We start from the raw sequence: 72,089 nt of genomic DNA, 5'->3' as shown, positions 1-72,089 counted from the left end.
AATATGGTTATGTGAGGGATCGTGTGACCTACACAGGCAAGCCACACGCCCGTGTGGTAGATCATGTGTATTTGGGTAGTTTCGAATTTTGATATGATTTTTCATAAAAAGTCACCCACCTTGTTTTCTCGGGACCTCAAGTGACTACCCCACGTTCAAGCTCGATCCAAACACTTACAGTGGCCTTTCAATTGGTAAAGCGGGATGATTAATAAGGGTTTTTCAAGATTTAAGGGGGTTTTTTGACAAAAAACTTTAAAGATTCAATAGCGGATTGAAAAATCTGTTAAAGCTCGTTGTTACCCAAAATTAGAAGGTCCTAATTGGCAGGAATGAGATACTTGTTGATTTTTGGCAGGGACTCGATGACTAAGCGACGCAAACTTCAATGATTTTGATGAAGACGATGGATTAGGGCTTGATTGCAAGGATTCAAGAATTCAAAGATTTTTTTTCCAATAGTGAGGTTTTGAAAACAAAATTGTAATAGAGAGTTTTCTAAGATTATAGAAACATAAGAGTAGAGGTAGGGTTTTTAATTTGCTTAAATAACAAATAGGATTTTTAGTTAAATTAAGAGCAAACTTTTAAAGAATTAGGTTGAGCAAGAGTTTGAGGTTTAATGGGCAAATAGCCCATTTGTTTGAGAATCATCAAAAATAGGATGGCTAACGTGGATGGAGCTTTTGGAATTGAAGGGAAAGATGCAATTTAGGATACTTGAATCTTGTTCTTTATACTTTCTACCAAGCTCTTAACCATTAAGCTAGGATTTAATTCTTAATAATTTCTAAAAATCTAACTTTCTATTATTTGGGATGTTACACAATTCTTTTTAAAGATATGTCAAATAAAATTGGAGTTCCATGAAGAAGAAGCATCTCGTGAATATTGGAAATTTTTTATTATGAAAACAATTTATTGTTATGGTGAAAGTATAATTTTTTTTAAAATCAAGCTAGTTTGTGATGTTTATAGTAATAAACATTCTATCGAAAAGTAGTTGTGCTTTATGCGAGACAGATTTGAATTGTTCCCAACTTTCAACTGAATGGTCTTCTCTACTAGCCTTGTACCCCGAATTATATTGAGTGTGGGCTCAAACAAGAAAGAACCAAATATAGAACCAAATACGATTTATTACCTTTAGTAGGAAAGTAATTCTCTCAATAGAAGTTGGTAGAAATTATTATTCTAAAAAAATAGAATTTATTCTAAGAAAATAAACTCTGATTACTTTGTGGTAGAATAATAATATATGAAACTTACATGTAAAACTTGTCTATCAATAGCTCTACCAATGTTATCTGTTTATAGGAAGAGATAGGAGAATCCTGGTTGAATTGGAATAGCACAAATAATATTTATTTAATATAAAACACTTCTCTAGCCTAACTAGGTGAGAGGGGGTGAGACGTCCTAGATAATAACACTAGGGTTGCCGCTCCTCATATATAATATGAGGGGTTTAAGGTCTTTCTTGTATTGGATCCAATTATATGTGCTTCCCGAACTTTTGACATAACACTTTAAAATTTAATTCAACACAATAATTTTTTTTTCTATTTCTCAAAACAAATATTGTTTATTAATTGATTTAATTAATCAAATTAACTAAATTAATTTTCCAATTAAACAATTTTCTTAACCAATTTTAATTCCGTTAATGTTATGACAACTTTACCATATAAGAATCTATGAGAAAATATATTTAATTTTCATATTCAGGAGATTCATAATGACTAATTAATTTAATTCTATTTTCGAACTTTAATTCGAAGACTTCAAATTAATTCATATGTCATTACTATACATAGTGATAAAAACACATTCATTTCTCTAGTTAAGTTTGTCAATTATGTTTCTAGTTGGATCGAGTCTTTAAATTGTAATTATTTTCTTGTTATGTTTGTTAGTCATGTTTACTTATTATTCATTTATTTTAGTTGAGGTTGTTGATGTAATTACCTATGAAAGTATTATTTTGACAGAATAAACACAATTCAACTTATTATTTTCTTCTACCTCTAATATCCATAATAATAATATTGATAACGGTCCACAAAAATATTTAATGTATAAACTTGTTATTTATTTAAGATAAACTTTTTATTTAATGAAGAAACATTTTAATTTATTTTAATGTCTTTAGTAAAATTGTATCTAAAGTAATTTTAATATGTTGTTTTAATTAATATTATTAATAAAGTAATTATAATTAATTTAATTAGTTTATGTATTATATTAATAATATCTTATCATATTTACTAAAATAAAGTGAAAGCAGAAAACAACTTGCGCGATCAGATTATTAGCATTATACTTACTCATATTCATATTCATGTATGATTATGTTAATATAATTTTCTTATTTTTACATAAAAATAAACATTATTAAAATAAAAAAAAATTTGTTTTTTTCAAACATAGAAATTAATAGATGCAAATAAAATATTAATAAAAAATTATGAATAAATGAATTACGGGTAAACTACAAAAACGATCACTTTTGTTTGCCTTAAATTACATTTTAGTCACTTGTGTTTGAAATGTTACGTTTTAGTCACTTACGTTATTGTTTTGTTACGAAGTGGTCACTCTACCGTTAAACTCCATTACCTCCCTAATGACAGTCCCATGTGACAGTCCAAATGGGTTTTAAATGTCAACTTGGATGCCTAGTTGCTAGGATAAAAATAAGTTTTTAATTAAATAAATTTAATTTAGATTGCCACATAGGACATCAAAGTTGACATTTAAAATCCATTTGGACTACCACGTAGGATCTCCGTTAGGGAGGTAACGGAGCTTAACTGTAGAGTGACCACTTCGTAACAAAACAATAATGTAAGTGACTAAAACGTAATACTTCAAACATAAGTGACTAAAATATAATTTAATGCAAACAAAAGTGACTATTTTTATAGTTTACCCATTGTTATTATTTATCTACATATTTTATATTTATTTTATCCATTTTTATTGAATGTAACAAAAGTAAATAGAATTATAAGTAATTAATAAATGGTAAAAATTCATCTTTTATTTAAAATTCATTTAATAAATAGAGCGTTTAGTGTATTTTTCATCAATTTTCAGGGAATTGTTAATGCAGCTTCTAAAGATCATGGATGAAATTAAATTGTTGTGAAATGATTATGGATCATTCATAAATTTTACCTTTTTTTTAATGAACCTACTTTTAGTAAATCAAGAAATTATTTTAAGCCGTCTCAAATACGTTGAGGCAATGATTAATGCTGTTGAATCACGCAACAAGGTTCACAGCTTTAAATTTACACTTTTCCTTTTCTTTTTTTTTTTGGCTTAAACATGGTTTGATTCCATTACTGACCCATTAAAAACCTGTATCAAATTATTAAAATATCTAAAATTAAATTATGGATTGATGGATCTTCAATGGATTGATATTGTCTTTAATCGAGTTGAGATTTTACTTTTGAAGTTCGCGAAGAACCTAAATTCTTGAAAAAGTGACGAGTTCAAAATAATAATTTAATTTGATAATGTTATGTAAATTTGCTGCCTTTTCAATTAAATTTATCTCTATTAAATTAAGAGATAATCTCAACTCGATCAATAACAATATCGATACATTAAAAAACCCATCAATTCTAAAAGAAAATAAAATGTTTCCTAGTTTTGTGGTGAGGCAATGGGCAATACAACCTTACTAAATTTATTAATGAAATCTTAAGTGCTAAGTTGTTGTAGCATTTGAAAAGTGGTTTTTATTTGACGATCTTTTAAGTGTTTTAGGCTGGATGACATCTCTTTTCTTTATCATTACCCATACACCAACTCCATAGATTTAAAATAAATTTTTATATTTATTTTATTACATGTATTCTTTATTACACTATACCTTTATTGCCACTCCTTTTTAGACTTTGTCATGTCTTCTTCCTTTTCTTTCCCTTCCCTTTAGTGATTTCTTTTCAATATTTAAGACAATGAAATGATAAAAGAAAAAATTGTTAAAATTTCAACCTTAGATCTATTAGATATTATTGATGTCTTAAAAGAGGATTTATGTGACCTAAATTATTGTAGGAGAGAAAAAACTATGGGAGGCATCTACGCTTAAAACACGTTACTTGAATATTATTTGATAAATTTTCAAAAATATTTTATTATAAATATTTTTAAAAAAATAAATTTTTTAAGCAAATGAAAAAATAATCAACAATTTTTATATGGTATTTTTTATATTATAAATAAATTAAATAATGATAACATTTTGTTTAGCTCATGTACTTACGAAATTTTAACTTGTATTTCATAAACAATTCAAATACTTCGATTTAAGTCAGTTTTTAATTTGTTTTTCTTTTATTTAACTGATAAAGAAAAAAATGAAGGAGAAGATGTGCTAAGGTGAGAATAATAAATACAAAAATGTTGAAAATGATTATAGGAGTCAATTAAATCAAAATAATGTTGAACTTATTTTGATTGTGAAGGATGTCCAAAATCTAACACAAGCAAGGGTCCCATGATATTGATATCAATTGAATTGGACATTAGGTTTTGGCTTTACTAATTAATCTTATGTTACCATATTTACTTTTATTAAAGTAGATTCTATACCTTTACAAATTGTCATCATTTACCCTTTTTGTTTGTATACAAGTCAAAAGAATGATACACAAATTAGTTAATGATTTTAAAGCAATTCATAGATTTGTATTTTGGATTATTTTCTTAAATAAATTTTTATTTGAATATTTTATTTTAAAATATTATAATATTCGGTCATTATTTGGAGTAAGAAAAATTTACATAATAGAGTTAAAATGATATTATTTGAGTTATTATTTGATCTCGAGACTCTATTAATATAAATTAAATTATGATATATTTACGATATGGGTGAAAAAAATTATGTAAAAAATATGTTTATAAAAAAAGTTATAACGTCTTATGCTTAAATCTCATCGTTTATTAATTTTTTATTAATTATATATATAAATAATAATACCCTCCTAATAATATAATATAATTTATAAAAAATATTTTAATCATTATTCATTTAAATTAATACCAACTAAACTAGTGAACCCAACTTAAGGATTTACTATACAGAATAGACTAATAAACAAACCAAAAAAGTCAAAATTTGTTTTCAATTAAAAAAAAGTTAAAAGTTTCTTTTTGAAAGTTGAATGATAGTAAAGATGTTTAAGAAATGTTCCCTAAACATTTATAAAACAAAATTTAAAAGAAGTATAACATAATTTTTTTTTCTTTTTTATATAATATTTAAAATTATTTGTAGTTCTTCCGTAACTCATAAATAAGAGAATAATACGTTTTAGTACACTCAAATTTACGTCTACCTATATTAGTAATAATATCTATGTCAATCAAACTAAGACTCAATCGATAAATCACTTTTATTCTTAACTTTTAGCTATTAATTTTTCCAAAATACAATTATCGATTTTAGTTAAAAGACAAGTAATATTAACCTTAATGGTAATTAAACATGAAAAATATTTAAAAATTTTCCTAATTATTATTATGGTGGATTATTACTCATAATTTATTTGATTGGATAGGTCATTTACTTTGGATGAATTGATTTTACGTAATTATATTAAGAATTGGATTTATATGTTTATGAATTTTAAAACATTTTTTTATTAATATATTCTGTTAAGATATTTTTTAAATTGATAAACAAATTTAAAATTTTTTATTTATATTGTTATAAATTTTTTTATTAAAAGATATATAGTTTAAAATTAAATTTATTAATAATGTTATTAATATGGTATAATAAACTATGTTTGGTCATGTTTAGTCATTTGTGATAAGAATAACACAACTTATCGCATTATTAAATTAATACATTATGTCATTATATATTTTATATTATTATTAAAGTTAAATTTTATAAATGTTAATAATTATTAATTTTATATATTTATTATACATATAATTATAGTATTAAAAATATTTTATATTAGATTAATATTTTTAAAAAAAATTGTTTCACTGTTTAATTTAACATAAAACTTTGTTAATAAAATTTTAATATGAATCTTTAATGATTATAAATACATTTTCATAAAACTTTATTAATAAATTTTTAATTTATCTCGGGCTTGGGGTTAAATAGGTCTCAAACTTAGATTTTTACAAATTTTGGGCTTTCCTCGGGCTCGAATTTATTATGGATTCAAGCTTTTTGGAGTTCAAATCGGCATGGACGAACTTTCGAGCCCGAGCCTGTTTTCCCAACTTTACTTAAGCGGCCTTGATCGTTTAGGTCAAGTTGTTGCAGCCTTTGGTGGACTCAGCTTGCCTAGTTCAATTACTAAGATATCTGGGCCCAATTTAGTAGTGTATAAATAAGTCCTTAGTTTAATGATAAGGTTAAAATCCTAGGAACTTTAAAATTTTAAGTTTACTTTGCCTAGTTAAATTGCCTAGTTCAAGGCTTACTTTATGTAAACCATGTGTGAATTTTTTGTCCATATTTATTACGGTTTATGTCTCACCCAATGTTGGCCCTATATAGATTTCTTTTGGTCTAAGTTTGGTTATAGTTATTCTGTATTTATTGTATTTGTATTTATGATTCTACTTGTAATTTCAAAAAATATTTACATATATTAACTGAAAAATACTTGGAAAATAATTAAATTAATAATAATTAAAACATTTTTATAACTAATTGGATTTTTATTATTTTAAATTAAAAATAAATGAATATAAAGATTGAAGATAAAAAAATAAATAAAATAACAATCCATTAATAAATTGTAAAATTATCTTTTTATTCAAAATTTATTTAATAAATGAACTTTTAAGGCTAATGTATTTTTTAAAATCATATTTAAAGGGGATAAGTGGGCCTTTTTTCAATCATAAAAGTAAGTGAATTTTTTTTATCAAACTTTTGAGGTTTGAATACTTTTCCCAAATAAAAAAAAAGATATCTTTTAATATTAATTTAAAACATATTCATTCAAAATAATTTAAAACATATACTATTTTTAAATTTCATTGATCAAAATAAATAACTTTTTTAAGATAAATTTATTAATTCATTTAATGAATGGAATCATATAATTCAGGAAAAAAAATAGTAAACACTCGTCGTAGATGATGAATGATAAACTCTATCAATATAATAAAGGCTTTAGCCTCAACATCAATAGAACATTATGACACGTTGAAAATTGGCTTTGTCACAACTTAAACACGACATATCTAGAGTGATTGTAAACACTTAATACGATAAAGAAATTAGCCCGGGATGGTCCAAAGCGGCGAGCAAAAATTGATAAAAGAATTGAGCATTCACTAAACTAGAGAGGGCCACAGCAAAATCATCCCTGAAATCACTTATAAAACTAATATTACATGCATAAGTAAGACTAAAAAACGTACTACAAGAGCAAACAAAAAGTGTTAAAACTAAAGACTTATTAAACAATGGAAAAACAAACCAAAAAAACATATAAAACTTAAGACAATATGGTTCCAAATCGACATGTGAAATAATTTATTATTCTAAAATACTCTCAGAACATAAACAAATTAAGAAGTTGACGAAGGGCCACCCACTTTCCAAGAAAAATACTACTGGTGGCGGGTGGAGTTTTAGCTAACGACAGGCACTGTCATTTGTCCATCACAACTTGTGAAAAAAAAAGATACCTACAAAATAGATCTGCAAACTGAAAAGAAAGAAGATATGTGTAGTGAATGAAAAGAATAAAGAAAGATATGGTTGATGGGAGAGGAAAAAGGCAGGCGATAACCGACCCAAAAGCTGGCATTTCCGTTGAACAAAACAAAAGATAAGAAACAAACGATTTAGAGATTAAAAAAAAGTAAAATAATAATTTTTTAATATGCTAAGATGAACTACTTTAAGGCCTACCATATTCGGCCCAAATCAACTGTGATATTTTTGAATTTATTTAATTTTGCAAATGAGTTAGTATTTATTTTGAAATAATCTTTTATAGTCATTATATTCATAACTATATTAAAAATACACTTAAAAATAGTTTCTATTCAATTTTTTATTTCGAATCAATTTCTCGCTCTGATTTTTGATCCAATCAATTTGATCTGATTCAATTATGAAAATATATATAATATAAAAAAAGATTTTGGGCTGAAATGGGCTCCCAAATAACTTCCTGATGGGCCTGAACTCAAGTACGGAAGTGATTACGAAATCATTGGCGACGCGTTCTTCTTAAACAATACGTGGCGTCTTATAATTGGAGAGTTTTGGGATTTCAACCCAACAATCCAGTGGTCACCGGGTCTCTCCCCTACCCAAAACTATAAAGGCCGATTTCAACACGGAATTCATTCGTATTCAATACACGACTTGGCTTAGCCCCCAAGACACCCTTTCTATATAACAAGGAAGTCATCCCCCTCCTCCGGCATCTCACTGAAAATAAAAAAGAAATATCATCATGGCCGGAGGAACCGAAGCTTTTCCTGATTTGGGTAAACATTGTCAACTTTCAGGTTGTCATCAATTAGATTTTCTTCCTTTCAAATGCCAAGCCTGTCATAAGGTACATTCTCTTCTCTCATTTTATCATTCGTAATTCGATTTGTATGAAGTTTAAGACAATTCAATTTTGATTATGGGTTTAGATTCAAAATCTGTTGCATATCAACTCTTAAAGGATACGACTGTATGAATTAATGTTGTTAAGACTTTATTGCGTTAAGAACATAGGCTTTATGCTTTTTTTAGTGTTTTCTTTTCGTAGATAATAGGTTTGGATCAACTCTTAAAGGATACGACACTATGGAAGATATTAAGAAATAGGAAAACAGGGTTTATGTTTTTTCTAATGTTTTCATTTCGTAGGTAACAAGTTTGGATTCAAAATCTGTTGAATATCAACTCTTAAAAGTATACGACTTCATGAATCAATTTTGTTGGGATTAGGAAAATAGGGTTTATGCTTTTTCTAATATTTTCTTTTCATAGATAAGAGATTTGGATTCAAAATTTATTGAATGTCAGTCTTTAAAGGACTCAACTTTTTGAGTCAATTTTGTTAAGATATTATTGTGTTAGGATAAAGATCGGTTTTTAAATTTTTTCTATTGACTTTTGTTGGTATTAACTTTTTGTACAACCTATGTAGGTGTTTTGTGTGGAACATAGATCGTGTAAGTCTCATGAATGTCCGGAACCGGATCATAACAGTAGGAAGGTGATTATTTGTGAAATCTGTTCGACGTCGATCGAAATAACAGGAAAAGAAGATCAAGAGAAGATAATATTGGACAAACATGAGAAGTCTGGGAATTGTGATCCAAGAAAGAAGAAGAAACCAACTTGCCCTGTTAAAAGATGCAAAGAAACGTTGACATTCTCTAATAGAACCATTTGCAAGACATGTCGATTGGAGGTTTGTTTAAAACACAGGTTTCCAGCCGATCATGCTTGCAAGCAGGCTTCTTCCTCCACCACTCCAGCGGCAGCCGATAGAGGAAGCTGGAACGAGAAGTTCTTGGTGGCTTTTGGTTTAAGGAATGGGAAAGATTGTGGCAAGAGTGGGCGACCTTCATCATCGACTACTCCATCTTTAAAGGCCTATTAGGACTTTAATGGTTTATGAGACACTATTGTAAATGCTAATTCTTTGAATCATCTATAAGACTTCAATATTTACTAAGAATTGGATTATATTTTATCTTCTCTACTTAAAAAATGAGTAAATCAATCCTTGTTTTTTAAATTAAAGAGCAAATTTATTATTTTGTTAAAAATTTCATCCTCTTCTATTGTTATGAGGTACATGGAACATGTCATGTATTACTATCCGATTATTTACATCTGCCAAGTTAATTTTTAATCCTACAATGGATGATCTACAATGGATGATCTAATGTACAAAATTAATTTATCCATTTTTACGTAGAGAGATTAGATGTCTTCATGGCACTATTTACCGTATCTCAACAATTGCATTGTATAACTCACAAGTTTTATAGCCAAAAGAAATTCCAAAATCAATGGCAGCAATTAGAAGGTTGATACAAATAGCTAATAATTATAATAGCATATTATAGGAGGTGCAACAAAAAAAATGAATTTATCCCCCTGTTGACATACAAATATACATATAAAATTCGACTTCTGTTCTGTTTTTCTTCTTTTCTCGAGGGCCAAAAAACAAGTTATGACTGTTTAAGAAATAAAATTTGGTAAAGTGTTACATGTTTGCTGTTGTTTCCTTGATTTCTTCCAATGTTATGGTCTGCACACAAAGAAGAAAAATATGAATTTTGTTAGAGCAAACACCACAAGAAATCTTCTAATATATATATATGATACTCGTAAGGGTAAAAGTACCATAGAGGGCCCTGTATTAAGAATCGGATTGCACTTTGCCTCATCTACTTACAAAATAGACAAACTAGTCCCTTTCCATTAGATTAAAGAGGAAATTGATCTTCTTTATTAAAATTTCCATTCATTTGTACCGTTAAAAACTAGCATACTTGACGGAATAACTAAATAGTGACATGTGGTGTGCCACATGTACCTCGTACTGACGTACAGGGACCAGTTTTTAATAGCAAAAATGGATAAAACTTTTAACAGAAGGACCAGTTTACTTTTTAATCTAATGTACAGGGACTAATTTGTCAATTTTTTGAGTACAGGGGGGCATAATGCAATCCGGCTCTTAGTAAGGGGCCTTTATGGTACTTTTACCTGCTCGTAAGCCATGTTGCTCCAACTCTTCATTTTTCTTCAAGTATCTGTATTTGACATCTGTGTATGAAGTAGTATATCTGGACTTGGATATGAGGACGGCCCTCCAAATACATGGAAGAACTTTTTGAACACATAACACTCATATCTAAGTCCGGCTTGTAAGTACGGATAAAAAAGACTTAGTGGCCCAAATATAAACCTGATCTTGGCCAGCAAAGTCATTATCCGGAGTGAGAAAGAGCATGCAGTGACATTCTTTCCTGCCAAATAGTTGTAGAAAGTGAATAAGAACTCGGATTAAATTGAAAAGATCAACATAATACCTGCATCAGTGTTTCTCGAGCTAAACTTAATCAGCCAGCTTTTTAACCGTACAAGGCAACTGCCTTGAACAAAGACATGTTTTAACTGTTATCCTAGATATAAGGAAACCGTAAACTTTAAAGTTTCAACCCATAAAATAGCTTGAATTTTCATTGTACAACTACGAATGCAGGAAATGTCAGTGTGCAAACATGAATTGGAACTCCAAGCCAAACAGAGTTACACACCCTTTGTCATGATATTAAAGACAACACAACAGGGAATCTTATCATCTAACGACATTATCAACTCTAAGATACATATGGCTTTACTTTGCAGCAAGTTTTTTTGTTCAATTATTCATACGTAGATGTAATTTGGAGATATCCTTGCATGGTAATTTGATATCATATGATGAGTTCAAAAAATTACTAGCTAGTTCTTTAGGACAGTTATCTCAGTTCAAAAGTTTCCATTTTTATAAGGCAGAAAGTGTTTATCCATAATCAGCATGACAATGCAGCCATTATTTTTAAGGCTTGAAAGTGTTTATACCATACCTGGACAACTTGTTTTAGATGGGCAATTTATTGCGTGTGCTTTTCTAGGATGAAACGAAAGACGTTTCTACTTACAACACTTGCAGGTGCACCATTTAATACAAGGAATATACATCAAATTTATTGCAACAATATTTACCTCTCTCTCATAGGAACGCATGGACAATTCCAAAATCCCTGACTGGCCTCGGCAGCTTTGTCATCATAATGCCTGTAATATATAGGATTTTTAAATGGTTATTAAATCTGATATAGCTATAAATATCAAAATAAGTGAGTATAATAGGAGTAATAGTTCCAAACAAGAGTCAGTGATCATAGTGAAAACACTTACCTACAAGGGCAAAGTGGCGCACCCAACGAATCTTTATGCTCCGCCAATCCCTGTTCAAATATCCAAAATGAGATTTTTATTCCCCTTTTCAAATTTTTTATCCTGTGTATAATATATCCATATTTTGAGCAGATGAGTGAACCAACATCACACTTGATAAAACTCAACCAAGGCACAGATAGTTGGAAAAATCGAGTATTGCAATATATTTGTTTCCCAATCTATCTTATCATTTATGAATGAACAGGTCTTGATCCTCCCATCCATTGTTTGCAGTTTGCATGCAAACAACTAAAAGTTTTTTAACATAACTTCTCGAGTACAACAACTACTAAAAATATGCAGCTCTAAATTCTCCGACAGAACGAAAACTGTTGTTGAACTGAAGATTTCATCACCAATTTAAAATTAGAAGTTGGTACTCAATTCCTTCAATTACAACCTAGGTTCACCAACTCCGCATAAGCTTTCTACTAGGAAAGTTCTAGGATAAAATACTAAAGAATGCAGGACTTTTTTCAAATTACCCTTCCCATGACATTACTTGAATGAAGCCATAACAGGTAATATAAATAAAAACTATAACAACTTTTCTTTGCTCGAACAAGACCGATTTGATTTCCCTAGTTACTTTTGTGCCTATTATTATCTAATACAAGTTTAACCCCGTCCACAAGTACCATTTTCAAAATTCCTGGATAGATCTTAATAGTATGAAACTTCACATAGGCCTGAACTCAACTATGAAAGCCGAATTCACTTTAACAATACATCGAGCGCTAAGATTGTGAAGCATATTGAGCTTCCATATCAGCAGAAATACTAAAGGGCTTACCCTTCTGCATTTCAGTCCTTTGAATATCTTATCTAGATGGGAAGAAAACTGGATAAGGACTCATATGTGAAGGTTTTCAGAAACTGAAATTCAAACCATAAGCAGATCCTAAAGTCCCCTGTTGCTTGAATTGTCGGGTATGTACTTGGTTTGGCACTAGACCAAGCGTAACCTGTAGAATGTAGTCCGCAAGGAAGTTTGGACCTAGATTACTTGACAACACGGAGGCTACCAAGCGACTTTGTATCAAGACCCTCCGGCCCTCTCTCGGGGGTTTGATTCACACCCCCAAGTCATATCCGGATATGCAGCGGGTTTTGAACACGGATACTTGGATAGAAATGAAGAATCGGAGGAATACCTTGATTACAACAGAAGTAACTCCCTTATCCATACAGAAATAGGTTCCTGAGCGACGTGCATATTGTTCTGAGAATTTCCTCATGATTTCCACAGATTTCTCTGATGGTTCCACTGAAATAGAAATTCATCAAAAACAAGAGACAAAAAACTCACGAAATGGATAACATCGAAACCCAATGAATTATATAAAAATCACGCAAAACAGCGTAAAATTCAAGCTATAAGAACAAAAAGGAAGCAACTTTAATCCACATAATCACATAATCTTCAAACCCCAGGACGAAAAAGCCAAAAACGCAACTCGAATCCATAAAATTCAAGATAAAAATGAAGACACGAAACTTGGGTATTCAATAAAATGAAGAAAAAAAAATGGTTTTTACCTTCAGCTCTGATCACGAAACGATGACGGGAAATTTTAGGAGGACGAAGCAGAGATGAAATGGCTCCAAAGTTGCAGGAAGTTGCTTGAAGTGTCATCGCTTTACTTTGGCTAACTGCAAATCAAACTCAAATCACCACCCGTTCTCTCCTTTTATCTTTATTGTTGTTTTATAAAATTTCAGATTTTTTATATTAAATTTCCATTGGTTCTTCAGTTCTCTGTTTCAATCGAAACAGAGAATTATTTGATCTTTTGTTGTCTGTTTAGCACTCGTTGTCAAAATATGTGCCATCAAATTAATGGTTTTTCTTTTTTGTTCAATGCCATCAAATTACTGTAACTTTGCACATATAATACAAAGAAAATCCACCAATATATAATATTAAGAAAAATTATTTAGTACACATATATGTCAATTTTTTTATTTGGCATTTTAGGTTTTTTTTTTAAATAAGGGCGTTCAGTTGAACTGTGGCATGTTCAGTTGGAAGCATTTTTTATTAACGGTAATTCTTTTGAACGTTAACTATAGTAAAATTTTTGAAGGGTTTAACGGTAATTTTCTTATAAATATTAGATCATTTTTTATTATTTTCCCTCAAATTCAATTATCTCAACTCTCTCAATTTTCTCAAGTTTTGTTCTAAATTTTTTAATATATTTGTTTAAAAATATTTCTTTTTGATTAAATTATCATGAATAACAAAAACTCGGATTCATTTCGACGACAAACACATTTCTGCCGCTCAAGTGATAATGGTAAGACGGAATTTTGAATTTCATTATTTTCAATTAAGTTAACCTTAAAATATTTTATTTTTAAAAATATTTTAAATAATTTTTTTGTCAATATAAATAGGAAGATAATCTTGTTTTGAAGGGGTTCATCTCATATGTTCAGGGGCTGTAAACCCAATCCTACGCTCATCAACGCGTTGGTGGAAAGATGGAGGCTTGAGACACACATTTTCCATCTTCCATGTGACAAGTGTACAATCACACTCGAGGACTTAACTTTACAATTTGATTTACCGGTTGATGGGTCAGTCGTCATGGGGTCAATGGTCGTTTCTAGTAAGGAGGACCTCTGCGAGACATCTTTGGAGAAGATGCTTAACAAGTTTCAAGGTGGTCAGATAGATATGAAGTGGTTGAAAACCAATTTTAAAGATCTTCCTTTGAATGTGCCTAACGTCGTCAAAGAATAATACGCCCAGACATTCATCTTGAGATTAATTAGGGGCATTTTAATGCCCGATAAATCTCATAATTTGGTACACATAAGGTAGCTACTGCACCTAGTCTATTTCAAAAAATGCAGATGAATGAGTTAGGGATCAACCGTGTTGGCAACATTGTACCAATAGTTGTGTCGAGCGACGAAATCGGATAATATATCAATCAATGGTTGTCTACTCTTACTGCAGTCATGGGTCTGGTGGCGACTACCATTTTTACGTCCCCGAGTGAATGACCCATATATATTTCCATTGATAACAAGGTAAAAGTCATTTCTTAATAAATATGTAGTTTGTATGGTAGTTGTTGTTTATTTATTATATGTTTAAATTAACATATTGCTTGTATAGGTGGAACCGTAAGTCGAGTTACGTGAGACTACCCGAGCAACTCGAAGATATTCGACTATTGTTAGATCAACGCTCGAAAGCCGAGTTAGTTGCTTATTTTTTTAAAACTTAATATAATTACACAATAATTTATAAAATAAAATTCCATACATAATAAAATTTACCCATAAAGTTGAATCATTGAACTAGAAAACTCAGTAGGCAATTCTTCTTTTTAAGATGGTTTAAATCCAAATGAAGTTCAGTCAAAGATGGGAAAGTTATAGGGTAAAAAATCCGGGAATTTGCCTTTGATATTGGCATTTTTGCCTGAGAAAGTTCTCAAGAAGATGCTTCCTTTAAGCTCACTGGGATCTCCCATGGTTCAAAAGGGTTGTTGTTAAAGTGAATAGAAGTCAATGAAGTTAAACCAGAGGAGAAATCTGAAGGGAAAAAGAAATTATACTAGAATACTTATGGATTTTATTAATATATTTTTACTTAATTAGGATAATTGGGAGATAGATGAAACGGTATTATTTTATATAATATATTATTTTATTAAAATAATTTAGATTAATTTTATATCAATAGCTTTTATTTATTTTTTCAATTTTTATGTTGTAGATTGGTTAAATCATTAAGTTAGATTAATCTAGAACTTTTGATTTTTTTTTTATTATAATTAGGGAGGTTTTTTAAGTTATTATAAATAGGGAGTTAGTTTGCATGAGAAGGAAAAAAAAATACAAAAAATCACACTCAAAACTGGAGGTCCTTAACCCACAATTTATCGTTTCTCTTTTTCTTTTCATCTTCTTTCTTTTTCTCTATTCGGTCTCCAACACCACCGTTGAGCGCCTCAGTCGATTCACATGCTATCGTCCCAGCCTCTCTGTGAAATAAGCACTGTTAAAATCGTTTTTTTAATTGTGAATAATTTTCGTATTTTACATGAATTATTATTAAAATTGTTGCACTAATATTATAGTTTACTTTTTTATGTATTTTTAAAATTTTATATTATTTAAATAATGAAAAAACTATCATTATCAATGATAGGTAACAATAATTAAAAATAAGTTATTTAAAATTAATTAAAAATTAAATAAGAATTAAATTCTTGAAATCACATGCAACACATTTGCATTAGAAATTAATATGGCTCAATTTGTCAACCATGATCTCATGGTGGTCTTGGGTTTCATCATTGACGAGACCAAAATAACTCATTTCTTATGAATATTGGATTTAATTTAGTGACTAAGGAGTGTGCTTTATAGGTTCGAGTTCTTCAAGCAAAGTATGACATGAGGGATCAACTTCCTGAATCCATCTCTAAGTGCTACAGTTCGCATCTTTGGAAGTCTCTGTCTAAGGTATAACCCTTCGAGAACTTAGCTTGGTCAGTAGGTAACGGGGAAAGCGTTCGCTGCTTGAAAGATTATTGGGTCCTGTTTGTAGGCCCTTCTCATGCCAACCTTGACTTGGATTGCATTCTTAGTAATATGGTTATGTTAGATGGTAGTTGGAACCTCGATTTGTTTTGCGTTTGGTTGTTTGAGGAAGTGATTAAGCAGATAGTTAGTATCCCTCCTCCCCATCCCTCTTGAGGGTCAGACAAAATTATTTGGACACCCACGGCTTTTGGATCTTTTTCGGTTCGTAGGGCCTTTTGGTCTTTTAAGGAGAATTCTTGGAATGCTAAGGATGTCTTCTGGAAGAATAGTTAGAAGTTTCAAGGGCTGCAATGAGTAAAAATTTTCTTTTGGCTAGCTTCTAAGCAAAGGCTCCTGACTAATTCGGAGCGTTCTAAACGGAGAATTGATCATAATAGCTCTTGTCCTGTTTGCTGTTGTGAAATTGAGGATACTCTTCATGTACTTTGAGATTGTTCGACTACGAAGGAAGTTTGGTTACATGTCATTCCTTTCGATAGGCAACACTATTTCTTCTCTGGATCCTTATAGGATTGGTTGACCTTTAATCTTGGCTCCTGTGTGCGACTATCTGAACAAGGGGTAACTTGGTCTTGTCTCTTTGGCCTAATTGCATGGCGTATTTGGAAAAACAATAACCTTATTCATCTTTTAAGACATCACTTGGACATCTATTGAGATTGTTAAGGTTTCCATCAGTTGGGCGCAGCAATTTGATCTCAGCCACAAAAGTTGTAACAGCCTAATTTTCAGTGGTATCGGGAATAGAGATTTGAGATCACTAAATCTGACGGGTGAGTTGAAAATTTAATAAATTAATACCTATGAGTCAAATGTGAATATAAAAGCATTTTTAAATTAGTGAATTTGGTGATTTAAAAGAATTAATTAGGTAAATTGGGTCGAGAATGAGGTATCGAGAGCTCGACTTCATAAATCGAACCATAAATATTTTTAGAAATATTTATGGAGTGTTGTGAGGCAGTAATAAAATTTAGTCAGAAAATTTTGACGTTTGGGTGGTTAATTAAATAAAAATGACTAAATTGAAAAGGGTGTAAAAGCTGCTAAAAGGATTAAATAGCTCAATTGTCAAATGAGGAAGGACCTAAAGTGAAAATAAGCCCAAAGGAGATATTTTGGGCGGCAATAGCTGAGAAAAATCAGGAAATGGGTGAAATAAGGGCTAAATTGGAAAATTGACAAAATTGACTAAATAAAAATGAGACTAAATTAGAATATCTAGAATTCTCTTCATTTCTCTTCATATTCATCAGCTGAAAAATAGCCATGGAGGAGGGTTCAAGATGGTTTTCATACTTTAGCTTCATGTAAGTTTAATTCTTGCTTTTTCCTTGAAATTTTTATGTTTTTGGACTTTTACAATTGGGTCCAACTTACTATTTCATTAGTTTTTGATTCCATGTCTAATTTTTGAAGTTGTTATGGATGAGTGCTGGAAGTATATGATGATTTGGAATGGAATTAGAGGTTTAAATTGTTTATATTTTGATTTTATTGAAAGAATTGAATAGAAAGTGAATGTTTGGGACCTAATTGTAAAAGAGTTTGAAGTTAGAGTTTTATGTGGAAATTATGAATTTAAATAGTTATGAAATAACTTATAATGTCTAGAAAAAGTATTAATTGAGAAAATTATCTTAATTGAGGGGTTAATTAAGCAAGGACTGAATTGTATGAATTGTGAAATTTGGAGTAAAATGGAAATCAACATTTTGCACTAAAACTGTTTTGGGTAGCAGCAGTAGTTTAACTTTGAAAAATCACCAAAAATTTTAGAAATCGAATTAGAGGATGAATAAAATATGAAATTAAACCTTATTGAGTCTAGTTTCTTATAAAAGAAATTATGTAAGCAATGAAATTGTAAATCATGAGATACAATAACTTTTGTGAGACAAAGACAGAATAATTTCGGGTTCCACTGTTTTGAATTTGGAAAATCATCAAAAATTGGAAAAAAATAATTAGAGGCTTAAATTTATATGTTTAGAATCCTGAATGAGTCTATTTTCAAGAGAAACAAACTAGGACATCATTCTAATCTTGTACGAGAAGATAATTAATTTTTAGTGAAGAAGGGTCAGAACTGTCAGACAGCAGAACAGGGGAGACTTCAATGAATAAACTGTATTAATTGGCCCAACCAAAAATTATGAAATTTTTATGTTAAAAAGACATATGAGTCTAGTTTCTGGTAAAATTTATGGATCTTAATTTGGAGTTCTGTAGCTCAAGATAAAAATAATTTAGTGACTATGATATAGATGGACAGCTTGAATATTCACATAAGTAGATAGTGAAAATTATGGATAATGTTACCTACAAGTGGTTTTTTATACTAAGGATGTGGATGGAGAGGAGGAGGAGGAAAATATACAAAAATATATGAATGACTCGTGCATAAATTGATCACATGCCCGATTATAATCGATAAGTGTTGGATTAGAAATGATATAATGTTTTATTTGGTAGATTTATTATGAAATTATGATTATCGTTATAATACAAAAATTGAACTTGTGAGTTTATATGGCTAAATTTTAGTGATTATTTATTAATTTTATGAATTTCATGATGTGTTATTTCATATGTATTGATGATAAAATCGTGAATAATGTAAAAGCATGAAAATTGAATAAATGATTAAATTGAGCATTTCAGTTCAGTGACAAGATGAATTGAAGGAAAAGACCATGGTTGGACCATGGCAACAAGTGATAAGTGATAGCTTCGGCTACACTTATCTAATCAAGGAAAAGTGAAAGTGATAAGTGATAGCTTCAGCTACACTTATCTGATCAATGACAAGTGAAAAGTGAAAAGTGGTAGCTTCAGCTACCTGATCAGTGAAAAGTGGTAGTTCCTGCTACCTGATCAGTGAAAAGTGGTAGCTCCGGCTACCTGATCAGTGAAAAATGGTAGCTCCGGCTACCTGATCAGTGAATAGTGGTAGCTTCGGCTACAAGTGACAAGTGACAAGTGATTTCCGTATAAGACCATATCTGGGATATGGCATCGGTGTGATATATGCTACTGTATAAGACCATATCTGAGATATGGAATCAGTGAGATATGTGATTCTTGTAAGACCATAGCTGGGCTATGGCATCGATATATGAATATGTGTAAGACCATAGCTGGGCTATGGCATCATTATGTGAAGATATGTAAGACCATAGTTGAACTATGGCATTGAGAAAACGAAGTGCTCAATTTCGTAAGACGTTCACTAATTTGACAAAGTTTGGTAAGTGTTACATGGAATACAAGGAAGTATGAGTTGATAAGATACGAGTATAGAACTTGGTTGATAAATGAATTCATTTGTGATTATATAATTGTTCATCTTGAATGTACTGTCCATATGTATTGATAATTCAAATGTTTTAATGAATAAAATTCCGATATGGAATAAATTGAACACGAGACAAATAATTATGAAATTGAACTCAGAATTCATGAAAATGACGGTTATTGATATATGGAGACATGAGACATTGATATATGAATATGGAAAATGTTTGATAAATGTGTTTATTCATAATTATAGAATTATATACCTCATGTGTACTATTTGCATAAAGATGATATTTTAAATACTTTGGTTATTTAAGCTTAAATATGAAATAGTCTGAAATCAAGATAAGTTGTTATGAAAATACATTTAGATTACAGAGATATGGCTGATATATGTTGTATGATTACATAACGTGAAATTGTGTATATATATGAGAAATTGAATGAGAATTAGGCCCATACACGTTTCTTGTTATTTATATGAAGTGTACGACTGACAAGGGTGATGAAGTTATAAACAGAGAGTTACATGGGTTGAAAACACAAGCGTGTGACTCTCCAAAGTGTGAAAATTTTCTAAGTGTTGCAAAAGTTTCATATGTTTACGGTTTAGTCCCGAACCACCCTGAATGTATGTTTTGGGCCCCGTAGGCCCATATAAGGGACGTTAAACATATGTATGAAAGTTTTTAATTTAGAAAAAAAATTATGGCTGATTTTTTTACATGATTGATCATATTAAGTTTGGTAATGCCTCGTACCCTATTCTAGGCTCGGAATACGGGTATGGGGTGTTACAAAAGTAACCAGCATTCCCCTCAATATTTTGATTCTTAGGCAGCCATGGCCAATACGTGGGTTAATTTGTTCGCTGATGGTACAATTGTTAATGCTGATGGAAGTGTTTCTATTGGGGGTGTTTTACGTGATCAACATGGGAATTGGATCTTGGAGTTTAATCATTTCTTGGGACGATGTTCAGTCTTCAAAGTAGAATTAAAAGGAATCTTGGATAGTTTACTCGTGATGCTTAGCAAATGTTTTAAAAAGGGTCACGATTTAAACAGATAATCTCGAGTTGCTAGGGCCCTACAAGAAAATTTGATGACAAATTATGGTATTATTATGCTCAGGAGAGTTCGAAGACTTATGAAAATTGAAGGGCAATGGTGTATCAGATATGTCCCTAGAGATTGAAAGAAAGTTGTTGATTGTTTGGCGAAACTGAGTCTAGCAGGGAAATCAAGTCTTCATGTTTATAATAGTGCCCCGATTGAAGTCCTAGAGCTCTTTCAATAAGATTAGATTAATGATGCTTTTATTCAATTCAACTTGATGTAATTCTATTTCTATGTATTCCACTTAAAAAAAATTAATATAATAGAAAATTGATAAATACTCTTTTTATTTGAAGGGATTCATATTTACTTTTAAACAATGATATAATTTTATTTATTTTAATTCAATTCCGATTTTATTATTATTTGAATATTTTTGGTTTGGTTTAATTTGCATTTCATAAGTTGTAATCTGAAACAAACTAAATTTAAATTTTAACTTATAATTAATTTTTACCATTATATAAAATAAAATAAAACTTTTTATATCTAAATTAGTGAAAATGTTTAAAATACTATATACTTTTTAAAATAAAAATAAAAATTAATGAGCTCAATCGATCTGGATCAATAAAATTAAGTTATGCAATATTCAAATCAATAAATAAAGTTCTCTTAAACCCTTTACAAGTTGGTGTTGTGACATTAAATGCTTTGCAATTAATCTTTTAAGTCAATCTTCAAAGTTGCAACATTCTTTTACCCGTGTTATGACGCTCTTATGGATTCCTTGACTCTCAGGGAAGCCAAGGGATGAGGTCGCCACATTCTTTTTTATATGTCATGACCTTTTGTGTTAAATCAATTCACTTTCATGGAATTGGAGTATTTTATCTTAGAGATAAAACACTAAACAAAGAAATTTAGTAAAGTAAATGTTATCCTCTCAAAGCAAATTATGAAAATGAAACATGACTATAGAGTCATTTGTCTGGGATAAATAATTTTATCATTATTGATTTGAGTAATGATCATTTTCATAACGAAAGATTCACTGTGACCATAAGATGGAATGAATTAAATTAAACAAACAAATTTAACCTAAAAATATCATGGATATCCCGTGAGAGAAACACATATGACAAATCCATTGAATTAAAGCTTGAAAAAGAGTAACTTTCGTAGTCACATATAACCAAAAAAATTCAGTCATGATACTTCTAATAGATTAACTTAATAAATAAATAATTATGTAATTATTAAATGTAGATTCGAAATTTAATTACTTTTAATCTTAATTATATATATAGCCTCACTCAAAAAGTATTTCATTATAATATCAACAATATTAGAGATGATTTAAGTTTAACCTCATTCATACTCGTTCCAGCCTTACTTCCAGACTTTCTCTATTGAAAGCTTAGCACAAGTCGATAAAATAGTTTGATTAAACATAAATAGCACTCAAATACGTTCTTCTAATGACTAGGTTTGTGCTCTCCAAAACTCATACATAGGCAGTACATATAGACTTCAGATAAAAATCTGTCGTAAGTATCAACACTTATATCCGACAACATGCATATAAGGATATGATACTCAAACCAGAGTCTCGGTAAGTCGATAACATAGATATCAAGCAGTAGCTCAAACTTTACTTTCAAACACTAAAAGGAGAACTCTCACCTGTTACACATTTGCCGAAAAGATTTAGAGGTAAACATAGAAAATTGCAACCTATTGATTCTAAAGAACATACAACTTCATCATTTACTTTCAAAGATTTCAAAACAATAATCAAATAACCTTTTCTCTTTTTTGGCTTCGGATTATTTCTTACTTCAATAACATGAACCATAAACAATAGTTCGATTTATTTACAAGTTTTCATTAAACACAGTTTACATTCACTTGCAATATAATCATGTACAAGAATGGAGTTCAGCATTGTATTTCACTTTTTTCACTTATCGATGGCAAATATGTTCCTGTAGATAGCAAAAATCCATATCAACCAGACAAAAGAATTAATTAGCATACAATCGTAAAAGCAAACACGGTATACAGCTTTGATACTCACATTTTGTATTTGAGGTATTGATCAACTGTGAGCGGTTTAGGGCCGCCAAACCAGTTAATCATAAAAATGTCTTCAATTTCCAATTTGAAAACCTGGAAATCGTGACCTTTAGGCCACCCTGTATTGTCCAAACAACGCAAACTTTGATCAGTAGAATATTGGTATGTGTTACCAAGTTTTTCCATGTATTGAGAGGGTCATATCCACATATTGATATATGCATATTGGTGGATATACATATTTTGGTTAAGAATTACCCTTCATTTCCGGATGCTTTGTGAACAGCGCAGTTCGAGCGAACTCTGCTTCTTCGGAGTTTGCTTCAAGTAGGACCAACTAAAACAAGACAAGACAATTAAATTAGCTTAACAATCATTAAAAAAGTCATTTCGTTCTTCTTTACACTCTTTCTTTTTCCTTCTAACAGTTCGAGTAGTAAAAAAGGTACAAGTTATCATCTGTATAGAAAAGACTTGGGAGTTTATTTATATCCACATACTATATGCAACAAAATAAGCTCGATCGAGATAAAACAAAGCTGGATTTAGCAACATACCCTTCCCGTGAGTGTGATTTTTGCACACACAGGGCTTTCTGGGTCAGCATTGCTGCAGGTTCCAAGCGGATACTCACTGATTGCGAGTGAGGACCGATGGTCTTTTAATGCATTTCTTGCTGTTGGATCAAGGGTTGTCAAATAGAAATATGGGACACCAGTACCTTTTCCAGGTACCCCATCACTAAACGAGACGACATTCCTGCAGCAAATTTTCAAAGCTCTTGACATGTTCATACAAGTAGATTCAAATACTGTATGTTTATTACAAAAAACAGGGAACCTACTGTATAGTTGTGAGCGATGACATACAGGTAAATAACTATACATCTATGTCCTAACTCCGGATTTAAAGCACTCTTATGCTTTCTCAATGATGCCGAACTGGTGAATTGTATATGAAAGCTCCTAATATTCTGAAAAATGTAATGGGATATCATCAAACTCGACTTTTGCCCTAAAGTACCTATGTCCACCATATATTTGACACAAGTAATGAGAGTATAATCCAACAAATATATGTAAAACTGTGGATATACACCTATATCTGACACTCATCAAGTCCAAATAACATAGGTTACCACCAAAGATACCAAATATAAGCATCAGCCAAAGACAGGAACAAAATGCATTGAGCCTAAACATGAGGACTATCTTCATTTCATTACCTATAAGTATATATATACATATATACATACGTGTGTGTGCAAGGGAGTGAGAAACTTACCCAAATGGTGACCCTTCCAACTCAATTGATAATGTACTGCAAAATTAAATGACAATAAGCTCAGCTAATAACAATAATAATAAAGGTAAAAGGACCCCTCCAGTCCCTCTCGATTTTGAAATTGAACAAATTGGTCCTCCCAAAAAAAAATAGAGCAATTTAATCTTGGCAATTTCGACAGTGAGCAACCAAGGAGAATTAATCAACATTAATGTTTTCCATCAATTGTACCTAATTTTCTCAAAATTGACGGGATTAAATTGCACCTATTTTTTTAGGGACTAATTTGCTCAATTTCGAAATTGAATTAAACAAAAATGCTGTCAAACAACAAATATTATCAATGGAACAACAAAAATGAAGGAAGTCAAAGCTTCAACTTTTAACAATTGCAACTCAGAATTTAACAATAACAGTCAATTGAGTCATTTAATCAAACAATTAAAGAACAAGAAAACAAAACACAGAATCCAAATAACAATCCCAAAACAAGAATCAGAACAGCTATTGATTGTTTTGTAATAACGAGTCCAACGAGAGAGAAAAAGAAGAAGAGGTATTAATTACGTTAAAATACCCCAAGAATTCTGGGAGACCAACCAACGAGCATAAGCAGCAGTATCATCTCTATCCGGTTTTGATTCTACTAATAGTCTTGCATCAACATAACCCTGAAAACCCAGGAAAAACAAGACCAAACAACAGTAAAAGACTTTGGTTTTCATGTTTTTTTTTTTACGACAAACAAAATGTAAGAAGATGATCGACAGTACCCGTACGTATATTATACACCAAGCTTTGGACTTTAATGAGGAGTATGGGCAAAGGCAGTAATTGAAGATGGGCAATGGGTGTTTTAATCCTCTGTAGGCAAGCACATGCTATAACAACAATCTTTTGGCTTCTTACGATTGTACCTTTTGTCAAAGCCATCAACTTTGCCCAACATGTACAATAAGTATATTTCGATATAACAATATTATAATGTATTGAATCATAGAAGATTTGGGCACTTGAAAATGGATTAAGTTGGGATAGATTTCAGGGTCCCAACAAGGCAACGATCAGTATGGCAATGAACATCCCCAACTCTATTGATTTTGGCTTTTCGATCTTTATTTATTTATGGTGAAATTCTAAAGATAATTTAGTTGTTTAGGATAAGGATACACATTGAAATTGTGATTTCAAATTCTCTTTCAGAGAATAATAAATTAAATTTTTAAAATTAAAAATTTGAATAAAAATTATGATTTATCAGACGTGAAATTACATTTTCCTATAAATTTTTCTCTATTTTTATTAACATAAAATTGTAGATGATCATTGCTGAATTTTTTCTATTTTTTTATAAATATCTAAAATGTTTGTTGTGGTTGAATAAAAATTGTAGATTAAAATATTTAATAGTAATGATTAATTGTAAAAAATTACATTTAGTGCTTGTATCATTATTTAAAAAATATTTTACTAGTATTTCATATACTTTATAATTAAAGTTAATTAAAAATAATTTTGATATATAAATACTTGAATTAATTAAAAACATACTTGTTCAAATATAATTTAATATGGGCTAAACTAGTAGCTCAAACTTTGGAAAGACCTTATTAACATTAGAGGTGTTCATGGGCAAGATAAAGCAGATGCGGAATTTGAAAAAAAAAATTCAATTTTGAGTTATTTTCGTCCAAGTGGACCATTTCACTTTTTTAAAAATAATAACAAATTATTTTATTTTAATTTAATTATAAAATAATGTTAATATAAACTTTTATTTTTTTATTATTTTAAATAGTAAAACAGACTAAGTCGGGGCTATCTGAGGTTAAAAATATAAGTCCAAACTGTAAGTCTGTAAAACCCCATACCCGACCCGATCGTCAGGTCTGAGTTGTAAGGTGTCACATTTGTTGCTGAAGAAATTACAATCAATTCACTGTTCAATTTATAACATAAAACATCTCAATATATGAAAACATGTATATAAAATGTTTTGTGTTTATTTCTGGGTCTTATATGAGCTTACGAAAGCTCTATTGCTATCTCGAGGTTGAATTAGGACCAAATTGTAAGAATTTCAAAACATCTAGTTGACATCGTGACGTTGAGGTTCCTCATTGCGACACAACATACTGAGTAGGACTTGTTGTAACCTTAAATACACGTTGTCACGACGTGAATCCTAGCCTACTCATCATCGCGACGTTGGGGATATGTTGTCGCGACGTGACATACTTTTTCTATAAAAATCAACATGGTACAAGTTTGGGAGACCTATAATAATACTTTACATTTCAGTTATAACCAAAACAACAATATGTAAATTGCATTTAAGCTAAAATATGCCAAAGTGATACTTCAAAACAACATTGAGCAACCAAGTTTTAAATTCAATTGTTTTCGATACAAAACCGACTTAAACCCTAAGTATGTGCCATATACTAATCAAAAGAGAACTTTACAAACTTTGTTGAGTCAAAGATCACTTGCTGGACATTGGAACAACTGCTCGAATTATTTGGAATCTACTATACCTGCGCATGGAGAAAACAAATCGTACGCTACGCAATTACGCTCAGTGGTAATTTCCATATTTCAAGTTACAAAATAAGCATGATCAATATAATAATTCAATTATTTACATATGCATTTATGTACCAATATGATGTTTAATCTCATTTTTATTCATATTTTATCCAACTTAATAAATTCACATTATCATCTACAGACACATGCTCATTCATTTACTATGATCAATATTTCACATCACATTTCTATCATTTTCGAGCTTATAAGCTCTTTTAATACATTCGGCCCCCAAGGCATGTTTTCTGCCATTTTGTATGGTCTTTCACATACTATCGAATATCACATTTCATTTCAATCAACCATATAACCAAATCATATTTATATAACCCTATTAACCTAACTCGAATTTCAAGATGGGTGCACGAAATAGACAACTTACATTTTAATCTAGAATTGCAGTGCATCATCGGGTATACTGAAGGAAACATACTGGCACACATAGTGCATCATCGGACAAGCTAAAGCAATTATATTGGCACACAAGGTGCATCATCGAACAAACCGAATCAATTATATTGCCATGCATAGTGCATCATTGGATATACATCATCGGATAAAACAAAGTAATCATGTTGGCACATAAGTGTATCATCGGATGTACTGAAGCAATATACTAGCATGTAAGTGCATCATCGGATATACCGAACAAGTATGCTAACACATAAGTGCATCATCAGATAAACTAAAGTAAATATATTAGTACATAAGTGCATCATCGATTAAATCGAAGTATAAACCTTTACAGTTAATAGAGTAACCAATTTTCGAATCATTATATAGTTCAATTCAAATCCCATCATTCTCAATTCAACATCAATTCATCATATAATATAACATAATTCAGCTCAATTTCATACCAATATCCTATATCAGATAAGTCATACAACTTTCTATTCTATTCAATTTAGTTTATGTCTCGATATTCAATTTCAACTCAATAACCATTAACAACTCACCTCAACATTATATAATGCATAATGTCATGAATATGCAGTAATTAGATTAATCTCGGGTAATAGAGATACAAACTGAAAGCTCGCGTCACTCATCACGGCTCTCGTATTTCCTTTTCCTTTTGATGGTCTTGCGTCGTCTTTAACTACGAATAATAATTCAAAAATAAGGCAATATCAAATTCCACATCAAATCACATTTAAACTCAAAATCATACATATTTTGCAATTTATTGAATTTAGCCCTTAAACCTGAGACAAGCAAAACTTTCGATCTAGACCTTCGGATTAAAATTTGATTTCACATATACTCATTAGAGACCCTCTACTTTTTATTCCTACCTCAATTTCATAACAATTTTCATTTTATTAAATTTGGTCCCTGATTTATGAAACTAACAACTAAGTTTAAATTTTAGTCTTTTTCTTAATTTAAGCTTAGTTTCTAACAATTTCACACCAATTTCTTTCAATTCTCAATAGTAGCAACTTTAAAAACTTTAACAATTTTACAAATTGGTACATATGCTAGCTAAATCAAGCTCTCATGACCTCAAATCTATAAAAATTACAAGAAAATAACTTGATTGCACTTTACCAATTTAATAACCAAAAGCTTGAAAGTACAAAATGTTGTTTTTCTTTTTCTTTTCTTCTTGGCTGGTTGGATAAGATGAATCTTTCATCTCTCCTTCCACCAATTTCTATTTATACTATGATTTTACTTTAATTAAACTAGTTTAATTAAGTTAACCTTAATTATTTAAGCTTAATCACTACTTAAATTAAGTAAATGGCACCATCCATCTCTGCCCACTAACATCCTTTTAGAAATGGTTTATTTTGGCCCTACCGATAATTGCAATTCAAGTCCCTAATTCTTATCTTAATTAAAAAAATTATAGCGATTAAATTTTTATAATTTAGTCCATGAGCCTTAATTACTTACAATTTTGGCTAAATCACTTAACCAATTTTCAATTCATTAATATACTAACTCCATAAATATCATTACTCGGTTTACAGAAATGAGGTCTCGAAACCACAATTTTCGACACCATTGAATTTTGGGTTGTTACATAAGCCTACCCAAAATGAGTTAGGCCAATCAAGCTAGCTAGGGTACATGTCCAATGTGATACCTGAACTATTAATATGTATTTTTTATGGTATCTATATTTACATAAAATGTCAAATAAGGTACTTGTACTTTGAAAATACCCAATTTGGTACTTGAACTATCAACATATGTTTTTATTATGATACCTAGTGTAAACATTATTAGTGAATTGCTAAACATCTAATGCAAATTCAACATAGAACTTTCTTTTTTTCCAAATTACTAAGTCCACATAGATGATATAAAATTATGTAGAAAAATAAATAAAATAAAAAATAAATTAAATTAAATTAAAAATAAATAACTAAATATATGGTTAATACGCGTAAAATTTTCATTGGCTAGTTTAGCAATTTACTGATGATCTTAACACTAAGTACCATAATAAAATATATATTGATAATTCATATATCACATTGAATTTTTTCAAAGCACATGTACCACATAGATAATTTATAAAAATATTAAGTATCATGTAATAAAACTCATATTATATACCATATTAAACATTTTTAAAATACGAATACCATACTAAACATTTTGTGAAAATACAGATACAAAATGTGACTTTATCCCGATATTAAATTATAAAAATTGTCTTCCTGGTGCGACCCAGTCCAAGTCATAATTTTCAGCCTCGGCAGATCGGGGCAAATTTACATACAGTTGATTAGATCCTAATGAAATAATGACACCTGTCCTTTTTCACTTTCAACTTATAGCGTTGGAGTTTAATTTGAGACGTGTCACTATTTCATTGGGTGATTTTAGGAAATGCATATCGAAGGAAATTTATTAGATTTAAAGTTTGGCCCCGACAGGTATCTTTTTCTCCCAAAATCAGAGTCGGGAAAATTGAACCCAAAGTCACCAAAGGAAAAGAAAAATCCAAATGGCGGAGCACCACCACCATCACCACCGTCCCAACCGCCTGTCCGTCCCTCCACGCGCCACTGCTTTCACAACCCCAACCCAAACTACCCCAAGATCTTACCCTTCGTATTCATACCCTCCTTCCATCACAACTCCAACTGCAACTCCATCAAAACACCGCCTTTCCCTCCAATCTTCCTCTTTTTCTTCTTCCTCCCAAAAGAAATCCTCCATTTCTTTCCTTCTCCTCCTCCTCCTATCCCTTCGCTCTCTTTACTCTCTCCTTCCTTTCATCCGCTCTTCCCCTCCTTCTTTCTCACTCTTCCCTTTCTCTTTCCTCCTTTCCTTCCTCTCTTTCCTCCTCTCTCTCTCTTTTACCCTCTTCTCCAAAAGGAACCCCAGAAACCATCCAATTTTCCCCATTAATTCTCTCTCCACCCCTCAACTCAAACTCCTACTCTCTAAGTCCTTCCTTTTGTCCATTATATTACTTCTCAGGTTCCAAGCTCTTAGATACTGTGGTACAGCTGCTATGATCTTAGCTGAACTATCGGGAAACCTTGCTGGCAGGCTATTTTCCAAGGAGAATAATAACCCAAGAAAAGGTCGGTTTTTTCGTCTCAGATTATTGGGTTTTGCTTTTTATTTATTGGGTTAATGCTATTATCTTTAAGTTGGGATAGAGTAGATTGTTTTCCTTTGAATAAGACGGGGTTTTCGATGTATCCTAGGGAAGGTTGTGTTAGAATTTGGCCAATGTTATTGCCCTTTTTATCAGGGTTTTTAGGTTGTTATGAAAAGGTTTCCATGAATTGGGGGAGCATTAGACAGCTTGGTCGAAAAAGGTTCGATTGATTTCATCGTTTTTCACCACTGTTATGCTTTTTGTTCCTGCTGCTGTTAGTTTCTTTGTTTACGAAAGTCAAGGAGGAGGAAATATTTCTATTGATAATTTAGGTTGGCCTTTGGTGAATATTGTTGTTTTTGGAGTGATTTTGAGTGAGAATTTCAATGATGATGACAAGTTAATGAGTTCTAAAGATTTTCAGAGGGAGTTTATGGTTACTTTTGTTTGTACCATTGTTTTGGAGTTGTTTTATTTCAAGGAGTTATCGCTTTTGGGATTGTTGTTGTGCGGTTTGATGTTGTACTTTGCTGTTCGAGAGCTTGATCCGGTTTATACAAGTTATATTGAATTGGGGGTAGAATCATCGGAGTCTTTTAGCATGTCGATAATGAAACCAATTCAACATATATTGAGTGAGCGAAAGTCTCGGAAGATTGCATTGTTTCTATTGATTAATACTGCATACATGGTTGTCGAATTTGCTGCTGGCCTCATGAGTAATAGTCTTGGGTTGATATCGGATGCGTGTCACATGTTGTTCGATTGTGCGGCATTGGCTATTGGGCTTTATGCTTCGTATATTTCACAGTTGCCTGCTAATAGTCAATTCAATTATGGTAGAGGCAGATTTGAGATTCTATCGGGGTATACTAATGCAGTTTTCCTAGTTCTAGTCGGGGCATTAATTGTGTTGGAATCCTTCGAGAGGATTTTGGATCCTCAAGAAATATCAACCAACAGTCTCTTAACTGTCTCGATTGGAGGGCTTGTTGTCAATGTGGTCGGTTTGATATTCTTTCATGAGGAGCATCATCATGCACATGGCGGATCATGTTCGCACTCGCACTCGCACTCGCATTCTCATTCTGATTCCCACTCTCGCGACCATCATCATCAGCATTCACATGATCATGAGAGTCATGTTGAACACCATGAATTTGTATATGTTTCTGATGGATGCCAAGATTCTTGCTCTGGCCATGAACATCATCACGGGAACAAACATCACAGCAACAATTACCATGCCGAAGATCACAAGAAACACGAATTTCATGTCCACCATGGCCATGATCACAATCATGCCCCTCATGATTGTGCCCACCATCATGATCACCACAGCCATGGACATCAACATGACCATGCTCATGACCACCATGATTGTGCCCATCATCATGATCACAATGATCATCATCATGATCTAGGTGCGAACCATGGGAAGTTACCCCTACAGAACCAACTTCAATCAGAAGGGAAGTTGCCCCAGAAGCATCAGCATGGACACATCGACCACAATATGGAAGGGATTTTCCTGCATGTTCTGGCAGACACCATGGGAAGTGTTGGAGTTGTTATGTCGACTCTCTTAATTAAGTACAAGGGGTGGCTAGTTGCTGATCCTGCATGTTCAATATTCATTTCAGTTTTAATTATATCATCGGTTATCCCATTGCTTAGAAACTCCTCCGAAATTTTGCTTCAAAGAGTTCCAAGGGCTCAAGAGCCGGTTTTGAAGAAGGCCATAAGTGATATTTCGAACATGAAAGGGGTCTGTCGTGTTCAGAACTTGCATGTTTGGAGCTTTACAAACACAGATATCGTTGGAACAGTCCACCTTCATATATCAGCAGAAACTGACAAGGCTGCTATGAAATCACAAGTGTCGCACATCTTACATGATGCTGGAATCAAGGATTTGACGTTGCAAGTGGAATGTGTGGAACTATAGTAATTGATCTTAGGTTACACTGTCGAGAATAGAGAGTAGGTCATTCATCTTTAGGACTGAGTCTTATTATGATCAAAAGCAACAGATAGCTCCAATCCATATGCTGTGTTGTAAGGAGTACATCTTTGTCGGTTCTATCCCGGAGCATGTATATACTCGTAAGAGTTGAGTTCAGCATCGATGTTTTCTGTGAAGCAGTAGAAAGGGTGAAAAAGGGGAAATGTTTATTTTTGTTACACATGAGATCAGTGTCAATTTCTCGTAGGTTCAGGTGAGTGAAATCCAAACAAGAAGATGTAATCGGTTATGTAATGAAACCAACAGTGGTACATTATTTTCTTGTATGACCTTTCTGCTTATAATTTAAAAAGAACTTGTTTTTATGGTTCATAATTATTTATTGGCATGTTTATTGAAGTATAGTTTGAGTAGAAGTTAGAAGAATGTTGAAATACTTGTTTTGGAAAGCTTATATATGGATATTGCTGCATGCTGGATATGGCAATTGAGCAGGTTAGATGGGTTTGAGTTGTATGGGTTTTTGATACCACAAATCCAGGTAAAAGTATCATGAAGATTCCTATACTAGAAGTTGGATTACATTTGGCTTTATTTACTCAAAATTCTATATACGTTATATCAAAGAATAAATTGATCCATCTATTTTTACCGTTAATAATTGGTCCTTGTATGTTAGCATAAGGACGTGTAATTATACGACTTTCATTAGCTACACTAGTTTTTAAATAGCAGAAATATATGAAAATTTTAACAGAAATGCAGTTTGTTCTTTGATCTAATGGCTGAGAATTAGTTTACTCATTTTTTTAGTAAAAAGATAAAATACAATCTAACTTCTAATACGAAGATCTTTGTAGTACTTTTACATACAAATACAAATCTATGATAGAGAAATAATCATTAATGTTGCACAAAATTCATCTTAATGTAACATATGCATATTCTAAATTGTTAAAAGTTCAAACATGGTGTTTAGAAAACAAATTAATTGAATTCTTTTATTTAATTATAATTAATTCTAATTTTTTATTATTTAAAAATAAATATTTTATATTTAAAATAGTAAAAGTATGTTAAAATTTTTATATATAAATAAAATTTTTTAAAAAAATACTACATAAGATAAAAGCTATTTATTATTTTTATTTACTTAAAAAATAGAAAAAAAATTATGACAATGTTTTAAAACTTTACGAAAGAATACCTAAAAGTCAAATTGATTCATATAATTAATTTGAAAATGCTAAATTTTAATCTCAAATACAACATGTAATTTATTTCTTTCTTTAATATGACATTGCAACAACATTTATTACAAAAGAAGAAGAAGAAGAAAAAATGGTTTACTTAATGACATTTTAGTCCTCTATTGTGGCAGGCTACAACGATTTTCATAACAGAGAAATTAATTTCTAGACTTTATGGCATAATAATTTTTTGGCCCTCTAACTTTACAAATAAGTTATTTTAGTCATTTATTTAAATTTTTACCTTTTTAACCCTTAAATTTGTATTTTTTATCAATTCACTCTAAAATTTAACTTTACTGACGTGTCATGCATGTGATTTTTTTATTTTTAAAATAATTTTTATATATTTTTTGAATTTAAAAAAAATTAAAAATTAATTAAATGTTGACGTGTTATCCACGTATATGCCACATCAAAAAAGTTAAAAAACGTTATCTTTCAATCTATTTTGAGTTAATTTTATAAAAATATACAAATTTAAAGATTAAAAAAAGATAAAATATTAAATTAAGGGCTAAAATAATAATTTTTTTATAAAATTAGTGAACGAAATAAATTATTATACCTTTATAATAATACAACGATGTGAATGCCAATAAAATAAAAATTCAATCTTTTTAATTTTTATAAAAAATATTATATGAACATAATCAACTACATATATATATTTTTTATATTTAATTATATTTTATAATTTAACAGTTTTTAATGCAATTAACTAGTTGAAATGATTTTATTAAATTGTAGTATTTTAAATTAGTACTTTTATAATCAAATTAATTAGTTGATTAGATGGATTGGATTAAATAAAAAATTGATTGAAATAAAATTTTTTAATAATTTTTTTATTTAAATTAATTGAAGGGTAGTATTTACCCTCAAATCATAGATTTAAACTGGATGTGGACTCAAGTTTACGAAACAGTTGTGAATTGAAACGGTGACAGACGACATCGTATTTGGTCTGAGAAAAGTGTGAGTCAAATCTAACTCAACAACCAAATAAAAAAAAACAAAAACTCCTTCCACTGTCCAAACTAAAACCCCAGAATTCAACTGAAATCCGATCTCTCACTTCCCTAAATTTTGATTTCAGAAGATCTAGGGTTTTCAGACATGGAGAAAGTGGTTGCTGTGATCATGGTTGGTGGACCCACCAAAGGTAACGACAACACCCTTAGCCTTTGTCTTTCAGGTTGAGTTTGGATTTTGGTTTTTAATGTTTGATGATTGGATTCATTATCCAGGGACTAGATTTAGACCTCTTTCATTCAATACTCCCAAACCCTTATTCCCTTTAGCTGGTCAGCCGATGGTTCATCACCCAATTTCTGCTTGTAAACGGGTACTTTTTTTAATTAATTTCTTTCAAAATTTTCATACTAATTTCTCACATTATTGTATTTTCATTGTCGCTTTGATCTTATATTCCATGATTCAAACACTTCATTCTATGATTGCATTTCGTCCCTTCACTCAAAATATGGACACCTCGAGTAAATTGGTTCTTTGTGCTGTTACAGACCAACAAAATAATAATATGTCGCTCGCATAGGGACAAGTTTTTAACAGTAAAAATTGATGAAAATTTTAACAAAAAGATCAGTTTGCTCTTTGATTTAGTGGATAGGGATTAGTTTTTCCATTTTTTTTGAGTAGAAGGGGCAAAATGCAATACGACTCTTAATGCAGGGGCCTCTACGATACTTTTACCTTCTATTGAGGCATACCCTTAGAAATCATTATGTTTATGTTCATTGATTTCCTATACCTTTCTCTTGTTTGTTATATAGATACCGAATTTGGCTCAAATTTTTCTAATTGGATTTTACGAGGAAAGAGAGTTCACATTATATGTCTCTTCGATCTCGAACGAGCTGAAAATACCAGTGAGGTGATTAGTGCACTGATTTATTATGTTGTTCTAATTTTTAGTTTTCTATCCTACGGTGGATCTCACTTTTGTTTTTCCGGTTTTTAAATTGAGTTAGATACTTGAAAGAGGATAAACCCCATGGTTCAGCTGGTGGCCTCTATTACTTCAGAAATATTATAATGGAAGACAATCCGGTTCGAATTCTGCATTCCTTTTATTCATATTCATTCGTGTTCATTTTGATAAGTTGATGTGCGAAGCTTTGATTTACTTCTCATATCGTTTTCTTTTCGTACAGTCACATATCTTCCTGCTAAACTGTGATGTTTGTTGCAGTTTTCCATTGACAGACATGCTCGGTAACTTCCCTGTTCCTTGTAAAACTTTATATACTTATCAATATGATTCCCTGAATATTAATCAGATGCTCGTTTCTGTAGAGGCTCACAAAAGATACAGTGGGATGGGAACTGTGTTAGTAATCAAGGAAAGTTCTTTTCTTTTTCGTTTTTTCGGTCTTTGTTGCGGACCTGCGGTCGTCTTTTGACATTTTCTTGTTTCCCATTCAGGTATCTGCTGAGTCCGCTAGTCAGTTTGGTGAGTTGGTTGCTGACCCGATCACAAAAGAGCTATTGCACTACACCGAAAAGCCCGAGACTTTTGTATGTTCATGGTGCTATTTTAATCTTTCCCTTATAGCTTGATTAATAGTCCTAAGCTGGCTTTTCCAATGGATTGCAGGTAAGCGATTTAATTAACTGTGGAGTTTACGTCTTTACTCCTGATATCTTTACTGCCATTCAAGAAGTCTCCACACACCGAGAAGACCAAGGTTGTATTGTCTTCGTGCTTTTACAATACTTTTTTGGCTAATATACGAGGAAAAATTTTCTCTTGTTATCGGTAAATGACCTTTTTTTTGTCGTATTGCAGCTAATTTACGCCATTTGACAAGCTTTGAAACGCTGCAGTCTCCAACAAGGTTGTCCTCTGTCACTAGTGTTACTGTGTTTAAACAGTTCTGATCTTAATGCCGATATCTATTTCCTCTCAGTAGGGCTCTTCCCCAAGATTTTGTTAGATTGGATCAAGATATCTTGTCCCCTTTTGCTGGAAAGAAGCAATTATATACGTACGAAACTATGGATTTCTGGGAACAGATCAAGACTCCAGGGTAAAAATGTTTTGGGTTGATGTTGCGTTTTCTCCTGATGAATTATCATTGTATTTAAACCTGTTATTATCCACACAGGATGTCTTTAAAATGTTCTGGTCTTTATCTTGCTCAATTCCGGTATACCTCCCCTGATCTATTAGCTGGTGGAGATGGAACCAAAAGTGCTTCGATTGTTGGTGATGTCTATGTGCATCCCTCGGCCAAAGTACATCCGACTGCAAAGGTACTTCCAGTTCTCGGTATTTGTTGCCCAAATGTGGAAACTATGTTCTAAGTCATTCTCATGAACAGATCGGTGCCAATGTCTCTATTTCGGCAAATGTTCGTGTAGGAGCTGGGGTGAGACTTATAGGTTGCATCATCTTGGATGATGTTGAGGTTCAGGTAAGGAAGTGAAAACTTGAAAATAAAATACTTCCACGATTTTCATTGTATTAAACTGGTGCTGGTTTCTACTTGGTCGAGAAAAATATAATTTGATGTTTCTTCTGGCAGGAAAACGCGGTTGTTATTAATTCTATTGTTGGATGGAAGTCGTCTATAGGAAAATGGTCTCGTGTCCAGGCAAGTTCCCATGTATCGATGCAATATATATACATAAATTGACACACACATAAATAGAATCAAACAAATTTGTGTTCAGTCAGTCTTGTTTATGAATGTAGCATGCATGATCAGATAACAGCTCGACAAATTTTAGGAAGAAACTAGTAAAATTTGCCATAACAAAAGATCATACTCGAACATTGGTACATTAGGCAGATTTATTTTGCTTGGCTGGCTGATGCTCAACCTTATTTTTCCAGGCCGATGGAGACTACAACGCAAAGCTCGGAATTACTATCCTTGGTACGTTTTTCTTACTAATAAATTTCTAGACAGTTTGGTAAAATATAACATTAGCGGATAAAATCTCCGATGCAGTCGAAGAAATGTTGAGTTTTAGTTTACTTTGTGTTGTGTTGCAGGAGAGGCTGTAATAGTAGAAGATGAAGTTGTTGTGATCAATAGTATTGTTCTTCCGAATAAGACCCTTAATGTGAGCGTGCAAGACGAGATCATTTTATGACAATTGAAATGCCGCTCCACAAGGCTCTTTGTCACCGCAGTCCTGATTTTTTGGCCTCGGAAAAAGAAAAAAGACCGGCAAGGATATTGGAAATGGTGAGTAAGAGCATAATCAAGATCAAAGTACAGCCGCGGGATAGTTTTACCACGAAAGCCTCGTGATGTAAGATATTAGTGTGTGATTATCAATTTGAAGTTTCGAAGTTTTCAAATCCAGAATGCAAAAACTAGAATTCTTTTATTGCTTTTCGTTTGGTCCCTTTTTTATTTTTTTTTTGCAATATGGAGTTTTGTTCTTGATTGAAATACGAATGAGAAATAGAAAAAGTTTACTTATTTGAATGTCATTTTATGATTTATTAGTTGAATTGATTGGACTGATCTGAGTTTTTTTCTTATGGTTGCTATTTGCTGTAGGAGTGAGTGATTTATTTTAAATGAATCGCGTAGTTGAGTTTGTTAATTAGATTCGTTTTTTTCTAAATCGTAAAGCTATTAGATAAATTAAATTTCAGAAGCATTTCTTTAAGGTTTTCCAATTGACATGTTAATTTTCAAGATGTTTTCATAATTAATTTACAAGAAAAGATTGGCAGTTAAAAGCTGTACTCCGACCACCTTAATCAACCTATCATTGGATAAGAAATAAGAAAATATGTACAAATTAATTCCTATACGTTATATCAAGGATAAATTAATTTTCAACATGTGGTGTGCTATGTATGTCTCATGTTGATATACAATGATCAATTTTTATTAGTACAAATGGATAAAATTTTTAGTAGAAAGGACCAAATTATTCTTTAATCTAATGCACAAAGACTAATGAGAAAGCAAAATACAGTCTTAACTAGAGACCTCTATGATACTTTCACCTCCGCATAAAATATCATCTTCTCTAACACAAGCAAGAATCTGCAACTTTATATATATATATAATATATATTGGAACCATGACTAATGCTAGCATATGCTTCTTAAAATTCACTTCTGAGAACACAAACTTCATATATCATCTATATATATAAGCCTAAACTACAAATTAACTAAGCAAAATCTGAAGTTGATTATGGTCCGACAGTTGATTCGAGATAACCTCCATTCTCGAAACAAATACAGAAAAATGAATTTCTCAGTGTTACAAAACTATCCTGTAATGATAGTTCGATGAAGGAAAACCTTACCGTTCCTTCCTGATATTTCTTGAAATAACAGCACAGAGTAAATAGCCTGTGATCGTAACTGTGTCGACAGTGGGACACAAGAGATCTGCTCTCTTCTGCTATGAACTTGATTCAATCCGGATCATTAGGGTATACAGTAGTTAAATCGACTCACTGCATTTACTGGTGTGGCCTTAATTCAAACTTGTATGCTTGAATTTCCATGGGAGGGATGATTACACGTCCATCTCGAGCAACATCACCTAATTGCTCAGTGTACCCTAGCATTTCCATGTCGTCGTGCAGAAGATTTAAAGAAGTTGCTCTTGCATTCAGCACTGTAAGATCTTTGAACATGTTGAATAGATTTACAGGCTCATCAGCCACGGCAGTACATTGAGATCGGGCCTTCTTGCAGTAAGAAGAATCCCAGTTTCGCCTATGCAACATTAAAACAAGCCGAGGATCTCCAAGTTGCTGCTGCTGCTGAGAATATTTTGATGGTCGAGGGACTTTGAAACTCATGATATGCAGATCACATGGTAAGGAAGCAGCTAAAGGAGAAAAGGATCTTGAGTGTGTCGGCGCAGAAACTTCTTGTGGTTTCTTAGCAATGAATGCATGTAAAGGATAGTTCAATTGAGCATTAACACGATGAGAAAGAAGAGATGGACTCAGTGGAAGAGGGTTCAAAACAGGATCCGAAGTTGAAGAAATGTTGGATTCCATCAGGATATGGAAAACAACATTCATTACACGATTGTCCATCACTCCCTGCCCAAGGCCACGTCCATCATCTCTCACCAAACGACGGTCAAGCATAATCTCCAGCCACCCTTCTTTAAGGCTTGCAGCACCCAGTGCTTGTCGAGAATGAACTGAAAATCTCTGGCCATTTGACCCTTGCATGAAAGCAAGAGAAGGCATGGGATAGTAGTTTCCCTGCAACGGAATCTTATCATATGTTTCTCTCCGGCTCATTTGAAAGCCATTCAAGTCGGAGTAGAAAATTCTTTTATTATTGGTATCTGTCTTATATCGAACAATTAACTCTTTGTCATTAAAATCCTTGCCAAGAAGCTCAACATGATACTCCTTCTCAATCAAAAAGTCCTGTACTGTATTGCCTCCATTGTAAATGCGAGTGCTATGAGAAACAGGTGTTTTCTCCCATGAAGTTTTCGGGTAAGAGTACACCTCTTGCATCAAGGGACCCTCGGAGATAACCAAATTCCCACCCGACTCAATTATAGGCTGAGCATCCCCATCCGGTAAGAAAAGGTATGCGCCTCCCGAACTTGAGTAAAGGGCTATCTCTTCAACCACGACATTTTGCGGACCATTTTTGTGGATTACTTTTTGCAACAATCCATGCTTGACATCAAAGGTGAGAACTTGATGCCGGTTCACGATTTCAACCGTATCTCCTTCTACTTTTGAGCAAGCATAAGGTGCAAGGCATGGAATCGAACTCAACTTTGAAAAGAATTTGAGTTTTCCCGGCTTAGCTTTTTCGCATCCGGCAAAGCCATTAGCAATATAATATGTCTGCAAACCCATGGCAGGAATTGAAGCTTTCCAGTGGATGCGATGCCTGCCTGTAAAAATATTGCTTTCGTCATGCTGCAATTCAGGAGAAACCTGGCTCTGCACACAAGTCCAATTTGAGTCCAAAACACTAACATCTGGTCTGCTAACAACTACCATCACAACCTCTTCTCGTGTTTGCTCAAGAGGATTAAAGAGTACAACTGACTGCACAGTTCCTTTGCGAGCACTGATTGCTCTATGCATAGGTAGAGCATCATATTTAGATCTCACCTGTTCAGGATCAAATAGCGCAGGGGTCTGATCATATTTCTCTTGGCGAATTCCGAGCAACACTTCAATTGCTTTGGACATGAAAATCTGCAGGTCCTGCAAAGAAGTGTGCATCCGAGTTCCATAATCGAGAACAACATGATCCTTAGCAGTTCCCGTCACCCCGTCATGATGCTGAAAAAGAGCTAAATTCCTTCTTGCAGCTGTCAACTTATAAGCATACCTCATCGGCAACTTTTCGCATTGTGGTCTGTGGCAATGACCAAGTAAGAATGCCATCAACATTTCTGATGCACGGAGCGTTTGTTCTAGTACCCGATCGACAGCTTTAAAGAAAGGTCTTGACACATAATAGCCGCTCCAATAATCTTTCTGCCTATCAGCATAAGTAAAGAAGTCACCTGATAAAGAAGGAAAACCACTGATCTGACCAGAGCCGATTTCTCTTGGAACGGAATAGTTTATTCTGTCAGCCTCCTCCCGAAGGGTCTGGAAATAGTCATCCAAAGTACCAAATTTCGCTTCTGCATTTAAACTGGGAGTGGAGTTGATGTAGTCAAATATCATTTGATAATTTCTAAATTGAGCTTCTGCTTCCTCAGCAGTAACGTAGCGGAAATCATCTCCAAGAGGTACAAGAAGCGTATTGGTCCGGTACAGGGTCGATTTCTTCCTATATTGATCTAATAGTTTTAGTGCCCTCTCCTGCACATTTTCTGGGTTAGTCTCTACAGGATATTGTCCCCATGGACAGAGTTCATAAGAGAAACCATGTGAACGAGCAAAATCAAACTGACAACAAATTGCAGGCTCCGGTCCACAAGTATGTGGAATATCATATGAATAGAATGGCATCATATGAACAAAAATGTCAGTTGTTTCATTAGCATCCCAGCTCTGACGCCAGACATATTCCAAGTTTTTATTCCAAGCAAGTTCCTTCTTCAGCTCGTAATGAGTCCTTTGAATAAGCATATTCTCGAACCCCATACGACGGAAGAGATAAGCCATGGTAGGTGAGTAACCAAATGGATCAATTGCCCAAGAATTTTTCGGAACAAACCCAATGGTGTCATTCAACCACATATTTCCCTCAGTTATCTGCATTTGAAAATATATAGGAAATTCAACATAAAGAACAAGGTTTCAAAGAATTTTTATGGATAAAAAACTACGAGAAACAGACAATCCCTGGATTTCACAAAGAATTTGAGGACGCAAAGGAAGAAAGAGACAAAGCAATTTAATGGATTTCACAAATGCAGGAGAAACCCTGGATTGTATAGGAGCTTTTCAAGTGAGAACCCAAAAATATATGAAAAGTTGATATTTTCACACATGATATCAAGGATCATAATCATTGACATGAACATAAAATCACAAGAAAACCTTCTGAAAAGATGATCATAAAGCCAAATAAAATCATCAAGAAACCGGGGATTCAAGGTTTACCTGCTCGATTATGGCAAAATAATGTGAATTTGCCTGTATCAGGACAAGAAAATAAAGTTGTTAAAGTCCAAATGAATGTTGGCCTGACTCAATATTTTTCTTAAAGTATTCATGTTTGACACCCTTTTCTAATGCATATTCAGACAAGAGGTATTGGATATATATTGAACATAGTCATGAGGGACACATCCATATCCAATACAGACACCGTAGTCCGAGTAACGTAAGAAATAGCTACACTGAAGTATAATGAAAGAATTTCTAGGATTACATCAGCTTGTAGGTATACCTCATCATTCATAACCCAGCCACCTCCTACTATTTCTAACTGGCCATTCTTCACCAAATTTGTAAAATTCTCCCTTTTATCCTCCGAAGCATCTCTCCACCACCTTTCCAAATATGACATCTCTTCCCATATGAACTTCCGCCGATGATCCTGCAAAACATTGGATTTGGGGTTTCATTTGCCATATAAATTGTCAGAACTAAATGCATACTTCATACATAAATTGGTCGAGATTCAATATGATTAATATTTGAAAGTCACAAGGAACATGAATCTCAAAATCACAAATACCTATAGGTTTTTCAATTTCCAGACTAAATAGGCATCCAACAAATCCATGATAGAGAACTAAACATAAATGTTGCACAGAAATCATCTTGGTGTAACATACGCATATTCAAGATGTAAATCAGCTTCGAACTAAAAGGGTAAAGCGACATTGACAACCATTGAATTTGCCGAAATTAACTTCCAAGAATGAACCCCATATCTACTTCACTGATACTCATGTTATGTTATTTAGACAATTCACTTTTCTAAGAGTGTCCTTGTCTATCTATGGTCAACACATGGTCAAACATGATTACGAGCATATGATCTTAGAAATATTTATATATATACATATCCTACACTTACCATGAGCTAAGGTAGCATAGCTCCAATAAACATCAAACTTTACTTTCCCAAAGGAATCGGAAGGATAACTGGAATTCTATATTTATACAAAGGCAAAGAAAGATAATAAAAAATTCCCACAATTTCATTGAGATTCACTTTACTTCAGTACCATCCATTAACAAAAAATACTAAAACGCTCAAAAATCCCAAACAAATCTCTAAATTCATTCAACTCCAAATATATATACACAACAAAACTAGCTAACTCCAGACCTGTTAGATACCATCTATTACAAATAAATACATGAACCAATCTAGCTAAGCTTTGATCAAATTCGAATTGTTTTCAAACATCTCACCATCTTAACAAGAACCCATTGAAATTTAAATAAAAAAAAAGAGTTACCTTTGATAAAGTGTGAACAATGGTATCAAGTATAAGCCTTGACTGCCTCTGATAATACTCTTCCACAGTAAATTTCCAGCCTGGATCATTATGAGAATGAGGTACCACAAAGATCTTCAATTTTTCACTGTCCCATTCATCTCCTTTATAGCTAACTTTCCACCCTTGAGTCCAGGCCCCTCCAGGTTTATCCAAGAACTCAATTTTATCATACAAATCTTTAGTGGTTATATCAACTGCGGCACCGGTTTGGTTTGGATTCAACCGGGGTTGTTTCCGGGTCACTGGTTTCCGGGTTGTGAGCCTTCGGGTCGAGGATGGGGGCTGGAAATGGGATGAAATGGGCTTTGGGATTCCAAAGAAAAAGAGAGTCAAGATGAAGAAGATGAAGGAAAGGAAAAGAGCTATGGTGAAGAAGTTGGTGAGGAGGAAGTTGATCAGAACCGTACGTTTTCGTGACTTTCGAGTGGGGTGGACTTTGAGGGTTGATTTGACGGTGGGTGATGAAGAAGGGAGTAATGAGTGAGCCCATCCTCCTCCACGGCGGGTGTTGCTGCCAAGGTAGGAAGACAAAGGCATGCTTTGGACTTTTCAACACAGCTTCTTCCAATGTCTTTCTATCTATGCTTAAGTCTTCATTTGGTGGGATCTAACTTCAAAGCAAGAAATTTATGATTATAACTTGTTCTTTGGTGAAGACTTTTAAGATGTAAGAAAATTTTGGATTTTTTTGAGTGCTTTTTCTTTCAAGTGTAGATCTATAGCGTTAAAAGACAACGATTTTTTTCGGTGCATGATTTGTGCTATTACAACCTGCCAGTAACCTGCAATTTTATTGGAATTTCATAATCTAAATTATAGTTTTTTAAGCCTTAAACTATATATTTTTGACATTGTAGAAATTTTTTTTAAATTAAAGGTAAAAAGATAAAAATGAAGAGATTATATTCTTGGTTGTTTTTAGAAATCAGTTTTTTTTTTTAATGTTGAATTGGTTGAATTGATTAAAAGGTAAGCTCTAATTTTTCAATGTAAATCCTTTGTGGCATGATCAACGGTCAATTGGTGTTTTTTTTCTCCCTTATTATATTGCTATAATGGGATTTTTAAATAGATGCCACCTATTTTTTCATTAACTATTTATTTTTTTTGATGATTTTACTAGTTAATTTAAGGGTAAATTACACCAACAGTCACCCAACTTTTGAAAAATAACAAAACAGTCACTAACGTTATAAAAAAGTGACAAAACAGTCACTGAATAACAGTTTCTGTTAGTTTCTTAACAGAACCGCTGATGTGGCAAGTTAACTAGCTGATGTGGCTAGTTAACTTGCCACATTGGATGAAAAAATTAAAAAAAAAATCCCCTAAAAAGAAGAAGAAGAAGAAGAAGAAGAAGAAGAAGAAGAAGAAGAAGAAGAAGAAGAAGAAGAAGAAGAAGAAGAGTCATTAAATCGACCTTTTTAATACATAAGCTCATTGAACAAAAAAGAGCAAGATAGGTTTACAGCCATTTTACCAACACAACGATACAACTGCTTACAAACAAACAGGCAATCCTTTGCCATTTACATACAGGAATATTAGAAAACACAAACAAGACAACATAAATACTATCAATGAAGGGAACAACAATTTTAGAAACACGAAAGTCGGTCGCCAAACCTCCCAATATTAATTGTTGCTACGGTTATTCTGGAACTGCAACTTTGGACTACTGAAAACTATGGAATTGTCTGCAATACCAATGGCTTGAAGGAGATGTCCGCAGTTGTTCGAGAACTCATCTAATTCTTCTGCATTCACAAGCACGACCCACCAATGTCTTTGAATCTATTTCTCTCCCATAGCTAGAGAAGGATTTCTCATCAAGTCAATAGATCATTTGGAGGTTTCACTGTATGGTAGCCTCTTATACACCAAAAACAGCAACATCGATACTATATACCCAAGAAATTAGATATTAACTCAGCCAACTGAATTGAAATGCAAGAAAGATACCTAATAAAATGGGGTTTCTAATATATTAGGTAATCTTTTATTGGGTGTTCCCATTACCGAAGCCTCAATCTGCATCAAACTTTTTGCTTGCTTTACATGTAATGGAGAATGCTCTTCAATAGGCTGAGCAGCCCCCGAATTCAGACATGGAGCAAAGAGTCTGCTTTACACGTAATGGAGAATGCTCTTCAACAGGCTGAGCAGCCCCCGAATTCAGACATGGAGCAAAGACATACAGTCTCCTCTTCTTCCTCTTCTTCTTCAGCAAAGACATACAATCTCTTCTTCTTCTCTGTTAAAGGGTTTTTTAGGCTTTTTTTTTAATTTCTTCATCCAATGTGGCAAGTTAACTGGCCACATTAGCTAGTTAACTTGCCACATCAGCAGTTCTGTTAAGACACTAACGGAAAATGTTAGTCAGTGACTGTTTTATCACTTTTTTATAACGTTAGTGACTGTTTTGTTATTTTTCAAAAGTTGGGTGACTGAAATGAAACCTAGATGATTATTTTGTTAGCTACCCTAAAGTTGAGTGACTGTTCGTGTAATTTACCTTTCATTTAACATTGTTTTTTTTTTCTTTTTCGGACGAACAATCCAAAAAGAGGTGATGGTATTTAACTTAGTTTCTTATAATATGTATATGTGTATGTATTACTACTGATAACTTTTTTTGGTCTTACTTCAGGCATTAGACATGACGAAGATGTGCTTCTCTTGCTAGAGTTCATTGATCTTGTTGAGGAATTTAAACTGTTGAAAAAGATGATTATAAGCAAGAGTCAAGCACCTTAGAATTATGGTAAGAGTGTCTAGGGAGAGGGAACATAATCTTAACACCCGGCTTAGAAAATCGAGTTATTAATCATGCAAAAGTCTTAGCCAATTAAGGTGCTTAAGAAAAACTTTGGCATAAGGCTGAGTAGAATAAAAACCTGATTCTAAATGTTCAAATGAGGTTTGCTAGATTACAAGAGTGAGAACTCCTAACTTTTACAAATAATCATGATATTTATTCAAAGTTAGATTTAAAGGTTTTGGAAGATGAGGTAGAAAAGTTGAGGAAATCTAATGCGAGATTGCATATAGAGTTGGATTCTAATTGAACAATATGTTTAACATAGCCTTTAAGACTGATGCTTCCTTGGATAGCATGAAAAGAAAGATCTTGAGAAAAATCTAGGCTAGAAGTATTAAGTGCATATCTAAATGAAGTATAGAATTTTGAGGTCCAATAGATAGGTGCGTAAATACATTGCAATGGATCACAACGGTAATTATAACACCCTTATACTTGACTTGATTATCGGGTCAAGACATCAAGATGTCACGTTCGTTTTTTAATCAACTACAAATAATTACGAATCGATTTATCATTTTATAAACTTAATGGAAATTATTTTACAATTATAATACTAATTAAACTCATGTTGGAACTATTTTTGAAATTAATTCAATTCATTTGGTCACCAATGATTGGTCAGAGACTTGTAAAAAAATTCAAAAATTTCGGAAGGATGCCACGACATCAAGAGCTCCAAGTAGTGACGTCACCTACTGACTTCAGGCTGTTACGAGGTGGGAGGTATGTCGTCGCAACATGAACTCCGTTTTTCATATTATTTTCGTACTTAAACTTTTTACACCTTAAACAATTTCATATACCATTTATGCTTTACATTATCTCATCAATGTGTAGATTTCTGTTAGTTCTTTATTCATTTACATGCACATTTACCTAGATACATCCATGTACTTATAACAAAATAGTGGAGATAACATGGAGATAACATGTGTTGGAAAATATGGACATCACATATATAATAAGGGTAACTACATATTATTATTTACTATCATAATAGGTTAGCCCAAATTAAAAGTGATCTTATTTGGTTAAGGTTTATTGGGTTTTAATTATTAAATAAAGTATGAGTCAAATATGTGTAGATACCCTAGTAACTAGTTTCTAATTAATAATGGGCTGACTAGAAATTAGGGTTAATGTGCAAAAGTTATATATTAGGGTTATGGTCCCCAATTTCAGACAACATAACTTTTCTAATATCCCATCTTTAGTAAAGAGAGAGCAAATATTCTCTAAATTTCTTGTGTGCTAATTTGGAAGATAAAAACCCATGATTTGTATATTTCAAGAAATTAATGAATTTAGGTACGCTTCCGCATCTAATTTTATTCTTAATGATTTGTCATGATAGATTATGATTTGTAATTTTAAGTTTATATCAGATTTTTTTTAACAGCATGTTCTTCTCCAAACTCTTTGGATGTGATGAGATGTGAAGAGATTAGTCTGTGGCACTTCTTTACTTCATGTCTTTACCTACACGTTAAAGTAGAGCGATAAGTTTGTAAAAGCTTAGTAAGTACAATGAGAATTAAACTTAGCCTTTTATTTTGTTATTATATTTTTAATAGAAAAACATAATTCAATAGCTTTAAACTAAATAAGTTTAGTACCTATCAATTTTTTTTTGTTGTATCATCATACCATTTCTCAGTCAGTATAGCTTTTTCCAATCCCATTCTATTTTTTAACACTTAACTTTGCCATTTTATTTAGAGCTTTACTTATGTCTTGTATTGTTTAACAAAGGCTTATTGTAAATTTATTAAAACACATATGATATATGAAAATAGTTCAGAGATACATCGATGTACATTAACAGAATAGAGTAGCATCAAAATGCTACGATAGAACAAAATAGAGAGCGTTGAAGTGTAAATTTTAGAACAGAGGGTGTTAAGGTTTTCCTTAATGACATGTCATCTATATCTTAATAGTTCTCACCTTGTCTACTTTGTGAAATTATGACGAAAATCACTTCACTTTTACATTTCAGAACAGAATTTGCATATTTTGAATTTACTTTAATTTAGTAATTATTGCAATAAACAATAAACAAAACTATCACTTTCTTTGACACCTGAAACACAATCCACTACCTTATAAAAATCCATATTCATTAATATAATTTACCATAGCTTCCCACGTGCTAGTTTTGCATATTTCACAATTTACTCCTTTTTCTTTTTCATAATTCTTTCATTTCACTATAATAATTCACATAATAAATATAATCTAATAAATATTTCTATTATTCACTATTCATTTCTTAACTAAATATAGCACAAATATTAGTAAATAAAATCATATTTGCATTTCAAAACAAAATTTTCATGCTTTTAAATTCTTTTCAATTTAATCCCTCTTATTCCAAAACTAAACAAATACTATCATAGCATTTTCATATCATTCTATATGTCATTCAAACGTATATATCACTTCATTTATACATTCAATCATAATATTTACCTTTTCTATCAACTTTTTTATATTTTACAATTTAGTATTTTTCTCACTATTCTTTCATTTCTCTTTAACAATCATTTAGCAAATGATATTTAATAAGTGCTAAATGTAACATGTTTTAACCTCATTCTTAATGTGTTTTTGATTGATTGTCCGATGTTAAGTATGAATTTTATAGTCCTAATTCTTTAAATTCATGATTTAACGTTTATCAAAGCACTTGGGAGCAAAAGGAGTGAAAATGAGTGAAAGTTAAGCTGCCTGAGCAACCTGCAGGAGCCACACGAGCTGAACCGTTCTGCACAGCCAAACCACATAGTCGTGTGACCCACATAGAGGTGTGGTAGGCCATCTTGATCTCACGAAACTGCGCACTTAACTTCAAAAAATTGTGATTTTTAGGTTTTTTGTGCATTCTAAGATATGTATATATGATAAAAACAAGAAGATAATAGAGAGTCATCAGAGACTATTCAAGAAACAACTAAAACAAAACACCATTGAACTCGATTTTGAACCAGATTTTAGTCAAGATTGAAGATTCCCAGTTAATTTCTGAGGAAGTTATCATGGGTTTCTTTAGTTCTTTTGGTTATACTATATCTTGAATGTTTTTATTTTCAAGTATGAACTAACTTTCTAAATACCTAGGGGAGACGAACCCTATGATGGATTCTGTCATTTGATTAATCAATCTAGATTCAGTTGCTCTTATGCTTGAAAGAGATATTTGTATAATTTAGGGATTTCTATGAATCAAGATACTAAATAAAGAAATTGCATAATTTAGATTGATAGTGACAGATGAAATCTAGGTAAACTCTTTCCTGGGTATTTTTCACTTCTTAGTTGTTACTCGATTATTTTTGTGATTTGTTCTTTGTCATGTTCGTTAGTTAATTAATTTAGTTAATTTTAGTTTGTAATCAATCACTCAAATTATTTAGTTAAATAATGAAAGAGGGTAATTACTAGTATTTTTAGTCTTCGTGGGAAAGATATATTTGCTCAACATAGCTATACTATTAATTGATAAGTGCATTTGTCTTAGTCAAAATTTTAGTTAGTTTCGCAACGCATTAAGTTTTTGGCATCGTTGTCGGGGACTAAAATATTAAGGAAACTTTATTTCTATTAATTTAGCAATTTTTATTTTAATATTAATATTTTTAACAAATTTAATTGTTACATTCTAATTTTCATTTTGTTTGATTTCTACAGGTGCCCTTAGTTTATGACTAGAGGCAACCTGTTGAAACTGTTAATTTTTGACTGTGAGATCGAAAAAATTACTTGTAGAAATCAGAGAGAAGTTAGAGAAGCAAGAAAAGGTCAACAAATTCTAATAGACGACTAAGATCAAAATGACATTATTATGGATATGGATAATAATCCTTTTAATCTGTAACTTCCAGCACGTCCTGCTCCTCAAACTATGTATGATTATGCAAATCGCACTCTGATTAGGGCTAAATCGAATATTGTTAGACTGACTATTGCTGCAAATAATTTTTAGATTAAGTCAAACACAATTTAGATGGTGCAACAGTATATTCAGTTTGATGAGTTGCAAGATAAATATTCGAACGCTTATATAGCTAACTTTCTTGAGATTTACGACACATTCAAGATCAATGACGTTACTGATGATACCATACGCTTACGGTTGTTCCCGTTCTCTTCGAAGAATAAGGCGAAACAGTGGTTGAATATACTTCCATGGTGTTACATCATGACTTGGGCTCAGATGACTAAAAAGTTTCTATTGAAGTATTTTCTACCGACCAAAATAGCTAAGTTGATAAATGACATCTCTTCCTTAGCTCAATTTGAGCTTAAGACATTGTATGATGCATGAGAGTGATTTAATGATGTTTTGGGAAAGTGCCCTCATCATGGGTTACCTTTGTGGTTATAATTTCAAACCTTTTATAATGGTTTGAATCCCTCGACTAGGTAGATAATTGATGTAGTAGCTGGTGGAACACTAAATAATAAAACACTTGAGGCTGCCCAAGAATTTATTGAGGAGATAACACTGAATAACTATCAGTGGAAAATTATAAGAATAAAGTCTACTAAAGCAGTCGGTATTTTTAATATAGATGCAATTGTTATGTTGGCGAGTTAGGTGGAAGCACTGAGTAAAAAGATTGATGGTTTGAGTTGCAGTAAATAGGTGAATCCAATAATGCAATACGATGCGATTGGAGCAGGGATGATCAATCCAGAATGCTTACCCTTCAAGTCTAACATGGAGCATGAGAAAGTCGATTTTCTAGATAATAATTCTAGACCTCAGAATAACCCCTACAACAAAAATTAGAATCTAGGATAGAGGAATCATCTAAATTTCTATTGGGGTGATCAAGGAAATCAAAGGTCACAACCCTTTCCGGGTTTTTAATAACCTTATCAGTAAGAAAAGAAGCAGAATCTGGAAGAGATGTTAACTAAATCTATTTTAGTGTCAGAAACTAGATTCTATAACACTAAAATGACTTTGAGGAATCAACAAGCATCTATTCAAGGCTTGAGAATTAGATTATCTAGCTTGCTAAATTGGTTTTAGAGAGACAACAAGGTAGTTTACCTAGTAACACTGAAACCAACCCAAAAGAGCAAGTCAATGCAATCACTGTACGAAGTGGAAAGGTGTTAGTCGAGCCTGAAAAGAATTTAAATCTACAAGCTGTTGAGAAAAATAATAGGGTTGAAGAATGCAAGAAAGAGCATAAACCGGTGGTCAGAAAATACAAACCACCAATTCAATATCTGGCAAAGTTGAAAAAAGACCGCATGGATGAACAATATGGTAAATTTCTTGAACTTTTTTAAAAAACTGCATATTAACTTACTTTTTGTTGAAGCCTTTTCGCAGATGTCCAATATACAAAATTTTTAAAGGAGCTGCTAACAAATAAAATGAAGTTAGACTAACTGTCCACTATGGAGCTTAATGAGGAATTCTCGGCCATTTTCCAGAACAAACTACCCACCAAGCTTAAAGATGTAGATAGTTTTACTGTCCCTTTGTTTTATTGGAAACTTAAATGTTGAAAATTTTTTGGCTGATTTGGGTGTTAGTATAAATCTAATGTTTTATAAAATGTTCAAAGAACTTGGTCTTGGGGAACCAAAACCCACTAGGATGAGTATTCAATTAGCTGATAGATCGATTAAGTATCCTAGGGGTATTATTGAGGATGTATATGTTAAAGTAGATAAATTCATATTCCCTATTGATTTCGTTATATTAGACATGGATGAGGATATTAAGGTATCCATGATCTTAGGTCGACCCTTTTTAGCCACTGCTAGAACTATTATTGATGTGGATAATGGTGAACTTGTGCTGAGGGTAGGTGATGAAAAGGTTACTTTTCAAGCACGTGATGCTGTGAGAGTTTCTAGTGAGTGAGATAATACTTGTTATTCTGTTGATGTTAGTAATCATGCAACTCAATGTTCTTTGCAGGAAATCAATCACAAAGATGTGTTATAACCGTATCATTTTTAAGGTGATGGAAATTAAGGGAAAAGTGAAGAGAGAATGATGCATCTCGATGAATTAGATGAATGGCGAACAAAGGTTGTTGAGAACTCGAGAACATTCAAAGAAGTAACAAAGCAGCATCATGGTGTGCATGTAAAGAGGACGAACCAATTCAAAGTTGGAGACAAAGATTGGTGGAGAATCTAGATCCACAATTGTTCTCTGAAAAGCTGAAATCGAGATGGTCAAATCCATTTATGGTATGAAACATATTACCATATGGAACTATTGAGGTAACACACCTTAATTACAACACATTCAATGTAAACAATCATGGTCTCAAACTTTATTTTGGTGGTGATATTGATAACGGGAGAGAGGAGATTCGGCTCCAAAATCTAACTTATCCGTAAGCTTGAAAATGAAAGTCGAGCTTAGACTTTAAACAAGCGCTTCTCGGGAGGCAACTCAAATGTTTTTCATTCATTTAATTTTGTAGTATGCTTAATTTCTTATTTACGTAACTTTTTTTATTAATTTAAAAAACCAAAAAAAGTGTCATATGGTCTGGGGTAGACCACACAGCCATATGACCCACACACCCTTTGACATGACCATAGAAAAGCAAAAAACTAACCCCACATGGCCTGAATGAATCCATATGGCCTAGACACACCGGTGTGTCATGGACCGTGTAAATACTAGAGTGAATTTTTGAATTTTCTTTTGACATACACAGTATGAGTGGATTCATACAGCTTGACGATATGGTCGTGTGGTGTACACGGCCTAAAAACACGGGCGTGTCCTAGGCCATGTGAACATTGGAGCAATTTTTAAAAGGTTTTAATAGGTAACACGGCCTGGTAAAGATATACGACCATGTGACCTACATGGTCTGACACATGGCCATGTACCTTTTTTTTTAAAGCTAGTTTTTTTTTTGTTTCCTTCCAACCTCATTTCACTAAACCCAAACCCTAACCGTCTTTTCTTCACTGTCGTCACACACCCAAAAGTCCCCCAAACTATCTTTTATTTTTATTGTTATTTGTTTTTATTTTATTTTTCGGACTTATATGTTTTATTTTATTTTATTTTATTATGCACTTTACTATTATTATTTTGTCAGTTATTTTTCTATTTTGTTATCTCTTTATCTTATTTTATTTTTTTCTATCTTCTTATTAGTTTGCTTTGAACCATGTACTTAATTTAGGATCTCATACGATTTCAGATTTCACTATTCTGATAAAATCATCCAAATTTAGGACAATTTCAGTTCTCTTCCTCACTTATGACATTTTGCTTATTATGTTTATATTTGTTAGTACATTGAGAGTAATGTACATCTTAAGTGTGGGGAGGATTTTATATGTTTATGCGAAATAGTCCATGAATTTTTTTTTCTTGTTTAGGTAGTTTTCTCAAACCTAACATTGAAGTTAATTTTTTTAACTTGGAGTTTTTATTAATTGTATTGGGAATTAATTTGTGAATTTTTATGCATTGTGTGATTTATACTTTAAGACACGAGAGAGTCAAGCACGATAAGTTTTTTTTTACAATTATTATTATTTTAAGTTGTCTCCCTAAACTAAAGCATTATCTTGAAATTTTAAATTTACAAGTTTAACATCAAAACAATAATTTTTTGTGAGCTTTTGAGCCTATAGAGCATACATGTTTATTTCATGCTAATTTTATTTTTAGTTGTGAGTATGTCAACTTAATTTGTTATACATGTCGAGACCACATTATCGATTTGATATATTGAGATGATAGAGACACTTAATATTTAATCCGCTTAATCTGTAAATAGCTCACTCGTTGAATTAAACCCTAGTTAACCCAATTGATCGTAACACATTTTTACTATTATCACCTATTTGTGTTAACTTGTAACCCATATTAATGTTGTAAATAATCTTTTTTATTGACTCTTTTTTTATCGAGATTCGATTTGTTTAGTTGCCTGACTATGTTTCATCATTTGCATTGTTGAATTTTCTCTTTATTTTAAAAAAAATATTAAAATAATAAATGAAAATAAAAAGAAAAAGAAAAAAAGAATTTTTTTTACTTGAATCGTGAGTCTCATCGTTTGTATAAAAGCTCACATCCGCCTTTTATTTCTTGTTGATGTAAATTCTTTTAATTCAACAACTGATTTTTTTCTAGTTTGGTAACTTATTAACTCAGCTCTCGATTGTAACAAATTTTCTAACCTTTTCCACACTCTTAACCTAAGCCTCATTACACACTTATAAATACCTCTTGTTTGGTTTGTCACCTTGTTATATAGTGGTAGAGATTTGATTTTCAAGCAAGCCTATGGTAATAACATTTTTTGTTCGACTGTTGAGTGCACATTACTTGAACCTTAAACACTTTGAGTGTTTTGAGTGAACCTTAGTGAGGGTGTTCATTCTTATTGAGTTGAATTTCAAGTAATCACCTATTTTTTTATGCTTTAAAAGTTTCTACTTGGATTACTTGTATTCTTTAGTTCCATTTAAGTTTAAATTTCTAATGCATGATTATTTGTAAGTTATCTTAAGACATTGTAACACCCTGAATTCTGGGCCTAGAAGTTCTGGGTTTTGAGTGTAGGGATAGTGAGGAGGTTGCACATATTTGTTTAGCTGTGCAATTTAGTGTCAAAATGGGCCTGCTGGTCTAGTGGTTGAGTGAGTGTTTGCGAACCTTTAGGTTTTGGGTTTGAGTCCTTGTGTGCACGCTTGGGAGGATATTATTTTGTTTTGTTGATGTTTTAATTTAAAAGTGTATAATTATTTGTTTTAATTTAATATATTTTTGGTTGTTGTTATTAATTTTATTATTATTACTTTTATTTCTATTGTTTTTACTTTCTTTCTTTTTGAATGTGTTTTCTATTCTACTTTTCTCTTGGTTTTTATTCTTTTCGCTTTTGAAAAAAAAAAGTACTCAAAGAATAGTTTTTGTTTTTTGGTTTCTGTAATTACACTCCCCTGTCGTCGTCTCTGATTGCTTCGTCGTCGAAACAGGTGTGGGATTAGAAACCTTGTCCTTACATTATCGTTTTTGCAAAATTTCTGTTTTGACATATTTTTTGTTTTTGTGTTAACTCGAAGATCATGGGTTCCAGACATTGAAAGTGAGGAGAAACTGCTACTTTCTAATATATTCTTGATAGGGAAAAGATTGAGGATGATTTCGGTGGCTTAAATAGTGGTTTCGGGCTATTTTTGAGGTGGTTTTGTGACCTCCCTGACGACCACACAAGCGTGTGCCGAGGCACATGGCCGTGTGGATTTGGGAATTAGATTTTTCGGACGATTTTGGGTGCCACACGATCGTGTGGATAATTTGGGGATTTAGGGATTCCATACGGCTGTGTGTTTCGAAACACACAGTCGTGCCTAGTGGGCACACAGGTGTGTGAGACTTTCACAAGGCCGTGTCTTCCCCACACTTTATTTTAGTGATTTTGGACAGAGAGTTACACAACCTGTTCACACGGTCGTGTCCTGCTTCACACGAGTGTGTGCCTTCGTCACACGGCCATGTGCAACCCTTTACACGGGTGTTTGGACCCTCACACGGCCTGGATTTTTAGTGCAAATTAAGTGCAATCAAATCTCTATGTGTTCCAACCCTCGACTGAGGTTTATTGAGGGTAGGTATGACTTTGTTCTGAGTTTCGATAATGCGTTATTGGTGATTGGTTGTGTGACATGTTTGATTCTGAACCTGGTTAGCTGGGTGAGCGTGTGTGCAGCTAGTTCTATCTGACTGTCAGACTGCGTGTCACTGAAAAGCGAGGTTATTTTGTAATTGAAATTGAACTGAAGTAACGAGTGTGTACATTTCTGAATCTGATTGAAAAATTGTGAATGACTGTTTGAAATTGCATTCTAAATTGGTACATTTATATACAAAGCTTTTGGGGTGGGATGTTGAAGAGAAGGGAGATTTACAATTTGGCAGTTTATCTGCATTCTGTTAGCCCCAATTCCCAAAGGGTCAGGGGCGGTCTCAATACCCTAAGAGTCGTGGACAATACGGATGACCATCATTGTCGGGCAACCTGGGATGACATTATAACGGTATAGCGGATTACCGCATTGCACTATACCGCATGTATGTTAGCTACGCTACATACCATTATCTGATTTGGCAGTTCATACTGCACGTTTGTACCGCGGTTTACTACATGGCACTATATAGCTTATACGCTAGCATTGCTATGTAATATATGAGACTGGCAATTTATCTGCACACTGTTAGCCCCAATTCCCAGAGGGTTGAAAGCAGTATTAATTCCCTAAGGGTCGAGGACAATGCTGATGATCATCGTTTCTGGACAACCCGAGATGACATCCTATGGAGTATAAGGTTGGATGGGCTTTTCGAGGTCCTATTCGGAGTGCAGGGATGGGTGGGTTGATTAAATCCCCACAAGAAGTGTAGGGTTGGATGGAGATAGTGTGTTGGCTAGATGGGTGGGTTATTTTATAACTCATTTGCACTCATATACATCTGATTGCATCTGTACGACTGAATGTGACTGTACTGCTCGATAGAGATATCTGAATGATATATTTGACTGAACGTGATACTGTATTTGGATGTGATTGACTGATCGTCTAAAAGGAACTAGTGCCTAAGAGAAACTCATAGACTTGACTGCGACTGTTTGACTAGATAGTTAGTGTGATGGGCTAAGGCCCTACTGATACTGATTCTGGAAAGGGCTTAGGCCTAACCTGTAACTATTGGAAATTTCTACTACTGTGACTGATTGGACCATATGACTGTAGAGTTACATATGGGGTAAGTTGATTACAAGCGTACATACTCGACTATCATCTGATGGTAAGGTTTGCTTTGCATATATCGACCGGTTTCGTGTAGTTCGGTAGGTTGGTTCTGCTTCGCCACTGAACCTGAACTGTTCTAAAGCCTTTAAGTCTCTGTTCTATTTTCGTTTCCATTGCTTTACTAGTTTTGATTCCACACTAAGCTCGAGTAGCTCACCCCTTCTTCTGTTTCCCCTTTTCAGGTACAGTTCTGGATTTTGGATACTGGACTCAGTGTGCAGAGGTCTTGGGCAGGCTTAGAGAAATTAAACTATAAGTTTCACTTTAGTTTTTATTTGATACTCGATTTAATTTGAACTGTAGGGATTTATAATACGGTGGTACTGTTTCCAATTTATGCCTTTACTCATATATTTTTAACAGGTTTTACTTTGAGTTTTATTTTAAATTTGAACTAGTTAGTTATTAAACAATTTTAAATGCTTTTGGTTTACTGGGATAAATTGATTTGTAAAATTTCCTCACGATCACTTCGGTGATCTATGTAACAATCCAAATTTGGTCTAGACTTCTAAGTCGGGTTTAGGGGTGTTATAGACATTGTCGATGAAAACAATAAATCGAGGGAAGTTAATTTGAATGTGGGTTGAGAATTTTACTTGAGGAGAAGTGCTAAAAGTAACATGTTTTAACATCATTCTTAATGCGTTTTTAGGAGATTATCCGATATTAATTGCGAATTTTATGCTCCTAATCCTTTAAATTCATGTTTTAATGTTTAATAGAGCATTTGAGAGAAAATGAGTGAAAAACGAGTGAAAACCAGAGCGTCGAAACAAGCTGTAGGAGCCGCACGGGCTGAACTGTTCCACACCGCTAGACCATATTGCTCTGTGACCCACATGAGCGTGTGGTAAATCGTTTTGATTTCACAAAATTATGTATCAAATTGCAAAAAATCACAATTTTTAGATTTTCGGGTATTCTAAGACGTCTATATGACAAAAATAAGGAGATAGGAGAGAGTTGTCAGAGAATATTCAAGAAAACAACTCGAAAAACACCACTAAAACTGATTTTGAAGTTATCATGGTTTTCTTTAGTTCTTTCGATTATATTGTATCTTCAATATTTTTATTTTTAAGTATGAACTAATTTTCTAAATACCTAAGGGAAATGAACCTTATGATGGATTCTTTTCTTTGATTTTTATTTTACACAATAAATACTTAGCTTCTTGTTCTCAATTATGTGTGCATAATTCTTAGTTTGATATTTCTAGATTATTGATCCATATTCTATGTGCTTAAATCGGAGGTTGAATAGACCTTGTTTAAGAGTAGATCTTGCGTAATTGAGTGGAGTTGCATGCAATTCTAGAAATAGGACGACATAAATCTATAATAAGGGAATCTATAGCATGAGTTAATGTGATAATTAGAGTTTTAATTAGAAAGAAATTTCAATTAATCAACCGAAAGTCAATTACTCTTATGTTGAAAGAGATATTTGCATAATTTAGGTCTGCGTATTAAGATACTAAGTAAAAAAAGGGCATAATTTAGATTGATAGTGATAGATGAAATCTAGGTGAATTCTTTCTTGGGTATTGTTTTGCTTCTTAGTTGTTACTCGATTATTTTCGTGATTTATTCTTTTTCGTATTCGTTAGTTAATTAATTTAGTTAATTTTAATTTATAATCAATCACTCGATTTATTCGGTTAAATAATAGACAGATAATAATTACTAGCACTTTTAATTTTCATGGGAACGATATCTTTACTCACCGTAGCTATACTATTAATTGATAGGTGCAATTGACTTAGTCAAATTTTTAGTTAGTTTCGCGACGCATCAATATTAAATAATCAATTTCATCATTCTTAATCAACTTCTTATTTATGTATAGCATAATAGTTAATAATTAAAAATCATGTAAACATTTATACATCTAATTAAACATACTAATTAAAATTATTTAAACCAAGTAAAATTCTAGTTGTACTTACAACCAAAAGCTTGAAATCAAACTTGTTTTCTTCTTTTTATACTCCTTAGCTATCACTTTGCCATTTTCCCTAACTTGATGTCACTTCTCTATTTTTGTTCATATACATAAAAAAAACTCAATATGTTCTCATTAAAATCATAATAAAATATCACAGTCTATATTCCTTAAATAAAACTATTATGAATTTCATGAAAATTTTATCATACTTACCTTGATCACATACAATCAAACACTAATTCTTATTTTCTGTCTCCTCCAAGGGAACTATTGTTGGATTCCTCATAAAATTAAAACAGCTACTAGGCTTCTCTTTTGATTTCACTAGATTTTCATAAAGGAAATTGGAGGAATTAATCTTAATTGGCTTGAAAATGGTGGAAATGACCTATTTGTAAAAAAGGAAATATTGGAAATGTGGAGGATGGAAGTAGCGTATGACTTTTGGAGAAAGATGAATGAATTTTCATCATCCTTCTCAACTTTTCTATGCTATTATTTAATTAATTTAATGATTAAAAATATCTAATATTAAAATATTCCAACTAATCAAAATTTTACGCAAATTGATCCTTAATCATTACATTCCCATAATTGTTTTATTTGATCATTTACTATTTTATCCTTCAAATTTTCCTATAATACCTTTTATGAGTCATATTCTTTTTCGGTAATTTTTCACCTCTAGTCCCTCATTTTTCCTTCAATTCAATTCAATCCTTCTAATTAATTTTTCCTCTCTTTTGCCCCAATACTTTTTACTCTCTTACAATCTAGTCAATACCTTGAATTTATCTCTCACAATATAAGCCTTTTCAAGTCTTTGCAATATCTATATTCACTCTCTGCTAACATCGATAATTTCCAATTTATAGCCTTCTCAAATTCTAACTTGTTTGCTTTCGATTTAGCACCATTTTCGAGTCAAGGAATATTGGGGAGTTACAGTAATGAAGATGTTAAGAAAATGGAGTTTGAGCATCGAGAAAGCGAGGATGTTGTTGTGCAGTTGTTAGTAGAGGTAAAAAATATCCCATTATTGGGTATGAGATTTCAAGTTACATAAGTCAATTGACTATGCCAATGCCTATTGATTTGTCATAGTTTGATATGTAACATTAGGCTTTCCAATACTCTTGAAGAACTTATTTTCAAGTAATTTAAGTGTCTTTTATATGTTTTTGTCGATATTTTAGTTTTAAGCATTAATAAACATTTTTGCTTAGTTCTACACCCTTTTGAGACCCAAATTGGCCAAACAATGCCATAAGGAACCTAACAATGTGATTGAGTTGGTGTAGGGAGACCATAACGGCTCAAACTTGAGGAAAACATCATTCAGAGTGGGTATCGCGGTACTGATTCCATGGAAGTAGTGATATCCCTAAAGGTGCTGAAGTAAAGAAAATTGAGGCTAACTCTAGTGATGTTGCGACACCGACGAGTGGGTATCGTGACACCGAGACCAACAAGACCCCAAGTTTGCTATTGTTTTGGGTATCGCGACACCAAAGCCTGGGTGTCGTAATACCATTACCCGACGGGGAGGAAATTTACTGCCGGGATAGTTTTTGTCCAACACCAACCCCAATAAAAAATACAATGTTTAGGGGTATTTTGATCCAAAATTTTGGGCTGTAACCAAATGTTAAAAGCCACTTTTGGTAAGAACAAAAAAGGGAGTTGCTGCCTTTACTTTTCTTTAATCTTTTTAGCTTTCTAATTATCTTCTTCTTCAATTTACTAGGGTTTAGTTTTAACTTTTCAGGTTTTTAATTGTGTTAGTTGGTAGTTAGTTAGTTTTACTGTAGCTTTGTCTCAATTATTATTTAATACTCAAAACTCTCTTTGTATTTTCAATTTAATCCATAGTCATTAATATAACTCAACTCTATTTTTTTTCTTGGATAAAAATATGATCTTTAGTATTACTTTTCACTTCCATTCTTGACACCTTCATCTCCTTCGAGCAACCATCAATAAAATACTAAACTTTCTTTAACCATATTTTTATACTTATTTTAATGTATTCTTTGAATGTATTTTGGGTTCTTGTTTGTATGAGAATGATGTTGAGTAGCTAAATTTATGGTGGTTGGTTGATGGAAATGTTATTTTGTTAGTTTTGGTATAGAGACTAAATTGTAAAAATTGGACTAAATTGAATAAGCTTCAAAACTTAGAATTGACGCCTCTAAGGGAAAATATAAATAGGTGAGACCGAGAGGATATCATATTGAGCACCAATTTTATTGTCCCAAGTTGGTTTGGTGAGGTCAAGAGATAAATCGGGCTAAATCGTCTAATTTGGGAAAATAAGGACCGAGAGGTAAAATTGAATTAATTACAAGTTTAAGCTTTTTAGATCCCCAGTCCAAGGACTAATTAGCAATATGAAAGTCAACCAACCACTTTTGTTTATTAAATTGTTAATTTCTTAATTTTGTCTGTTTTACAATTTGGTCCTTTTTAGTATTAGGTAATTCATTAGCATAATTAACCTTAATTATGAATTATCATAATATAGGTATTAGTGAGTAGCTAGCTAGACTTCTTGGTTGCATGCTTATTACTTAGGAATCACTTAATCCTCGAACTCGCTTAGGTTCGATCCTTGGAATACTCGAGTGTTCCATTGTAACACTACAAATATTACAACTCAACCTGTCACACTTGCACTTGATTGTTTTTGTGTTGATTCACAGACTTGGTTCACGCACGCTGGGGCGCAATCACCTACATATCATCCAAATATTCCATCAATGTTAGACAATTTGCGTATCTTTCTCAACCAAAAAACTTAAGAGTCCACGATGTTGAAGAATCTCTCAATGCCAAATATTATTGGTAAATATCACAATACTATACTTAAAGGTCTACAATGTCGAATATTACCTTAATATAAAATATTCTTGGTACCTATCCTGAGCACTATACTCAAGAGTTCATGATGTCAAATATTAACGAGTTGTATGATAAGATGATAGCTTTGTCACTATTCAGACTAGCTCTGGGGGACGGACCATATTGTTTGGAGACGCCTAATAGTTATGGTAGGGAATGCTGTTAGAGAAATATAGTCTAAGAGGAATCTCAATCAAATTCATTTGACAACATCTCAGAACCAAAGTGTCCTAATGAAGACATTGGTGACTTGACAAAAACCCAAGCCTAAGAAGGAGTGTATATTGAAACTATAGGTGTTAATGATCCTAAGGCATAAGATGAACTAATAGTTTCTGCTCAAAGAGTCGCAATAGTCGTATGTATGAGCCCTCAAGCTATTATTGGAAGCTAGGTATCTTCACTTGTGGGCATGAATTTTCCAAATATACCCATGAACTGTTAGATTTGAAGTACCCTAAGTTTGAAGATAATGGTGACCTTACACTTGATCAAAATTTTCCATCAAAGATGTTATGCAAAGAAGAATCAAGGTGTACAACATTATGGCATCAATGGATTTCAAATTCAATAAGTTTATTGCCAACATTTTATGCGTGCAAATGCATTAAATATGGCAATGATTACATATGGATGATGTTGGAAAAACCGGTTTAGAAAATAGTGTTTGTTGCATAGAGGAAGTTAAATTTTTTTCTTAAAACTAAGCCTCTTGGTATTTATAGTAATAAACCCAAGACCGAATTAGTACTTGTGCTTTGAGTGAGGCGTTGTAGGTCATTTTCTGGCTTTCTACAAAACGATCTTCTCGGCTATCCCCAGACCTTAACTTGCTTAGAGTGTGGGCTTTAACTTCACGAATAGGTCGCATAGAATCAAAAATTTAATTAATTTTCATTGGAGAAAGATTTTGTTCTTCAAATAAATTACCACTATTTTCTAACAGAGTAACGACACTTAAATATGAATAACTAGTTTTTATTAAGCTCATCCCATAGTTCCTATTTATAGGGAAAATGTACAATAGTTTTCCTTGAATAAGGGGTAATTAAATAATAATATTTTAATAGAAAATTTAATTTTGTCATATAGGGAATATTAAGGGGTGACGATAACCCTTAGTGAAACTAGGGTTTGGCTCCCATTATAAAATGGGATGGACGCTCTGGCCCATCTCGTATACTGAGTACAATTATATGTGTTATCTGGTCTTTTAACAAACTCATATAATTTAACCAACCCAATAAACACTTTTTCTATTTCTCAAAATATTAATTAAATAAATTAATTTAATCAATTAAATTATTTTCTCAACCCAATTCTAATTCTGTTAAGGTTATGACAACTTTATCTTATTATAATCTATGATGAAATATATTTAATTGCTCTGTTCACTAAAACTATGATGATTAATTAATTAAATTTCACTTCAAATTTCAATTATTCAATTTCAATCAATTAAATAATAATTTAAACAATTTAATTTATCCTAAAACTCATCTTTTGTACTTAGTGAGAAAACGCATTCACTGTGGATAGTGATACATGCAACCTATTTCTTTTTATCATTGTTATCATTTATTCTAGAGTATTAGTTCTATATGCAATCCATTTTGGGTTATATCAAGCTAGTGGAGAGACCGATTGAACATACATAATTAGGGTTCAAATAATTTGTAATTGAATTTTGACTTTTTATTTATTAATTATAACATTATTTAATCATGGAGGGATTCCACTAAAGTATCATGATTGATGTAACACCCCTAACCCGTCTTTGTTTCCGAATTAGGATTATAGAGTATTACCATACAATAAAAAAATATTTAACATCATAGCATTTAAATAAATTAAACATATAATAAACCATTCATTCACATGCATTTTTTTCTCTAATTCGAGCCTTCGAGGCCCTAATAATAGCTTAGAAATGATTCAGGACTAATTTGAAATAAAACGGGAAGTTTAAGAAAAATATGAAAAAATGTGAAAATAGGGGTCACATGGCCATGTGACACAGCTCATACCGTGTAACATTCAAATAAAGGGACAAATGGCCGTGTCCTCACCCGTGTAACTCATTGAGTAGGGTCACACGGTCGTGTCACACGGTCATGTCACAAGCTCGTATATCAAGCCGTATAACTATCTTAGTTGCCACACACGCCTATGTGTCATGCCGTGTAACTCACTGACTTGTAACACTAAGAAATCTCAAATGACACATGGCTATGTGACAGCCCGTGTCCCAGGCTGTGTGAACCCAAAATTTACCTAAAAACATGCCATTTCAAATCCATTTCATAACTAACCATTCAAACCATTTGAGCACACAATCAAGGGATTCAAAAACCATCCAAATACACACAAACGTATCATATCAAACATCTTAAATCACCTAACCAGTATGTCATTCAAAGGCACCACAATTGTATCAAAACATTAATTACCAAAACATGCTAATAATGTCATATTCCTATCATGCAAACCTAGTTCATTTAATCATTACATATCACCATAAATGACCATTCACAAACTGTCACATATATACCAAAAGGACCTTCAATACAAGCACTTGAAATTAACCGATATGACATATCTTGATATGGCACTAAAGTTCACCAAATCAACCATAACCTCAAAAGCTTAAACATACTAAAACATCCATTACAAAAGACCTATACATGTCATTATTAACCTTGGCCAAAATAATCAAAATCTACCAAAATAGTTCTTGGATAGTGTGATAGGTCTCCGACAAGCTTCCAACCAATCAAGCTTCCAATAATCTAAAAAACAAAGGAAAATAACTACGTAAGCAACAAGTGCTTAGTTAGCTCATATAAACTTAAACATAACTTACCACCTCAATAATACAATTCATAGATTAAGCATAAACCATTACCAATGGCAAGAGCTTAGTATATGCCTATTCGAGCATCATCGAGCTCACATGTTAGTAGGTTCATCAACATCACATATAAGCTCATTTATATCATAAGTAGATTTCATAAGTTACATTACATATGCATCACCCTTTTCATAAAATCATGAACATTTCCACTAACTTATTTATGTTTCCATTCCTTTTCTTACCCGTTGAACTATCTAGGATTGCATTGGATATTCGAGAATACTCACATATATAGTGTGTCTTTCCATATAACTGTAACCTCTTTCCATATAACTGTAACATTTCATTTACATCATTGCTCACACGAGCTGTGGGTCAGAATGTAAGCTACACGATGCTGCTCACATGAGCTGAAGAGAATCCGCAATAAATGTAGGACCTCAGCCATTGATAAGACATTCAAGACCAACACCCAAAACATGAAATCCCTAATGACATGTCATTTGTATACTAAGAATTCTTAAGGTTCAACCAGGACTCGTTATCCGTCAATTCATCATAACATGGATACAAATATATTTTAATTTATATTTAAACAACATAAAAAACATTCAATTTAGCTAACATTAAAATGATCACAGTTCATACAAACTTACCTCGATAACCAGGATGTAGAAGTAGAATTGAACACTAATCTGAAGCTTTAGCTTTTCCTCGATTTAAGTTCGATTGTGGTTTATCTTGATCTAAATAAATAATTTCATTCAATTAAGCAATTCTAGTATTCAATTCAATCCATAGTTCATATTTATGTAAAATTACAAAATTACCCCTAATACTTTAAATTTTTACAATTTAGTCTTTAAGCTCAAAACTTAAATATAACATATTTGAGCCTAAGTCCAACTTAACCAATATTACAAGAGACCTTGAAACAACCCATTAATACAAAAATTTCACAATAAAACCCATATATTTACATTTTTAACAATTTAATCCCTAATTACAATTTCACCAAAAATCACTTAACAAAACATGTTTATTTTACAACCAAAACTAATAATATATCAAATAACATCAAAACTTATTCAAAAACATCCATGGAATGTCCTCAACCTTTAAAAATTTTGCAAATTAACCCATTGGCTAGCTAGATTAAGCTGAAACGAACTCAAAAACATAAAAATCATTAAAAACGGGACCGAAATCACATACCATGCAAGCATTTGTACTAGCTAAACTTTTAAAGCACAAAAATGGCTATTTCTTCATTTAATTTTGGTGGAGAAAACAATTAGGGAAGATGATACCAATTTTGCCTTATTTTAGTTTAAGTTAATTATTAAATTACCATTTTAACCTTAATTATTAACTTTAAAATCAACTAAATCATGTCCATATTTGTCCACTAACATTAAGGATGGTATAATTACTATTTAGATCCTTTAGATTTCCTTTCCATAGCCATTTGACCCCTTTAACACATAAAACTCAACTTTTACACCTTTTACAATTTAGTTGTTTTCACTTAATTAACCATTTAAAAATTAAAATTTCTTAACGAAATCTTAATACAACCTTAATATAATCTTGTAAAAATTAGATAAATAATAAAATAATAATTCACTCATCAAAATTATGGTCCCGAAACCACTATTTCCAACAACACTGAAAATGGGCTGTTACAATTGAACTCTCCCTTATTATATACAATTACTAAAACAACTTTATAGATGTTTGCACAATGACCTTGTCATAAGTGTGTTGTCCCCATAGGATATCATTATCCCTTTGGGTTAAATTCGTTCACCTAATATGATCCTATTTTATCTCATTGTAACTATTACATCTTCCTTCATAAAAAATCAATTACTAAAAGATAGTAATTAAATCATTTGTCCTGGATAAATGACCCATGGCAACGTTACTTTTCCACCTATCATGTAATTCCATTGAGAGGATACCATTAACCCTTTATTGAGCTATGAATTCCACTATTGTAAATGAAGTTAAGTCATACAGAAGTCATATACCCATCATACTAGCTTTTGGTTCTTTGATTGTTTGAACTCAAGTTTTCAATACATTAAAGTATACAAGTCACGCACACATAGTTAGTCACCTACTTAGGATTGAGATAAGTTACACTACGAACATCAAAAATGAATTAATCCATAAGTGGATCTAGGATTAATTCAACTTAGGTTTTGTATGATGTATTGTTAATCCAGACAATCACATCTATGTTTCTATGTTTTAGGAGTCAACCATACTGATACCTAAGACAAGGTATATCCCTAATTGAGCTTGATAGACACTATAACAATCCTTTAATCGACTTGCTCAATTTCAATTCATCAGACTATGAACCTTTCATATTGCATACTAATATAATTTGTCTTCTCACATTATGATTCGATCACATAATGCAATTTAACATTAGTTAAACGTTAGGTAATTAGTGAGCCAATATTTGCATAAATTTTTCTTTGCTTGCAAAAACCGTTGAGGACAAATACAAACATTATTAATTTGAATAATGAAATTTTATTAAACCAATCTGTTCAAAAAATTACAAATAGAAATGACAAATAAACTATTCTTAGGATAATAGATCCTTACAGATGATTTGGGCAACCTATGTTAAGACCAAACATATGTGGGAAATTCACAAATATAACAATCCATATACATATTTTGTAATAAGTGTATTGTAGGATCATTCGAAGTTGGATCACAATTTAATTTACGATTCTATTGTTGCATTGGTCGAAGTAGATTCTTCCATACTCATTTAAGTCTTGATTGCAAAAATTTGGAATATATATAATTATTTTGTCTTGTACAAGAAAGCATGGCAAGTAAACTAAAGGGCCATAAAGTGATTATATGAAGGCTAGGAGCAATAATACAACCAACTACATAGTTATGGAGCTATGCCTCAAGAGCATGTTCTTGGTATTCAATATGGAAACAATCCCTGCATACAATAACAATAATTTAGCTTGGGGGCACTTATTCCTTTGTCTATTTTGGACACTCAAGCCACTTATTGAATGGTTCAAGCACTGCAAACCCATTTCTAGATAGATGGCATATTCTTGTATGAGAAATGCAAGAGAAATTGTTGGTGACTATTTCTCAATATAAGCCTGGAAAACTATTTTTCTTACTTTCGCTCTGGTAGAATGAAAAAAAAATTAGGCATGGGCATTCTTTCTACGAATCGAGATATTAACAAATTGTTTTTTATATCTAACCCAGCCTCAAAACTGTAGTCGTGGCACAAAAATCTGAAAATGGTTGGAATAAATCATGAGCATATCGTGTCTTATAAATATGTTATATCGTCCAAAATTTCTACAAGGAAACAAATGATAAGAAATTATAATGACAACTTGTAAATGCAAGTTCATATTGTTAGTTTCATAAATTACAATATGTTGTTCCACTTTATGCTTTTTTTTATAAGATTGTAGATGCCTTATATTGAGTAGTGTATGAGTTGATTCACCTCAAATTCCACCAAAGGGTGAACATTATCAAGAAAGCGAACACCAAAGCATGAAACTTCATTGAAAGTCTTCTATAACATCCCAAAATTTTCGATTAGACATGTGGTGCTATTCTAGTAGTGGATATAGTGAATTTTCGAAGAAATTGGAAAATAAGCTAGTTAAAGGAATTCTTATGAAAATAAGTGGTTTTGGATATAAGAATGAATGAAAATAATTTTAGACATGAAAGTGTGATGAAAAGACCAAATCATGAATTTTGAAAAGTTCGAGGATTACAATACAATTTGACCAAAATGTGAAAAGTGAGTTACTATTGATTCATAAACATAAAGACAAGTTGGAATATGTATTGGTATGATGAGAATTTCATTTGGAACCAAATTGTAAAGATTTGATAGTATATGAACTAAGTCGTAAATTTGCCATTTTGTTGAGAAAAGTGTAAAAGTAAATTTTTCAGTACCCAAAGATGTGAATTAAGTATGAAAATAGAATTATTGAATTTTGGTTGTTTAATAACAATTTGTTGTTAAGAGATTGTGTTTAATTAGTAAAAACACATGTCAAGTGTCATGGGCCACGATTCAAAGCTCATGACTAATGCACAAAAAGCATACCATGGAGGTCAATTGATTAAATAAGGCTTATTTAACCCACTTGAATTGGCCCGGTTCATGAAATATGTGGAGAAACCCATATACTTGAAGCTTTGATGGCCTAGTGAAGCACTTAAGAAAAAATTAGGGCTACCTTGGTAAATATGAAAAGTAATCTTAGAAGATTTATAATATGATAAGATTTTATTTTGTAATCTTAAAGGATTGCGTCAATCCTTTAAGAATCTCAATTGTGTATAGGTTTTAATCTTGACCGTCGATGTAAAGCAAACTGTACCGTTGGATCTGGGGGAGCTCAACTATAAATAGATGTTTCCACCCTCATTTGTAACCACTCAGTTATAATCCTTCATAGTAATTGAGTACTATTGAAAGCATTTACTCAAACACTTAGAGTGGTTTTTCTTTCTTGTAGCTTTTCTGTTATTTTGTTGCTTTTTTGTCTTTAAGTTGCTTCCACTTTATTTTCAGTACCTTAAAGAATTTCTATCGAGAATTTTCACTTTGAGAGAGTTAGGCTGACTTAGGCGGATTTGAAACAAACAAATTGCCAAAGGCTGCACGAATTGCTAGACTAAAATCTTAGCCCCATGACACTAGAATAAACTTGAACAAATGGTTATGTAAGTTCCCATTTGTCTAAGTTAATTTAAAACATAAAATTTTAAGCTTGTAAAAAATTATAAAAAAATATTTAAAATGGTAAAATTACAAATAATTATTAGAACAATCTATAATGCACTTATATTTTGAAATCAAATGAAATTTAATATTTATACTTCAAAAATTAATGATAATTTGCTTCTATAATGTAGGCTTATTAAGTTTACAACAATTTAATTTTAAATATTAAAATAGAAGAAAATTAGGAATAAATCTTAAATAACTAATAACTAATAATTAATATTTATTTACTTTTTAAACAATTTTTATAATATTCAGAATCCATGCCCAGAATAAATTTAGACAAGTGGTTATAACAGGCTCAAAATGGACTTAAACAACGATATATATATGTTCATTCTAAATGTGTATTTTTTTGTCATATTTCTATTATTTTAGAATGTTTTAATGATTGTTTATAATTTTACCATTTTAATAATTTTTATATTCTTATATATATATATATTACAATATTCAAATTTTTCATATTGAGTAAATTAGGATAATTAGTTGTATTCAAATGAAATTAGATAATCTTTTGTCCAAGTTAATTCTAGATGTAAATGTTTTTAGTAATATTTTAAATATTTTTTAAAATTTTATTATTTTTAAATATATGCTAATATGGCATGGCATGTCAACAATTTGTCCATGTGTCAATTTTCGTCAACCAAGCTATTATATATTAACTATAAAACCAGACAACAAGAAAAACTATTAATGAAAGGGCCTAATTGATTTTTTTTTATATTTTTTTCATTATAACTCAATTTTAAGGGTTTTTAGACCTATTGTCATAATTTAGTAATAATTTATAATTACTATTAAAGTATTAATTACTTTTGACCTTAAAACTAACCTAGGTGACCGCTAATTAGAAAAAGTTGAAACTTTAGGACTAATGGACTGTGTAAACTCGGCTAGGAATTGAAAATGGGCCTCACTAAATTTGAAAGGAATTATATCTTGAGTTGGAATTGGGCTGGGCCTTTTCACTTTGATTTTGGACCGGATGGGCTTCGGCTGACCTTTAAATGTCGGGCTTGAATTTATAAATCGGACCCAAACTTATATTCTTATTTTCTTATACAACTTCTCTAGAATCTTGAAATAGGAAGATCAACATCCTCGAATTTCATTAGCAACAATTTTAATCGAATTTTTCTTTTCTGATTTTTTAAAATTGAAGACACAACATTCCCCTTCAAGTCCGATTTATTTAAAATTAACTGAATCTAAATTAGTCTCAACTCAATCAAAATAAAATTCAATTATAAACTCAATTAACGAGAATACATAATTTAATTAAATCAAATCTTGATATCAGAATTCTAGTTTAATCCCCAAAATCAAATTAAAATTCATTTTAATTCCTTATTAAATCAAAATTTTAATTTAATTTTAAAATTAAATCCAAATTCAATTGTCTCAAAATTAAATTTAGTCCAAAATTGGTATAAAACCCAATTTCCATTCATATGTATGCCCAACATTGCTCAACTCAAATAAAATAACCCCAAAAAATATATCTACACAGGAAATTATGGGTGATTTTAATGGTGTCCGGACATAAACCAGCCTCCATGAAATGACTAAGCTCGTAGATAAAGGTAAAAGCTAACCCACTAAAGCATAAAAATGATCTTTTAACAGTAATGATTTTCGTAGTATCAAAAATTTTTGTCTCGAACTATCATCTAAAAATACACAATTTATTTGAAGTTTAATCTGAGCTTTAATTAACGATTTTTTCGATTAAATTATTTAATCGATATTTAATATATTTTTTTAATAATTTTGTATATCTTCCTATTTTATTCTTACGAATTCAATTTATGAAAACAAGATTTCAAGAATCATATTTTCTGATACCAATAAATCTATAATTGAACATATATACATGAGACATATTTTAAATACGACAATTTTAGAAAAAAAATAAGTCCAGGTAATAGGTTAAGTACCTTACCAGACTGAACAAATTGTTATGGTGAATATAGGAAGGTGATGGGGAAAAGGAAATCATTAAGCATTTATGGTAAAGGGACCAACTGTATGTAGCTTATATTTCATTAGTTTGCTTCCCATAGGAACCGCATCACATAATTTACTTATTAATTGTTACAAACCAACTACTTCTTTGTCTTTTCCTATACATTTGTTCATTTTCTGCTTGGAATCTGAAATGATAGATGCCATTTCAGGTAGATCGACTAACCATTACCGACAGTTTATTGCTTAAACTATTATCCGAATCATTGGTGTGATTATGTTCCTTTTCACGTGATAAGAATTTAAAAAAAAAATGCTACAAGTTGTTGATTACCTGTCAACATTCATATAAAATTAGCCAAGTCATTTA

General features: G+C 32.0%; 5 protein-coding genes, 1 non-coding gene and 1 pseudogene across 7 annotated transcripts; 3 read left to right on the top strand and 4 right to left on the bottom strand.

Moving 5' to 3' along the window:
- The first annotated feature begins 8,369 nt into the window (after positions 1 to 8,369).
- Positions 8,370 to 9,758, top strand: LOC107955569 (zinc finger AN1 domain-containing stress-associated protein 12). Its single transcript, XM_016891360.2, has 2 exons — positions 8,370 to 8,576; positions 9,162 to 9,758. Exons 1-2 carry the CDS (start codon positions 8,472 to 8,474, stop codon positions 9,618 to 9,620), a joined length of 564 nt encoding a protein of 187 aa, XP_016746849.1. The 5' UTR covers positions 8,370 to 8,471; the 3' UTR covers positions 9,621 to 9,758.
- A 295-nt stretch (positions 9,759 to 10,053) lies between these two features.
- On the bottom strand, positions 10,054 to 13,938 carry LOC107955570 (ferredoxin-thioredoxin reductase catalytic chain, chloroplastic). The gene is made up of 6 exons (XM_016891361.2): positions 13,523 to 13,938; positions 13,138 to 13,250; positions 11,942 to 11,991; positions 11,747 to 11,818; positions 10,944 to 11,004; positions 10,054 to 10,280 (listed from the first exon to the last, which is right to left on the bottom strand). The coding sequence occupies exons 1-6, from the start codon at positions 13,617 to 13,619 to the stop codon at positions 10,236 to 10,238; spliced, it is 438 nt and encodes a 145-aa protein (XP_016746850.1). The 5' UTR covers positions 13,620 to 13,938; the 3' UTR covers positions 10,054 to 10,235.
- Positions 13,939 to 22,704: 8,766 nt separating this feature from the next.
- On the bottom strand, positions 22,705 to 25,075 carry LOC107955568 (protein CREG1). Its single transcript, XM_016891358.2, has 6 exons — positions 24,841 to 25,075; positions 24,274 to 24,309; positions 23,547 to 23,748; positions 23,248 to 23,326; positions 22,991 to 23,108; positions 22,705 to 22,898 (listed from the first exon to the last, which is right to left on the bottom strand). The coding sequence occupies exons 1-6, from the start codon at positions 24,996 to 24,998 to the stop codon at positions 22,874 to 22,876; spliced, it is 618 nt and encodes a 205-aa protein (XP_016746847.1). The 5' UTR covers positions 24,999 to 25,075; the 3' UTR covers positions 22,705 to 22,873.
- A 4,683-nt stretch (positions 25,076 to 29,758) lies between these two features.
- Positions 29,759 to 32,784, top strand: LOC107955566 (probable zinc transporter protein DDB_G0291141; annotated as a pseudogene).
- Positions 32,785 to 34,582: 1,798 nt separating this feature from the next.
- LOC107955565 (mannose-1-phosphate guanyltransferase alpha) lies at positions 34,583 to 38,112 on the top strand. Of its 2 annotated transcripts, none has more exons than XM_016891356.2 (15): positions 34,583 to 34,817; positions 34,903 to 35,000; positions 35,449 to 35,549; positions 35,647 to 35,725; positions 35,830 to 35,890; positions 35,972 to 36,018; positions 36,101 to 36,193; positions 36,273 to 36,363; positions 36,465 to 36,513; positions 36,589 to 36,705; positions 36,784 to 36,931; positions 37,000 to 37,092; positions 37,204 to 37,272; positions 37,515 to 37,557; positions 37,677 to 38,112. In XM_016891356.2, the coding sequence occupies exons 1-15, from the start codon at positions 34,772 to 34,774 to the stop codon at positions 37,775 to 37,777; spliced, it is 1,236 nt and encodes a 411-aa protein (XP_016746845.1). In that variant the 5' UTR covers positions 34,583 to 34,771; the 3' UTR covers positions 37,778 to 38,112. The 2 variants fall into 2 exon arrangements, with proteins under 2 accessions (XP_016746845.1, XP_016746844.1); XM_016891355.2 differs by having other exon boundaries at positions 36,586 to 36,705.
- A 607-nt stretch (positions 38,113 to 38,719) lies between these two features.
- LOC107955563 (alpha-mannosidase 2) lies at positions 38,720 to 44,325 on the bottom strand. Its single transcript, XM_016891353.2, has 4 exons — positions 43,526 to 44,325; positions 42,502 to 42,651; positions 42,213 to 42,245; positions 38,720 to 41,861 (listed from the first exon to the last, which is right to left on the bottom strand). Exons 1-4 carry the CDS (start codon positions 44,102 to 44,104, stop codon positions 39,120 to 39,122), a joined length of 3,504 nt encoding a protein of 1,167 aa, XP_016746842.1. The 5' UTR covers positions 44,105 to 44,325; the 3' UTR covers positions 38,720 to 39,119.
- A 6,330-nt stretch (positions 44,326 to 50,655) lies between these two features.
- Positions 50,656 to 50,762, bottom strand: LOC121204448 (small nucleolar RNA R71). Its single transcript, XR_005899373.1, has one exon. It is a non-coding gene; the product is annotated as a small nucleolar RNA R71 (small nucleolar RNA).
- Positions 50,763 to 72,089: the final 21,327 nt, after the last annotated feature.

Source organism: Gossypium hirsutum, chromosome A07 (genome assembly GCF_007990345.1).
Source record: "Gossypium hirsutum isolate 1008001.06 chromosome A07, Gossypium_hirsutum_v2.1, whole genome shotgun sequence".
NCBI classification, from domain to species: Eukaryota; Viridiplantae; Streptophyta; class Magnoliopsida; order Malvales; family Malvaceae; genus Gossypium; species Gossypium hirsutum.
This window is presented reverse-complemented; position numbering and strand designations above follow the sequence as displayed.

Excerpts from the sequence above, each read along its gene's own strand:
- LOC107955569 (XM_016891360.2), top strand. The coding sequence starts at position 8,472 with ATGGCCGGAGGAACCGAAGCTTTTCCTGATTTGGGTAAACATTGTCAA. Across the intron at positions 8,577-9,161 it reads AATGCCAAGCCTGTCATAAG|GTGTTTTGTGTGGAACATAG; the intron begins GTACATTCTCTT and ends CAACCTATGTAG.
- LOC107955570 (XM_016891361.2), bottom strand. The coding sequence starts at position 13,619 with ATGACACTTCAAGCAACTTCCTGCAACTTTGGAGCCATTTCATCTCTG. Across the intron at positions 13,251-13,522 it reads TTTCGTGATCAGAGCTGAAG|TGGAACCATCAGAGAAATCT; the intron begins GTAAAAACCATT and ends TTTCTATTTCAG. Across the intron at positions 11,992-13,137 it reads TTACTTCTGTTGTAATCAAG|GGATTGGCGGAGCATAAAGA; the intron begins GTATTCCTCCGA and ends ATATTTGAACAG.
- LOC107955568 (XM_016891358.2), bottom strand. The coding sequence starts at position 24,998 with ATGAAAACCAAAGTCTTTTACTGTTGTTTGGTCTTGTTTTTCCTGGGT. Across the intron at positions 24,310-24,840 it reads AATTCTTGGGGTATTTTAAC|TACATTATCAATTGAGTTGG; the intron begins GTAATTAATACC and ends TTAATTTTGCAG. Across the intron at positions 22,899-22,990 it reads CAATACCTCAAATACAAAAT|GAACATATTTGCCATCGATA; the intron begins GTGAGTATCAAA and ends TGCTATCTACAG.
- LOC107955565 (XM_016891355.2), top strand. The coding sequence starts at position 34,772 with ATGGAGAAAGTGGTTGCTGTGATCATGGTTGGTGGACCCACCAAAG. Across the intron at positions 36,019-36,100 it reads GAACTGTGTTAGTAATCAAG|GTATCTGCTGAGTCCGCTAG; the intron begins GAAAGTTCTTTT and ends TTTCCCATTCAG. Across the intron at positions 37,093-37,203 it reads TGGATGATGTTGAGGTTCAG|GAAAACGCGGTTGTTATTAA; the intron begins GTAAGGAAGTGA and ends TTCTTCTGGCAG.
- LOC107955563 (XM_016891353.2), bottom strand. The coding sequence starts at position 44,104 with ATGCCTTTGTCTTCCTACCTTGGCAGCAACACCCGCCGTGGAGGAGGA. Across the intron at positions 42,246-42,501 it reads GCTGGGTTATGAATGATGAG|GCAAATTCACATTATTTTGC; the intron begins GTATACCTACAA and ends GTCCTGATACAG. Across the intron at positions 41,862-42,212 it reads ATTTTGCCATAATCGAGCAG|ATAACTGAGGGAAATATGTG; the intron begins GTAAACCTTGAA and ends TTTCAAATGCAG.